The following is a 72,089-nucleotide window of genomic DNA, read 5'->3' as shown; positions in this document are numbered from 1 at the left end:
GCAAACATGCCGTCGTCGTTGTTAGCCAGAACGAGCGCTTTTCCGATGTTCGGCGAGAGGCACCTTTTGTGGTGCTTAACTAGTGCAGCGTATGTACCATCTTTGCCAAAAGTAACCAGGCTGAAATTTATAAAGCCAACGTAGATTCCTAGAAGCTCACAACCTGCTAAGAAGTGAGGACAGAAGCTCGCCTTTATTTTTCACATATTTACATCTTCAGAAGTGATACGAATTCTCTACAACCCGACTATATTTGGCAAGGACGTATCATCGGCGTGAGCATGGATTGATCATTTCAAGAGATCGCTAGAAAGTTTGGATATCAGATTACAGGTGAGCGCGAATTCTTCGTTCGTACGCGAGGTTAACAGAAGGGCAGTGTTGCGTTTTTTTTTTATATTCTCTCGGTCATATCGTTTAGGAAGTGTCAAGCCGTAACATAGACGCCCGCTTTATCTCATGAGCCAGAATCGACGGCGCTAGACATCTGCAAAGCAGCTCGCCACACGCAGTTCGGCAGCGCAAGATGTCACCAATATCCGCGGCGACGCCCAAGAAAAGCGCGCAGAAGAGAGCACGCGAGCGGCTCCACTGGAGAGGCAGTGCAGAATTTCTTTTCCGGTGTGGCAAGAAATTCGCCAGCTGTTGACACAGAAGCTTGTTTACGATACGTATTGCCGGACGAGAGAGACATGTGTCCAAACAGTTCCTGTCGGTGCGGTGTGACAGGATCGCGAAGACTCCGCGAACACGGCTGACGAACCGAGATGGCCAGATGTTTTCGTAGTTACCGCGATCATCGATATAGAGTTTTAAGCTGAATTCGCAAACGTCGCATAGTTATTTGCAATAGAGTACTGGAATAAAATTACGCCAAAAATGACGCCGAATCGCAAGTTGAAGTGACAGCTGCGGTGAAAGCAAGTTTCCACACACATGCAGTGGCATATCAGCTGACGCCGGTGTGGCTTGGATCACCCGGTAAGCTTGTGCGTTATCCCTGCTGCTGAGGTGTCGCATAACTCATTCATCTCTTTATATCTTAAGAAAATGTGGACGATAAGGGAGTTTCATAAGTAAACTATCTGCTAGTGCGCTGGACACTAAAAAATTACGTCCTCCGTGGCTTCGGTGCCAAACAAAAAAAGGCCTAGAATCGACCAGGATGCAGCGCACGGCTGGAGTGCCGCCGCCCCGAACGCTCGCGGATATGCAATAGCCTTGCGGCATCGGATACTGCACGTAACCGGTGCAAATTTGTGTACCATCGTGATTCACCATAGGGCGACCTTTTTTGACGAATACTCTCTTTAATCATCAAAACGCCGCACAAATGATCGATGCTGCAAAGATGGGACGGGACTACAGTTCGTTGTTACTGCCCCATTGATCGGTACTCTGGTGGACACCGCCTATTTTATGTGCTGGCCCTAAAACATCATCTGCAGCCGAAGTTTACAGTCGGTACGATGTTGAATCGGGCTAGTTTTCGCGCTTCTCGCACTCAGGCGTCGACGCGCACTTTATGTCCACAGACGCCACCACATTCTCGGTTATCGACGTCAACCGACATTCATGCATGCAGCACTCGAGCAGACGACTTTCGCAGCTACCGGAAGTGTGTCCGTCAGGTCTTGGCTGCAGCGAATGGCCTCTAGCAGCTATCACTGGTCGTACTTGTGACTCTCACTCCAGACCGGCCGTGCTCGAGAAGAATTAGTTCAAAACCTCACCGCTGCGCGAGGGCCAATCAGCCAGCGAATTTCAAAATAAACTGTTTTTAAAAAATTATAGTTAACCGCTGACTTCATTCTAAGGTGCTATATTTTGGGCGATTGCTGAAAAGCGTTCATTCGATACATTGAACACGTTTATCAGTAGCCATTCCAGCCATTTCATAGTCTCTTTATGAATGGGGAGAATACCCTTAGCAAGGCGATACATGAAGGACGCACTACTGGATTTCGTAAAGTGCGGTTCTTGTACGGCCTCCAGAAACGCCGCTGCCGACGCTAATGTACCCACCGCAGTCAGGTCGAAAATTTTCAACTGCGGCTAGAGAGGACAGGTTCAGCTACCACAGTATCAGCCTTCGTCAAGCCTTGCGTCACCAGTTTTTCTATTTCGCAAATAAAAAGAGAATATAAACCCTACGGAGAATGACTGCGCATGCATGAGAGACTAGATTGTATTAGTGCCGCACTTTTGCACTTCTTGCTTTTTGCCATCTTGCGCACCGAGATTTCCACGTCTTTCGAGAGCGTGTTGCGGAGCCCGTGGCAACTGCTTGAGTCATGCATGGAAGCCCCATAGAACAATACGTTCTGGTAGAAAGCGTCTGTCATATCGGCATTGAACGGAATTGGCTATCACAGTTGTATGTGTGCAATCCCTGATAATTCAGACAATAAAGGGCGAAATCGCAACTAAGTAACCTTCCGCCTACCTATCCAAAAAGCTTCGCGTTTTCAAAATTTTGTTCAGTGAACAACGCTTGCGTTTCAAAAGCGAAAACGCCGTGCTTTTTTAAGATAACATTTCAGTCGGCCGTTTCTTCTTTCTGGCATCGCTTTATCTGAACAGACAAGACGTCTTCAATCTTTACATTTCACGCCTCCCTCCTTGCACAAAGAAATAAATAAAAATTTTGCACCACGCACAAACTGCCCTCTTCCTCACCACTTGCGGTGGCGGCCCGTGCAAGTGCATCAGTGTTGATTTCATCTACGGTGTAAACGTCAGGCGCGTTAGTCTCGTCCAGTGACAATAGAATTCGTGCTCCGTCTGCAAAAACAGATATCTGATCGTTCCTTAGCAGTTTGGCCAGATGTCGAACCACAAGAACATACAGCAGCGGTACGCTAGCCTTCAGCCCATTTCTCTCGTAACTGACCCCAGTCCGGCAGCCAGCGCTTCAAGTGACGCCGCCCCTGTAAGCGTCTCTGCGCAGTTCCTCGTACCGAGGTAGCATCCGCCGAGAACACAATCCGGAAGAAAAGAGGAGATCGTCCACTCGGCTTCCCAAACTTTCCTACCAACTGCGTCAGCCAGTCTTCTTGAAACCCACTCTGTCGCGGGCTCGTCTCAAGGTGAGTACAGTGCAGCAGGCCACTCCACGTCTCCCAAACAGCAGAGGATTACTGCTGCTGACAAATTCTTTGCACCGCCCTGCAAGAGCCAAGACAGTTACACTTCCCTCGTTCATTCGCCCATTATTCAAAAGATAGGATCCTCCGTCCCGGATTGGCCTGGCTATCAATACGCTGCACCAGGCATATCCACGGCACGGAATATGCAAACGTTAAGCGCACCTGACCAAGTATTCGCGCCGCCCAGCAAGAAAATTATCGAAACAGAACCGAAGAACACCAAGAATCAAGAGGAGCAAAGCCATTTTATTGATTCACATAGTAATCAAGCGGGAAAGTTGATCATCGTAAACAGGCCTAGTTATCAGCACGGTGCAGCAATCCTAGCTGAATCGCTCAGCGTGCAAGCGGCAAGCTCTCCCGAGCAAACATTCACAAAGCCCGCCAAGAAAATTTCCAAAAGAAAACCTAAGAAGGCCAAGAATGAAGAAAACTGCAGTTCCGTTGTTGACCGGCCCGGGAATCGAACAACGGGATCTACAGTAACGATTTGGGCAGACTGCGAGAACATTGTCTCTTCCAGTCTACAAGCGGTGAGCGAAAATGACCAAATCATCGTGCCTATTGCCAAGAGCGGTGCGAAGAAAAAAGCTAGAAAGGAAAAGAAGCAAGGAAAGTGCATTTACGCTGCTGATTCTCCCGGTAATCATAGTGTAAGTTCGACTGTCGATGACTGGCCTAGCTATCAGTATGCTGCAGAACGCGTATCCACATCCTCGAGCTCACACGTGGTGGGAGCTTGTGAGCAAATCGACAGACCGCCTGCCAAGAAACCTACGAAAAGGAAATCGAGGAAAGCTAAGAACCAAGAAACGTTTGACCACATTTCAGTATCGCCCAGTAATCAAGGCGTGGGGTCCACCGCACCTAACATTCACGATATAAGAATTGCTGCTCAAGAATCCACTCCTACCACGCCGAGCCAGACGTGTAACAGATGCATCGACAGGAACATGCACGATCAGCCGAGTGGACATGATGCATCTGGCGGTATTGCTACACATAGCGCCGTTAGCTTTCAAAACCATCCAGCGAGGACCACGGGCCAACCTTCTGCGCATCGAAAAGGATATAGTGACCGAAGACAGGTAAATGTATTCGCAACGACCGCCCAGGTTCCTCCTCCAAATGACGGCTCCAGTTCAGAGAACATGACAGTTGAACAAAATAATGGAGACCATTTATCGCGAGATGCCGTGAACGAAAGCGCTGTCTCTTCCCTTGACAACAGGACTCCAGAGGATGACAAGCTTCCTTCGTTTGAGGAACTGTGCACCTATTTGTACGGCCGGCCATACGTCCTTCTGTCAGATGCCGCCAGCTCATTTGTCCCTTAAGGTGTTAACATAGTGTTTCATAACACGAAGTAATATACGGAATGTTCTCGGCTCCAGTCGATGTACAGAGCACTGACTCTGCGCGTATAGGAGAGAACTCAATAAAACTACCAGGATCAGTCTGACAGCAATGCTTGTTTGCGTTTTTTTTTTGGAGCGCAGATTTTAGGCGCCCGTTCTCTTCTTGGGCGGAATCGCGCTTGGCACGACCGGTGGTCAGATATCTATGGTGGCCGAGGAAACTGCCTTATCAGTTTGCCAACGTTGCCTCATGCAACTTGCTTTAGTCATCTGGTACACGGACGTTTTGGACAGCCGGGTAAATTTCAACATTGGGATCAGGGACCCCTTCCCGCTGTCCTGTCCTACGTTTAAAGGTGCAGCTTAAATTAGCCTACAGTTTAGTGCTCCAGATGGCCACGCTTTTCAGGTGGTAGCGGATAACTTTGGGCACAAGGTTTTCTTTGGCCTCAGGCAACCTGCCAACTTTAAAGTTCGGGATACATGGAGCGTTTGTAAGGAGTCAAGCCGCGGCGTTTTTCGCCTAACGGCGCAATCTCGACGCCCGGCGTCGGAAAAAACTCCCGCCTCCCCTGATCTGGACCTGCCAGATATTTGACAGGCGTGCGGCACGGCGTTCAGTGGAACCAGAAGCTGCAGTGGACGTGCGCTAACAGGAACACGGAAAGCTGGTATTTCCGCTTTGAATGGCCGCGCTGTCAACATTGATAGCAAGGTATGCGGCAAATTTGTCGCAGAAATGTGATTATCCTAAAGGTAAACGTTTTATCAAACATGTAATGTGCTATTTTGTGAGTACATGACCTACTCTCGGTTCGAATTGTGTGTGCGTGTCCTCCCTGAATTGAAATGCGTCAAAGAAAACCGCGCCGTTGGTATCAGCGGCTGAGCGGGCATTCCAAGGTATGCGTTTCTTTCATTCAAGCATTCAAATCATTCCGCGACTTACATACGCTTGCTATAATTAGCTCAGTACCGACGAAATGAGAACTTTCAGGATTTTAATAAAGGAGAGAGCGTCGTTACCCTCGCTCACCTTGCTTGGCGATGATTTCTACTCACTGATCACATTTGCTTTCGCTTTAAGCATACGCGGCGTCGCTCGATGCGTTGCCGCTCCGTGTATTTCTAGCTGGGCGCGTAGCACCGGTGCGGCGCTTTTCGACAAGCGAACATCGTGGGAAAGAAAACATTGCATTTGTCCCTGGCTTAAAGCCTCAAACAGTTTTTAAAACGGCAGCGTAGGCATCCTGAGGGACTGTAAGCACTACTATTCAATAGGGTAATGTAAATAAAAAATTGCCTGAGGCTTAGCTTGGTTAAGCCTGGTCAGATGCGAAGCATATTGATTGCTAAACTCGGCTTTTTATGCTTACACTTGGCTAAACTTTTCTTTCCTTGGTTACATGTGCTTTTACACGGTTCAAACTTGGAATGCACAATGTTTTCCCATCGCATAAAACTAGGTAATAGCATGACTCATTCATCTCTAATCTAACTGTATTACCGACACGCACAACGAACATGTCGTCCCCCAGGCCAACGATACTCGATTGCCACTACGCGAATATGTACGCAAAGCAAAAGCTCTTAGAACACCGACGTGCTAAAGGAATCAACGATTTTGATTTCTTCGGCACTAACACAGTCGTATGGGAAAGCCTCCCCGTAAACTACCCGTGTCCAGCCGGCTTGACGTGCACCAACGGTCGTTACGTCTTCACCAAGCATGGCTATGAGGTCACCTCATGTATACCCTTCGAGCCATATCACCGCCATGGTGGTCCTTCAATTACACTGCCAAAGCCAATAAAGCGGTCCTTACGGAAACTGTACAAAACCGAATCGCGCAATTTGTTTTGTTACCTAGACAAAGAAACGATAGGTAGTGCGTACGAGCGCCTACGTGCACGTGTTGTGATGTCACCATACCACGTGGTCCGCACGGCATGCAACCGCAGCCGACGGCGCGAGCCGGTCCCCCGTCTCTCCTCTGTCGTGACGTCAGCGTATCACGTGGTGTGACGTAGCATTCCACATTCTTTGCACGGCGTGTAACCGTCACGAAGGGCTGTGGTTTACCTCTAGCAATATGCTTCGCATAAAAAGAGAAAAAGCCAGAAAAATTAAAATAGAGGTATCGACTTTCGAGTTCAACAGTGCCCAGCTATTACACGGCGTCGCAGGGCCATCGAGAATTAGCGGTTATAATTGCGCTGCTATTCATGTTCCTAAAACATTTGCTGTGGTCTAGACCTGGTTAAACCTGGTGGAGTAGCGAGAACTAGACACCCCTGGCTACGCTTATATTTTACTAGAAAGGTACACGGTTTACGTAACGGCTTGAACTTTATAGTTCATACCAATGAAGACGCTCCGGTGGTCAGTAAAGTGTGACAGTTTACACTTTGTCGACAGCATGGTTCGATTCAGCAGTTTCGCTGAAGCATAGACTGCTTCCCCGTTGTGAGGTGGTTGTCTTTTGTTGTTTGCTCAACTCCAGTTGAAATCTTTCTTCGGCGGCTTGATAAAACGTCGGGTCCGCAGTCGGGTCGGGTGCCCTAGAGGACACTTTTGACCCTTAAAGTACGATAAGGTGAAAGCGTCTGTTGTGCGGTAGTCTTAAGCCCTCCACTACGGCGCCTCTTTCTCTCTATTTTTGCTACCATCTTCTCCTTTTCCTTACGAATCTGTTAGGGTGACAGATACTGCGCCTTTTCTTTCCTGTAAACTAATTTGAACCGCCGCTGACGCCTGCTGCACAGAGTCTGCTTATCTATGCTGTGTGGTGTGGCGTTCGAGCAAGCGCCAAATGAATGGCGCCGCATAGACACTGGATCGAACGCCCGGCGGGGGGATTTATATGATCTTAGCCAAAAGGCCGAGATGCGAACTTCGCCTGGTGACATCCCCTCTCATGACGTCATGACCGGATGTCACGTGAGTAGGACATCTCTTGTCGTTATTAGACATACCGGACGTGACGACATCATGACATCACACCCGGGTCATGGCGTCACAGCAGATGACATCACCATGTGGTGACGTCATAGCCAGTCATTGCCATTGCTTACGGCTATTTAAAGATGACTAATTAGTGACTAGTTAGTCATCAGTATTCCGGCGCCGCCAGCTTTGCTACTATCATCCTCTCGCTAGAAAAGGAGAATTAAGATGCTCTACGCACGATCCCGGTCGTGACGCCAGTAATACAGTACTCTCCTCTGTCTGCCTGCCGGTAAGCTGGTTTTCAACTCTTTTTTGCATGACGACGTCGCCGGCTGTCCCTACCGTGGCCAATACTTTCGAGATGCCTTAGGTGGCCCCTTAGACCTCAGTAATATTAGTTCAATCGGACAGTTCCGATGTCCCATGTGTGGATGATGACATTCACGACAGCGCTGACCAAAGCTTAGCTCATGATATTTGCACAGTTACAGGTGAAAGGCCATCGGTGTCTTGTTATCGACCCTGAACCAAAGATTGTGAAACTCAAGCTTCTTTGGCTTCCCGAATATATGAAAGACCTTCACATCCGTGACGTCTTTCGGGCTTGTGGTAAAGTTACCTCCATTACAGTGGCACACTGGAGAGTTTCTGAAATTGAGGGCATGGGGATTTTGAATCTTGCTTTGACTCTTGTTGATGCCGTCACTGTGGTGGCGGTGGTGGTGAAAAACATTTATTGGTTCAAAAGAGCATTCACTGGACCACCCTAAGAGGCCAGTCCTCACAAGCACTAGGTGGGGTCCCTAGTACGGCACTCCAGTGGCGTTGGCTGCTGCACGGGTGCGCTCAACCAAGGCCTTTTAGGCCTGTAGGTCACAGCATCTGAGCAGGGTCGCCTCCCAGTCCTCCCGGGTGGGGTTAGGATGAGGGGTATAGCAGTGTTGGAGAGGCAGGCCCACATCATATGGTGAATGTCCGAACACTTCTCCGCACATTGCGGACAGCTACCCGAGAGAGAATGGTAGAAGTGCTTCAGAGCTGCCGGTCACAGCAAGGTATTTGTATAAAGGCGGAGCAGAAGCCGCTCCTCCGCCTTTGAGAGGCCTTTACACGGGCGGGGATAAACACCGTGGACAGATAGATATATTATAACAATATCTTTGAAAGAATAAGCTAGAGAGGATTCGAGTTCCTGATCATCGGTGTCGGAGGGGAATTCCCGGTGAGAGAGCGCGCGGGCAGCGGAGTCAGCTGCCTCATTTCCCTGAAGGTCCATGTGATCAGGAGCCCAAATGATATTCCGGTGAGCGGGGTCCCCGGTGTAGACGCTGTTTTGGAGAAGGTGACAGACTAGGTACGGTACCCAGCCCTGCTCAAAGTTTTGAAGGCCCCTAACAGGTGGCGCCACTAGGACAGCTGTCGTTGCTGGCCGGAACGCATCGGCGCGCAGTGCGATCGACTGCTGCTGTGCATATTATGTAAGAATGCCGGCTGTCTTTTAAACAACGCTGCTTTGATGCAGGTGTCATCTGTATTGTGGAAATATTTTGCGAGAAAATAGGGGTAATGACCCGGTTGTTTACTGGCCGAAGAACAGACGATGATTTCTACAAGGTGCCACATCATTGCCCAGGCCACCGTTTTTCTCGGAGGTGGATCGCGAGTTCCTGTTCCTTTCTGGGACATGAAAGCGCCTGTGAATTGTAGAGAAAGGCTATACCTCACGCACCAGCTCATTTTAGCACCGGCAGTAGCCACGGGAATGCGAGAACGACCCTGACGTTTTCTGAGGAGTTGTATATTGCGCCTTTGCACTGGTGCCGCGTTATTTTCACAGAGCGTTAAAAAGTACCTTGACGTTTGTTATTAATGTCTATGTAGTTATAAGAATTGATTGTGCAAAAAAGGAAAGTCAGTGTGGGCATGTCAGTGAGTCTGCTTACTTTAATTAGGTACTGTTTACAAAGATATGCGGGATCGAATCCCAGCCTCGGCGGCTGCTTTTCGTTGGAGCCTAAAACCTAGGCGTCTGTATGCTGTGCGATGTCAGTGCAAGTTTAAGAACTCCAAGTGGTGGGAATTTCTGCAGTCCTTCACTCATAGCCTCAGTCGCTTTGGGACGTTAAACCCCAAAACCAAACCAATCTTTAATTAGAAAAGCACTTCTGCAATGCATGTAATAACTGCTGCTTTTTGAAACTAATGCATGGGCCAATGATGAAATTTACTATGACAACATTTTTTTATATTCCCGCTTGCTTGGGCTGCCTGTGGGTTCTGAATTCCGGTGCAGTTTCCAGTCACTTTCGCCTGAGCGCAGGTGAACGCCGCTGAGCGCCTTATGCGACCTTCTTTTGAAGCCAGGAAGTTTATAGGAGGTAAAATTATACCTTATCAATTGTCGAGGTTTACACGCACGTTCATATTGAGCAGTAAATATTGTGCGCAATGTTAAATGGGGAACATTCATAATGCGTCTCATCCAGCGTGGTCTAAACATGCGTTCGCCCTTTGCGCAAGAAATATAAAGAATAGGTTTGAGGAGATAATCAGTTTATAATCAATTCAGTTTTACAAAAAATCCTGTTTTCACCAAGATTGCTAGAGGGTAAATTGATTAAAAAAAAAAACCGAGACGACGGCTGACGAGTTTGTCGACACGTTCTAGCCAATGCAGACAGTTAGGAGGACGCAATAAATGAACTACAGTGTAAATTAAACATTTATTTAGCACCTACACATACTATGAGCATTCATATGAAGTTTCTTGGCTCTCTACAAGCTCATTGTCCCCAGCGATAGCGGGTACGCAGCACCGTGTAGCCGGGTGCCAGCGCGCCAGAAGCCGTCAAAACAGAAGGCCCGAAGGCCAGCGATGGCGGAAGGGTCACATGATCAAATATGGCAGCGCCCATGCGCTCGCGCTGTAAAGGGTCTATAGACAAGCGTCAGCCCGTGACGTCAGTGGAGATGCGGCGGCACTGGCGATAGCAGTGACTTTCGTGGTGTAGGTAAAAGCTCCGGTCGCCTGTATTGGATGCACGGCGCTTGCTGTGTTTTCGGGCATAGTTCCCGATATTCCTGCAAACTGTGGTGCGGTTGGTTGTACCACAAGGCACAAAAAGAAACTAGCCCCTGTTTTTAACATCTTTCTTGCAGTCGGATAAATATGAGAGTGAAGGAGCAGCGGCCTTGAGCGCGACAAGTAGACCCTTCGGCGACGGATTGCCTTCACGGCTAACGTGCGTTGCACTTCTGCACTGAAACGTGATCAGTTCGTTTGCCACTGTCGTCACTCCTTTTTCGGCGGACGACAAATAGCGCAATAACAAACACCTGCAGCTCGTGCACGTTTTGTTATATATACTATATCAATTCATGAGAAGCCGCGCTGCGAGCTCCATTCACCTGTTCCCGTGCATATGTTCGCACAGAAAAGGACACAACAGCTGCTGCGAAAGTAACTGCAGATACCTTGAGCGGTCACTCCAGCGCGATATTGCCGAAACAGGCCCTGTCTTGTGAAGTAGCTAGCTTTTCTCTGTTTTTACTTTCGCGAGTTTCAACGAGTGACTCCTCGTCACCGGCCCTAGAAAGCGAGTAAACATCGTTAGTATCCTGCCAAAGTCACACAGCGTTATTTCTCAGAATATTAAATCTTCTTTTGAATTTCATCAGAAAACTGAGGAGCGAATTAAATATCCACGTACAACTAGCTCTGATCGAGCAGGATATTTAAATGTGGTATATATGGTATATAGGGTTTAACGTCTCAGATTGAGTTAGGCTATGAGGGGTGCAAAATGAGCAGTATAAGGTGACGTGCATTTGAATAAAAAAGTTCCAGGTATATTAAAAAAAAATTAGCAGATCGCTTAAATTTCGCGCGTTCGTGGAGAACGTTGCATTTGCGCTCATTAACCTCTCCTATAGAGCGAAGGGAACAAAATAAAAGCACTTTTAAAAGCCTTCATGTATATATTTTAACCTGCGAATGATCTTGACGCGTCTACACGATGAAACAGACGTGATGTTTTTTTTTTTATCGACCAGGATAAAAGTTAGCAACGCACTTCCATTGGATTCTGCGTTCCGCAGAGTCTGCAGGCTTTGCTTCCCGGGTTGGGGCAGACGTCCGATCTGTGTCCTTGTTGACAGCAGATATAGCAAATCTGCCGCGTCGGGCGGTATGGATAGCACCACATCTCTCCTCCGTAGTATAGTACTTGTCTTGGTGTGGTGGGTCCGTCAAACGTGATGACGGCTGAACTTGACTTTCCAAGCATCCGGGCGCTGTGGATCTTGACTCCCTGCGTCCGCACCCTTAGGTTGGCTTTGAGTTCGGCAGATGATGTCCCCGGTTCTATACCGTGGATCACGCCTCTCTGCGTGCCTTCGGGGGCTGCTACGTAGGCGTTGACTTCATACGCTCTGTTGTCAAACGTAAGATGGGTAATACGTCTTACGTTCTGGGCCGTATCTTCATCGTCTGTGCTGACTATGATGATGTTCGAACCGTTTCGTAGTCTTATAATTATGTCTTCGCTCTTGCACTTTGCACCGGTCGCTGCGACAACGGCTCGGGCGACTTGATGGGTTTGTAGCGATCGTATCACGAGGCCCCTTGGTCTGCTTGGTCTGCGGAGGCGATCACGCAGCCGGCACGAGGGAGTGCAAGCACCGGCTCAAGACGGCCGAAGAGCTGCGAGGAGGACCCACACGAGGCGGGCCCACACAGCGACAAAGCCGGAGGCGGAACCGAAAGGGAGGACGTGGACCAAGATGGTTCAGCTCGGAGCGGACCGGGAGCCAGGCCCGGGATGAGGCGAGCCCGTCCAGAAGCCGGTCGCGGAGCCAGAGCCGGGGCCAGAGTCGGACAAGAGACGAGTCCTACCCACCCCTGGTAAAGCAAAGCGGAGACCCTGGACAACAAAAGCAGCAACAGAAGAAAGGTGGAGTGAAGGTGAGCTGGGGAGCAGGCCCTCCCAAATCACTTTTTCCGCACTCGGGACAGCAAAATCAAACAAACAATGAAAAGAAACTCGCTGAGGAGAATAGGGCACTTAAAAAGGAGCTCGAACTCTGCCGCGAGGAAACGCGGAAACTTAAAAAAAGAATAGATGACCTCATAAAGGAAATGCAGCTCCATAGACAGGGTTCGCCCCCGCGAATAATGAACCCGGCCCCGCAAGCGCCGGAACAGCCCTTGGAGCAGCACACACAACAACCACAAATTAGAGAGCAAATTGGAAAATTTTATGAGTATGATGCAAAACCAACTGATGCAATTGTAGCAGAAAGTAGCGCTACAAGATCAAAATTTCCGAACATACGTTAAAAGCCAAAACACACAAAAAACCACAAACGACGCCAGAGACAGGCTTTTCAATGAAAGAAGATTCGGGGCAGAAAACCAAAGTGGAAAAAGCAGTGACGCAACATGGCAGGACAGAACCAATTAGATATATGGCAGTGGAACTGCAGGGGATACCGGCGCAAGCAGGGACTCCTCCAGCAGTTCATCAATACCAGGCACACACCTCCAGACATCATCATGCTACAGGAGACTAACCCTGAAGGGATACACATGTCAGGAAAACGGACGCGTCGCTACCCTCATCAGCAATAAGCTGGTCACCATAGCACACAAAGAGATTGAGGGCACACAGATAGAACATATAATAACAGAAATTATACCCAAAAAGAAGCACAAGGCAAAGAGCACCTTCGTAGTTAACCTTTACAGCCCCCCAAAACAAAAGGGTGGCGATTTCAGCAAGCTCTTTTCGGAAGCAAATAAACTAGCCAAGACGAACACCTTAGTAATCGCGGGTGACTTCAACGCAAGAAGCGCGAGCTGGGGATACCAAAAAACAGAGAGAAAGGGGAAACAGATATGCGTGGCGGCGGAAAGCATAAACTGTGACCTCCTAATGGACGAAAATCAACCGACTAGGCGAGGTAACAGTGTGAGTCCAGATACCTGCCCTGACCTCACCTATATTAAAGGATCAAAGCAGGCCGAGTGGGAAAACCTGCTGGAAGACCTAGGCAGTGACCACTACATACTAAGAACGACAATTGAAGCAGCCAACGTAAAGAAGATCGGAACGGCCCACCTTACCAACTGGGACGCCTTCCGCAAACACTGCGAACAACTAAAAGGGGAAATCACTTCCGTGGAGGAGTGGGGCCAACAACTGAAACAAACACAAGAACGCTATACGAAAGAAATAGAGTAGAACAGAACAAGTACCGGAGGTGGACAAGCGGCTGCTCGGGCTATGGGAGGCAAGACGCGGGCTCACCAAACGCTGGAAAAAGCAAAAGCTAAATAAAAAACTCAAAAAGAGGATCGCGGAAATCACGATAAAGGCAGAGGAGTACGCAACACAACTGGCCAGGCAGGGATGGCAGCAGTTCAGCACCTCACTGAACGGCACGCTCAGCACGGCCAACACGTGGCGCATACTAAAGGCGCTCATGGACCCAACCAAGACAAAAACAGAAAGTGGCAAGGAAATTCAGAAATTGGTCCACCAGTACGACGGAACAGACGAAGAACTGCTAGAAGCAGTCCGCATCAAATGCTACGGAAAGGACAACCCCCAGGGCTACGACGGGGAGTACCATGGGGCGGACAATCCTGCAATGGACAGGCCGATCACGAGAGAGGAAGTCCAGGCGGCGATAAGAGCGACAACACGAAATACAGCAGCCGGCGCAGACAAGATCAAGAACGCCTTGATTCGCAACCTCAGCGACGAGGCAATCGACCAGCTCACGGTGTACCTCAACATGCTGTGGGCAGAGGGGATGGTCCCGAAGGAGTGGAAGCACGCTGTCGTGGTTATGATACCCAAGGCCGGCAAGAAGCTTCAGATAGAGAACCTGAGACCCATTTCCCTCACGTCGTTCCTTGGCAAATTGTACGAGAGAATCGTCACCAGGCGAATCCAACAATATCTAGAGGCCGAGGAGCAGTACCCGCACAGCATGTTCGGCTTCCGGGCGAACTGTCAACGTGAGACGTCCTACTGCAGACCAAGAAAGAAATCATAGACACGGCACCCAGAACTGGCGAAAACATTATCATGGCCCTGGGCATCAAAGGGGCCTTCGACAATGTTAGCCACGAAGCCATCATGGAAGGCCTAAACAACGTCAATTGCGGAAGGAGGACCCACGACTACGTAAGATCCTTTCTATCAGAACGCACACCGACAGTGGGGTTGGGAGACCTGCGAAGCGACACCTTCACCACCCCACGAAAGGGCACGCCTCAAGGATCCGTAATCTCACCAGTGCTCTTCAACATCGCGATGATCGGACTGGCCAGAAAACTAAGCAAGATCGATGGCATCCAGCACGCAATGTACACCGACGACATTACGGTCTGGACGAATCGAGGCTCGCTAGGACAAAAGCAAGAGAGACTGCAGGAAGCAGCAACATGTGTAGAAGAGTACGTGAGAGAAAGGGGCCTAACCTGTGCCACGGAGAAGTCGGAACTTCTTAGGGTAGGGTCCAACCCCACCAAGGTGGACCTGACAGTAAGAGCAGAAGGCCAAAATATACCGGAAAGGGACATGATACGCATCCTAGGCATGTGGATCCAAGGAAGCAGAAGATGTACCCACACAATCAGTCTACTCAAGACGTCAACAGAACAAGTAAGCCGCATGATAAAGAGGGTATCGCAGAACAGAAGCGGGATGAAGGAAAGCGACACGATCAAGCTCGTCAAAAGCCTGATAGTCAGCATAGTCACGTACTCGTTGCCATACCACCGCATGACCAAGAAAAACAAAGAACAGACGGAGGCGCTGCTAAGAATAGCGTACAAGACGACACTCCACCTACCAAAAAACACATCAAATGAAAAGCTGCTACAAATGGGCCTAAACAACACATTCGAAGAACTAACGGACGCCCAGCTAAGTACGCAAATAGTCAGGCTCCAACAGACAGTCACCGGCCGCAAGCTCCTAGAGAGATTAGGACACGATGTAGAAGGGATCGTAGATAGAACAGCCATCATTCCAGACGAGGTCCATCAAACACTGGATGTCAGCCCCCTGCCGAGAAACATGGATACCAACCTCCACGCCGCTAGAAGGCAGGCCAGGGCAGACTATGTGCAGCGGAACCTAGCCACAATGGAAAATACGGTATACACAGACGCGGCCCTATACCCATGGGACCGCAGGACCAGAAAGTTCAGAGTCGCGGCAGCAGTGGTAGACCACATGGGGGAACCAATCAGCAGTGCGACGTTAAGAAACTGTACGGTAACGGAGGGGAAGGAGGCTGCCGTAGCTCTAGCGGCCGCCGAAGGTAACCGTAGGAACAAGTCTCTCATAATCCTAACAGACTCCAAAGCAGCATGCAGGAACTACACGCGGGGCAAAATAAGCAAGGAAGCGCTGAGCATCCTCCTCGAAGCAAGGCTTCCAAATAAGACCTTAAGACACAGGATTTTCTGGATACCGGCACACACCGGGATAGAGGGTAACTCGAGGGTAGACAGCCTAGTTCGCGAGATCACGAACCGAGCAAGGCAGTCAGAAGCCCTGGAGGACCCCATAACGGTGGAACCAACGTATACAGAAATACTAGACTGCCACAGAGGGCGGAGATTCAAATACCCACCACCCCACACATCATTAACACAGCACGAGGCGGTCTGCTGGCGGAGACTGCAAGCAGGGACATTCCACAATCTATACATACTACACAAGATGTTCCCTACACAATACACGAACACATGTCTGTGGTGCGGGGCAACCCCCCCCCCCCCCCCCCCCATACCACAGCACATGGGAATGCGAACGAAACAGAGCCTTCCACAAACTAAATAACCCGAGTGCGGAACAATGGGAGGGTCTGCTGACGAGCAGCGAGCTCACGGCCCAAAGGGCACTGGTGCGGCACGCCTGCGAAGCAGCAAGACTCAGCGGTGCCCTGGAATAGGGGCGCCGACCTTGTGAAGAGGCCGAAGATATGAAGACATCGGCCCGCCGCTAAAACCAGAAACTTTTTAGAGCAATAAATGTTTTCTCTCTCTCTCTCTAGCAACGCACTGTAGGCGATTGTTAGAAATAACTATACGATGAAATTCTGTCACTTACGTTTCAGGTACAGTGGGCTATAGAAATATGATTTCTAGTTCCCTATAGATGCCGGCAATAATTGTTCGTTAGAGCGAAGGGGCTTAGAGCAGCGGAAAGTACATCAAAAGGGTCGTCATATGAAAAACACATTTCCAGTGATTCATATCGTTGTCCTCCTTTCATGCGCTAGCAATGGGCCTGGCAGTTCAACAGTTTTGACTATTAGTTTTTCTTATACATTGCGCTTCCTCGTTTTCATTTAACCTAATCAGTTACTACAGCCGCCCACCGTAGCCGCGCGCTGTTGAAGCCACGGCGAAGAAAGCCGGTGCAGCTCTTCGCCGGATAATTCCAGTAGTAACCGCATGAAAAAGGGCTGAATTACTCTACAGGCATAAACCAAACCTTTTCTACGCAAAAGCGAAGCTTACGCTTCAGAATATTCGCACGCGCGAACTGGTTTAGAAGGCAGCGTCGCTTGGCGCTGTATAGGCACACTGGGCTTTTGCCTGCACCCCATGTCGTTGCCGGTCGCAGCGCCACATTTGTTTACAAACATGGCGCTTGTCTATAAACACGAGATGCATAATGAACCTTTTCCAAGTAGCGCTACTGCGCATTTGCGAAGCCTCCTAGGCCGCTAGTTTTCCCGGGATGCCACTCGAATATGGCGGGAGAAGTTCGCTGCATGTGGTTTTCCACGAAACGACAAACCTCGCTTCAGGTACGCCTTCGGAATGCAAGCATTGCGTTGTTCCCGTTTCCCCAAGGTCACTTCAAGCGAGAAGACAGCGTCAGTCAAATTCGCCAGCGTCCTGTTATGTATTAACGAGGGCGGGGGGTGTTCACAGTGTATTCACAGTTGAATCGCTGGTCTCTGCCTAGGCTATGCGAGACTCGTCCTGCATTTTACTCTCTGGAAAATAAACATTTCTCTGTAGCGCGTGCTATCAAACGCACTTTGACCGGAGCCCGCAAGTGGCTTGCGCTACAAGAAACAAGTCCATTCTCAGCAGGCAAGCACGAGGACGCACGCCTATTGTGGAGCTCAGGGACAGAATTTCGAGCCTCTGCAGCAAAACATAGGCTGGGAAAGGGACGTAACGGTTCTTTATCCTTGTCTCACAGAGAATGGGCTAGCTCACTAAACTACCCCCCATTCACCCTACTGCCCCCTTATTTCAAACAATACATGCCACAGCAAGGTGACAAAGGAGTTTACCTTTTCCTTTTTTGCATAGATAGCTTCCACTGCAGAGCCAGAACTCTCCAAGAGAATTTCGACTCCCGCTCTCTCGTTTGGCAGCCCTGAGCTCACTCTTGTGGAGGGTGATTTCCATGACAAAACTGACACTGTGGCGCAGAGTGGACCTTTTCCCAGTCGCAAACCCCTTTTGGGTCCGCCAGACAAAGTGCGATTGAAGGGACGGGTTAGGGTGTATTTTTGCAGAAATGTGTTCCTAGTAGTAGGGCGGCCTTATTTTGCAGGGTTGGTCTGGGCCAGCCGGTGCAGAGACACCTGAGTCATCTGTGAACATATGTTAAAACACTCATCCCTCCCCCCTCTCTTACTTTTAAGGCGAAAGCCTTTATTGCCTCATCGTTGTCGTCAGCAAAAGTGTCACGCTTTTGCGGCGGCTCTGATTAGTCGAGACGAGATGACGTCATGGAGGTCTCGACCAATCACACAGCATCACTAATAATTCCTCTGCTTCCAATGAATTCGTACAACTTACACTAGACTTTTCTTTTGTCCAGTTGGTAGACCATCCTATACGAGAAGCTAATATTTTAACATTATCTTAACTTTTTCTTCGCACAGGGTCAGGCACATTACTTTTGATGAAGGATTCAGCAATCATAAACTTCTACAGTTATCACTTAATGCTTCTTTTTTTTTTTTCACGTCGCGCTCAACCTAAACAAATCCTAAATTATAACAAGGCTGACTTCAACGCTATAAATCGTGGTCTGGAATGTTTCTCTGAACAGTTTTTTCGCGATTTTTCCTCCCGGTCTGTTAACAAAAACTGGTCTTTGTACAAGGAAAAAATGACAGAACTCGTGCGCAATTACATTCCTCTAATAACGTTTCGTGTTAACGTATCTAAACCTTGGTTTAACAAATCACTTCGTACATTAAAAAACAAGAAGAAACGCCTTTTTAAATCAGTGAAGCGACTTTGCACGAAAACACAATATAAGTTATGTGAAGCATCATTCTGCCTCGCCGTCCGTAAGGCGAAGCGGAAATTTCTGTCACATGATCTTCAATCGCTCATGAAAAATCATCCAGCCAAATTTTGGAAAACCATCTCCCCCCCCATCACGCACGTCTGACAATATTTCTTTACTGGATGCAACCGGATGTCCCATTCCTCAGGACAGCTGTGCAACAGTTTTTAATGATTTTTTCACATCTGTTTTCACTAACGAAGACTATTCCAACCTACCTAGCCCCCAAGAAACCGATTTCCCTTTCATGATTGCAATAGACATCACTATAGAAGCCATTGCATCTCTAATCAAAAGTCTCAAAATATCTACATCTTCAGGATTAGACCGAATTCCGGCCTCGGCGGCTGCGTTTCGATGGAGGCGAAACGAAGTGGCGTCCGTGTGCTGTGCGATGTCAGCGCACGTTAAAGATCCCCAGGTGGTCGAAATTACTCCGTAGCCCTCCACTACGGCCCCCTTCCTCTCTATCCACTTTCACCCCCACCTTCATCTCTTCCCTTACGGCGCGGTTCAGGTGTCCACAGAGCAAGTGTGACAGATACTGCGCCTTTCCCTTCCTATGAACCAACCCACCAACCAATCTTCAGGATTAGACGGAATAGATACCAAAATTCTAAAACACACTGTAGATGCCTCTAGCCTCATCCTCTGTCATATTTTCAAACAGTCATTTGAAACTGGCGAAATTCCGCATGACTGGAAGATTGGTCAAATAATCCCCGTGTATAAATCTGGTAACAAACACTCTGTCAGTAACTACCGCCCCATATCGCTAACAAGTGTTCCATGCAAATTACTAGAACACATCATTGCATCTAACGTTGCCTTCCACCTGGAGCGAAACGGTTTCTTCTTCCCACACCAACACGGTTTCAGAAAAGGGTTCTCCTGTGACACACAATTAATAGAATTTACTACTGACCTCTTTAAGAACATGGATGAAAATTGCCAGACTGACTGCATATTCATTGATTTCTCTCGTGCATTTGACCGCGTCGCCCACTGTCGCCTCATAGCTAAATTGTCATTGCTTAATTTAGACAACCTAACACTCTCTTGGATTAGAAACTTTATGTCATTTCGCAAGCAGTTCACTGTTTTCAATAACTTTTCATCACCCCTTAGCGACGTCACATCTGGAGTTCCTCAAGGTAGCGTCCTCGGTCCTTTATTATTTTTAATATATATTAATGACCTCCCATCTCACATAAGATCATCAGTTTGACTGTTCGCTGATGACTGCATAATTTATCGTAAAATCCGTTCTCTCACTGACCATGTCATCCTTCAGCAGGACTTGGAGTACGTAACTAACTGGTGCAGATCATGGCAAATGACACTTAACACGGAAAATTGCAAAATAATGACAATCAGTCGGAAGCATTCCCTCTCAACCTACGATTATTCACTCAACAGAATTTCCCTAACCCGCACATCTTCTTATAAATATCTCGGCGTTCATCCTACCGAAAATCTTTTATGGGCGACGCATATTGAAAATATAACCGCCAAAGCATCTCGCACGCCCGGCTATCTAAAGCGAAATCTACATAGCGCACCTATCTCTACTCGTAAGCTCGCATTTCTAACTTTCGTTCGTCCTCAACTAGAATATGCATCAGCCATCTGGTCACCACATTAAGAGTATCTAATCAAATCCCTAGAAGCTATTCAAAACCGTGCCGCACGTTTTATTTCCCATGATTACAGCCGCCATACCGGCGTGACTAACATCAAGTTGTCCTTATAACTCACAAGTTTACAATCACGTCGGGGTATCGCGCTTATCTGCTTGATACATAAACTAATCTACAGTCACCATGCATCAACAGTGCCACTTACTAGACAGACTCGCACCTCCCACCGCCTGAATAATAATATAAGTTTTCAACGTCTATTCGGCCGAACACATGCATTTAACTTTTCTGCCTTGCCACGGGCTATAAAGGGTTGGAATGGTCTTCCCGAACGCATCGCTAACATATCTGACCCACTAAAATTCAAAAACGAATTGAGTACCTTTTTGCAGTCAGAATAACTTTTTTATATTGCGTTCACTGTGTGCAGGTTGATTTCGTTCAATGCCGCTAACTATTGTATAATGTCATAATCCTCGGTTTATTACTTCCCATGTATGGTCTAATACTTATTTGCAGTTCTAGTCCTGTATTACTGTTAACTTTTGTATTTTAAACTATGTACCATTGTTTCTTTTGATACACTGTAACCCCTCCCCCTCACACAATGTTCCATGTTTGGAACCTGTGAGGTATTTGTATAAATAAATAAATAAGTATGCGCGAATGCGTTCCTTATATTGCCATATGTCAATCGTTAATCGATTACTAAACAATGACGTACTAATTTAATAATTACTGAAGACTTATTACTGATTGATACTAACTTCTGATTAATGTATATTAAGTCACTAATTCCATAGTTCCTACTTACTAATATTTCCCAATTACTAAATAAAGCTTAATTATTTATTAAAACTGATTACCCCGCCGGGGTGGCGCAGTGGTCACGGCGCTCGACTACTGTTCCCAATGGTGCGGGATCGAATCCCGGCCTCGGCGGCAGCTTTTCAATGGAGGCGAAAACCAAGGCGCCCATGTGCTGTGCGGTGCTAGTGCACATTAAAGACCTCCAGGTGGTCGAAACCTCCAAAGTCCTCCACTACGGCGTCTCTCATAGCCTGAGTCGCTTTGGGACGTTAAACCGCACAAACCAATCAAGCAACCATTAATTACTGATTACTGACAACTGCGTAAGTAGTTAATAATTTATTATTCAATGCCGCGCACCTGGTAAAATCAACCACACAACAGTAAGCGTAGAATACATGCGAAGATACAAAGAGCGCGATCAAGTCGTTGCCAAGCAGAATTCACTGAATAAATGCACTCGCAGAATGTGAGAGCAGTCGCTCGCTTTGCTCGTAGCACCATTAATCGCTACATGCGCAACAGTGGCGCAGCAGAATGCAACATTCAGGCTTTCGCCTTTCAATAATTTAGTCCCCAAAGTGTCCGAAGTTTTATTAAACCGCGACAACAGGAAGCTGGCGAACCTGGCTGTGTCTTCTCTGTTGCGTCAAGCTGTAGGGGAGGCAGGGAGAATACAATGCGTCCATTCTGAAGGCCTAGAAGATGCTAGCGCGGCACGCAGTAATTGCGCAGCAGTTCATAGCATCAATGAAATGATGCAATGTCAGTAAACTTGGCGCATTAAAAGCTTTTCCACTTGGCCGGTTTTTTGCCTTAAAAATTGGCGTTTTAGAGTTACAATAATTTTATATCATCCGGTGTCGAACTACAGGAGGCCGTTCTCGTACGCCGTAAGTTTTTCGTTTTTTTTTTTTTTTTTTTGGTATCGGCCCATTATTGGTATCCGACAACAAATATATAAAGTTCCCTTCATCGTTAACCTTTTGAAAGATATATTCAACTTAAATAATAAATTAAGAGCTGACAAGCCGCCATCAGACCCTACAGAGAATCTCACCTACATGCGGTGATCATCCAGACTGAAATTCAATTTCTTTTCGAGCAGAGAAATTACAAGCAGGAAGCCAAGGGATACATAGCTCTACTAGCGCCACCTCCTTCAACATTGGCGCGCAGATCTCCCCTGCTGTTCCACCATTTTTTTTTTCCAAAATTCAAGAGTTGTTGCACAGAAATAGGGCCCCCGAGTTGCAATTACTTGCCTCCGCCTCTGGTGCGCGGCTTGCTGAGCGAAATGTATCGATACATTTCCGCTGGCAGCATGCGTGCTGTATGGGAAGTATCTTCAACAGCCCTCTACAGGATTACTATACTGTGATTTGTGTTGCCGGAAATAAGCCGGGACGTTTTCTTGGCTTATCTATTGCTAGTCGGTACCTCTCCTTCGTGAACCATGATCGTGAGTGCCGGTTGTATCCACACAGTGTATGAAGCGAGAAATCAATGCGATCAAACTTTTTATTTCTTCTCTTAAGGAAAAAGAGGGGAAGGAGAAGACCCTCGTGAATACAGCCGAATGAGGTGTTGCCCCCGGTACATTTTTATCCCGAACAGGCAGGTACTACAATATTACAAGAGCAATATTAAAAGAAAATAAACTTACAGCATAAAATTAAGAAAGCCAAAGCAAAAATACATTGACACATAGGATCTGAATTATAACATGCACAAATAAAAGCGTTTTTATTATGCACAAATATTAAAGAAACAAAATAAAAGTTCTGCAAAGTATCATGAAGAAAATACATTCATGAAAACCTCGCTAGGATGTAGACCAGATGCCCCCGAAACCACGGCACCCATAAAACCATTATATTGTAATAGAAAACACTCATCAATAATCTAAAAAAACAACAACAAATGGCTACTAGGTTTGTACATTACGAAAGGAAGCATATGAGAATGAGATGTAACTGAAAAGGTATCCAAGGTTCTTTATTTTTTTTTTGTTTAATGATTCCAACCACAATGTTTGAAAATAAGAGTATATGCCATACTGCGGGCACCGTATCACACATAAAATAACAGAAAAGATATATGAGCAACTTCCTTTTATACTTTTGCTACAACAAAATAAAAACAATATTGCGCTGCCTATCTTCACAATCCGCAGAAGAGCTGCATCACCTTCAAAAATGGCGCTAGGTTCAGCTCTCCACTGGCGAGGCGTTGTTCCAATTTCCGTATTTCTTAATTCTTATTTTACCATTTCTTATTTCGTTTCTTCGCTTGGCCGCCGTTCGACATTTTAAGCAGAGAAGCCCGGCTCATGGCTTTATCCCGCTTTATTATGTCCACAAATGTGTAGATATTTGGGTGAGCCTTCCCAAGTGTGTTGTTAATTTCTCTGCAAATGAAAATCGCGGTGGTAGGACAAATATAAAATAAGCAGTAAAGAAATTAGGACGATAATGTCTTCACCCATGCCAGGCTTCTTTTAGGTTATTCGTCCGGGCTCCTCTGTTCTGATGTTGATTCCACTGCATTACGTCGAAGTTTCCATTGATCCATGTATCCTCGAAGTACTGAGTCAGCTGCAAAACTCCCTGCGTTGCTGATGGGGCCGCTGCTTTCAAACCAAGCCATGCAAGTCGCACAAACGTCGTGGCAAGAATGCCAAGCTTATCATCTGGCGTACAAATGTACTCACTGAAACATCTTCCTCATAAGCTTTCTCGAGGCCTAGTGCTTGCACTTTTCGCCAAATTGCCTGGTAAAAAAGAAAATGGCAGCCCTGGTGCCGAATCCCAGGAAAATGTTAAGAAGTACCGGGATTAGCGGAATTTAAAAGTACGTGCGCACTATAACAAGCGATAAAGGCAAGTTCAATCGTAGCACAGCTTCCTTAAATGTTGTGAAAGCCGACACGTATACTTCTCGCGATTTACAAGTATGCAACATTCAAACTTACGCCATGTTTTAGCATACTCAGTGTCACCAATTTACAGAGCAGCGATAGGCACGAAACAAATGTGCCATCTATAAACACTATCTGCTTCCAGAAAATGATTGATAGCGTCGGGCGTAGAAAAGCAGAGCACGCGGCCTGCACTTGGGCTGATGCCGAAGAGTAGAAAGGCTCTTTTGTCGATGGTTTCGCTAGGTCAATTTCGGCCGCATCTGCAGGCGATGTGGGCTGTTGTTTCCCTTTTTCTCTGCGAATGGTACTTCTGACGCTCTCAAACGTCGGGGGCCTGGCTAAGACTGGGTCATCAACCTAGGAAAACAGTGGTTGGATCAGCCAGATATTCCGGGACATAACCATAGTTTGCCAGTAGTTTGACGTACACACCGCAACTATGAAATTAATTAGATTACTTTAGATGCAAAGTGCCGGGTATTTAAAAAATGTACGCCCAATGCAATAAAGGTAATTATTTGACTTATTTACTAAATAAATATTCGTTCTGTCAAGGTTAAGATTAAGAGTGTTCTGACAACAGTGAAGTAGAAATACGACAAAGACTTGAGCCTAATAAACTCGTGCGAACACCTTCTGTGTCACAACAAGAGGTTGGCGATGCCAAAGTACATGTAAACATGCTATATGTGTATCAAGAACGTATGCATGTTTGCAAGACCAGGATGCTGCTGGGACACCTTTCAATTATAAGGCAACTTTAGGATATTGGAAGATACTGTTCCTCCACTCCTCCTCTACGGCGTCTTTCATAGCCCGAGTTACTTTGGGGACGCTAAACCCCAAAACCAAACCAAAGTAAGATACTCTGCACATATGTCTCTGGGAAAGGTCTAAGTTCCAATGCGCAGAGATAAAAGTATACTTAAAACTGGTATAAAAATCTTGTGTGCTGTGTTTTTAAGAATAGTTTAACGATTGCAACTATTGCATCTTACTTTCATGAAAGCATTAATGGAAATGGTCTCAGCTTCCGAGAGGAACCAAATGTTTGCTCCTGATGTTTTTCCTGCGCTGAAAACGAGTGATTAAGACTGCATAGAAATTCGATGGAACGTATTTTCGATCATTACCAGCAAAGAACTATACCTTGCCGACAAAGGAACTGCGGATATATTAATTGTTATTGTGAAGCTTACAAAATATCTGAAAAATAGCGTCAAAATATTATTTTCCAGAAAATATGCGTAAGCTCTGTTTATATCTAACACGAATAGCAATCATACAGTTCATTTTAGTCTAGTATTATTCTGATCTTCAAGCTTAATCAAATCTTATTGGAGTCTAAGCGTTCCCTAGCCGATAAGACGCTTGCAATAAACGAACTAGATAGGAATAAGACAGAAACTGAAGACTCAAATAAGACTGAAACCTATAGACTGCACTGAGAAGTCTTATCCCAATCTAAAAGTCAGTCCAATATGGCTGCCCGCTTGGTCCGCCTCGAGATGCTCGCCGAATCCTTGTTGTGCCGGCAACGTGTGTTGCGTGGCAGGACAAATTCTCTCGATACGCTCAGCGAGGAGCAGCTGTAGCGGCGTTTATGCTTCGGGCAGTGCGGCATTCTATTTATTGCCGTTCGCCCAGAAGTCGAACACCCAAGGCGTTGTAGCGGCGTTCTTCAGGAGTAACTGAGAATGGTACGTTCGGGCTGGGACGAAGACCTCGACTCGGCGTGGTCGACTACACCGCTTCAAAGCGTATTATCTTGAAGAACGTATTTGTCGCCGGGCACGCACGAATCGGAAACTTCTGCGCGAATAGTTGCGAGCTCTTTGTCATCTCGGGAAAACAATTTCGGCGAAGCTCTTCTGCCGCTCACATGCTCTCGTCTGTGCACGATTCCTGCGTGTATGTACAAAGCCATGTAAATAGGATACACCCACGCTGCATGTCGAGCTGCATGTGCGTTTGGCAGTCAGGTATGCGACGATAACTGCCTTCCGTGTGCCGCTGCTGCAGCAGTGGTATTGCTGATGTTCTGCGCCATTGATTTTGGCTAGAACGGCGCATACAGATTGCATAAAACACGCGTGCTCGCTACGCCTTCAAAATTCCGACGCGATGAGTGCGAAAGAATTTCAAAGAAACAACGCAACGCTGGTCTTGTTTTAACCTCAATTCTTAACACGGCCAGACAAGGAAATCGTTCTTACCTGGGAAATCCGATTACAAATTTGAGCGCTCTCTTCATATGATCTATCTTTGAGCTTTCGCTGATAATACATTCCGTGCACCACAAGGATGGCCTCTCACCGAACATCACCATAGCGCATGATGTTTGTTAAAAACGACCGCTAAAAACGACGACGGCACGTGCACGCATACTCCTTTGCCGGCACCGGCGCAGATGAGACTGGCCACCGCTGTTCAAATTAATGAAGACAGGACCGGCGGCGGCCCTACAGACAAGGCAGATAGATGGATGGGTAGGCGGCAGTCTCGTCTGCTGGCACCCGCGCGCACTGATGTCGCGCAGAATTCCGAGTGGTAAGGAAACTGCAGAAGAAAGGCTTTTGGAAACGCGGGCTCGTCAGGAGTGCACGCTAATTTGTGCACAAGAATAGGACGGGAACGGTGGGGAACTTTGGCGGCCCCAGCTAGCACCCATAGTGGTGGCAGCCTGTTGAGGGAACCAACGAAGCACCAACGGGACGAACTTCACCCGTGTTCTATAATTCGTTTACAGGAAAGGCACTGTATATCTGTCAGTCGCGGAATCCCGCGCTGCTATCCTCACGGTAGACAAGGGGAATTATGAACAGTGTTCCACAGTCTGGGGTGTAGCGCAGTTGGTAAAGCGCTGGGCTGGGGATGCATCGAAGGGATGGAAGTTCGATTCCTGATGGAGACAAGGTTTATAAATTTATTTTTAACACTCGCTCTTGAAAGCGTGACACCTCGGCTGACAACCTTCTGTGGACAGCGCTGAGGCATTTAAGCCTTTCGTCCTAGAATGTAGCCGGCAAGACAGACGTGCATCAACCTGCATTTATGCAAGCTGTGCTATTCAAAGTAGATATTCCCAGACAATGGCAACGCATTATTGACCCAAACCACTGAAGTATATATTAATAACTTCCAGTGTTTCACAGCAATTTGTAATTAAAGCCGGAACCTTACAGGAATATCCTTACAAAAAAAATTACCAAGGAATAAGGAGAGGTATATGTTGTCATTTCTGCTCAAATATGAAGTACTTACCAATAACTTCATTGACTCTTACTGGGTCGAGTGCCTGTTTTATAGGAACATCCTTCTTTGAGTTTGTCCCTTTTCTATAAAGGGACTTTCCTCTCAATTCTTCTATGGTAAAAACACTCTTCAAAAGGTGCCTTGCAAATTTTTCTGCCGCTGTTGGGCAGTGTGCATGAAGACTCCACGGACTTTTCCATCATCACACCGCCTCCAATGTTGACCTACAATAATATAAAGAAAAGCAAAAAGAAAAAAAAACCACACTTACACGAAACCACATTTACCATTCCAAGTGATATAGCACTCCATACAACTGATCAAATACAATTTATTTGCTTGCACAACATTACAGGGAATAAAGCATTAAAGGACTACATTAATAAAATGTTCATCGAATGACAACTTTTGGCAAGCTCCAAACAAAAGGAACCAGCTTACTACAAGTGCATTATTTTGCAAATACACCAAATGAGGGAAGAGTTAAAGTAAGGCTTCAATATCTGACTTAAACATCATTCTGTAGGTCAAAAATAAGTTAAATGTTTAGTTAACAATGACACGTCACTGAAAGAATGCCGAATTAAATTTGCAAAACTAAGCAGTGTCTGACATGCTGCCACAGTTAACTGCTTTTCCTAAAGTTTTACTTAATTAGTTTATGCACAAAATTAGAAAAACATGAAAGCTAGGAATATATTCTGTAGCAGTAGAACCATAGGAATAAATATCATGTGCCATTGTGTTGTCAATGCTTTGCTAGTTCACTCAAAATGCTTTTGCATGCACACCAAAAAGTGATACCTCTCTGCTGCCTGCTAACAAAGTGCTGTTTGCTGTTATCGATCACTTAGCACAGTTACCGAGTTACAAAAAGTAAGACAATTACCCGAAAGAATGATTAAGTGCCATAAAAATTTAGTGTCAACTTCTACACCTGTTCAGAGGTGGTTGCTTGCTGCTCTCAATCTACTGACCCAGTGGTTCTCCGCAAGCATATCGAACTTAGAGTAACAACAAAACAATAATATAAAAACTGGGTATTCAAAATCTTGTACTAGCATCTGTCTGATGGCTCCACCATTTACCTTCCCTGAATTTTGAAATGGTGAGTGCGCTTCCTCTTACAGGCACAACGCCAAGTATGGGCATATAAACTACTATCCACAAAATTCATGTAGTATTATTATCAGTGGGTGCCTTTACACATTCCAGGCAACTGGATTATATAATTGAGAAAAATTCTTTCTGCACATACACATTCCTTCAAGCTCACAAAGTGGCAAAGATATGAAGCAGAGCTTGCAGGTCCTTTTTTAGAGTGCTTCATATGACTGCTGAAGTTCATGACACAGTCGTACCCACCGCAGGTACAGAACTCACTCAGTAACATCTGTGTAGTCTTTGTCCAGACTGGTTCTTCGACCCCCCCCCCCCCCCCGTATGAACTGAATTTTATCTTTTAAGAATCATAAAGAAATTTTGGCAGCCAGAACCTTTTGTTTGTGGCAGGTGCAGCACATAGTGCAATAGAGGGTGAACGATGTTACGCAGGGCACCTATCAAAATGCTTTGACTGTGAATATGAAATCATTTATGGTCAATTCTGCAGCATACTCTGTCGCTTAATAAAGATTACTTATTGTGTTATTTCAACACCACTGTCGCTGATCTAAAAAACTATGGTTATAACGTCACAACCGCCTTACCAATTATTTCTCTACCTTTATTCAGCGTGAACCAAAGAGCCGTCGCACCCCCTATAGGTAGCATGCCCAACTTGCAATCTGAAGGTCCTGTGTTAGATACTCAAATACCCTTTTGCTTCACTTAGTGGTCTGAGCCCCTGCTACCGCAGCTGAGCATGATGCATTAACTTTTACGTGCCCAGGGCCATTTGTATTCAACTGCCTAGCCTGCTCTTCTGCTCAGTGCAAGATGCCACATGCATGACAGCCAGCAAATGGCATGTCTTATAGCGCATGCTACACTTTAATAATACATCACCAGAAGGCATGCTGTGGGCTATACAAGCATTGCTTTGTGTATCAACTATAAGGTTGCAAGATTTGTTTCGGCGACATTCTCAAAGAGCTACCCACTGCAGCAAAAAAAAACAAAAAACAGAAGATGAACAATATCAACAGCAAACTGTCAAGCCACCGGATGATGTAGCACATTTTTGCCAGCTCTTGCATATACTTAGCATTTTTGTCCTTAAGAGCACACTACAATTAGTACATTTCAAAGGAACAAAAAGTTACCTTCTCTGCCTTTACTTCCAGAGTTGTTTCCAGTTTCCCGGTTATCTTTCTTAATCTTTTGACTATCTTGTACGAATCTTAAAGAAAACAGAAGGGGAATTAAACTTCCAGTAGACACAAACACAATCAGTTAAACATCACGGGAAATCGCTCCCAGGTAGAGCAGTTTGAAAGTTAGCAAAAAGATTGGTGGCTGAAAGGCACAGATGTGACACAAGTTAGGAGTGTAGAAACAAAAATGCTGTAAAGAAAATGATGACCTAAACTTATTGATTACAACGATAAAGTGAAAGGGAAAAAAAGCCGAGCATGGTGCAAATCGCCACCACCCCATTTCAAAGGGGACGCTTATATTCCATCCAAGTAATTCCCTGAGTGCAGCCATATAACTACAAAGAAAGCTTTTCTTTGTAGCCAGATGACTATGCTCAGGTGGATGTTATATACTAATTGCACCTGATTCAAGTGAATAAGGCTGATGTCTTAACCATGCTCTGCAGTTTGAAAGGTAATAATAATAATAAATAAATAAATTGGTTCACAGGAAGGGAAAGGTGCAGTAACTGTCACACTTGCTCTGTGGACACCCGAACCGCGCCGTAAGGGAGGGGAGGAGGGTGGGAATGAAAGTGGAAAGAGAGAAAGAGGAGCCGTAGTGGAGGGCTACGGAGTAATTTCGACCACCTGGGGATCTTTAACGTGCGCTGACATCGCACAGCACACGACGCCTCTTCGTTTCGCCTCCATCGAAACGCAGCCGCCGCGGTCGGGTTCGAACCCGGGAACTCCGGCACAGTAGTCGGGCGTCTTACCACTGCACCACCCCGGCGGGGCATTTGAAAGGTAGCCAAAACAGGAAAATGAAGAATGGCGCTAACCTTTATCTCAAACTGCAACTCGTGTTTGTTGTTTTCTAGAGGAGCCCAATGGCAGTAATCAAGACGATGCAAACCTAAACGTACAGGTTGCAAGTGGGCAGTTTAACTAGTTGTCTTTCAGAGCACTTATAAGTGATCAATTAAATGATAAGAAAATCTGGAAGTGAGCAGCGAGGCAAGAATAGTAGGAGAAGCCTTTCATGCGTCCCTTAAAGTCGATTTACATGATGGGCCAAATCACGAAATTCGAGAGTGGACGAAGCGTCACGTGACTTATGCTAGCAGCCTTGCAATGGCCTAGTATTTCCTCTCGCAGATTCTGGTGAAGGAATGCTGCATTTCCAGAGAAGCTACACTTTTCAGTGCAGCAACAACAATCTGCAGGATAAACTATGCGATGAAAGAAGAGGAAAGGAGCCTTTGTCCTTGCTATGAGTAAAGCGGCCTATAGACATTACGCACTAGTGCTGGCATGTAGCGACCGTCGCGCACTTTTCTGCGTGTTGGATGGTAGTTGTATTGAGAAGCGACATATTATACGATTGTGTGGCTACTGAATTAATGCTCGTTGTCGCCGATAATGGTGTCATACTGCTGTCTCTTTCTGTATACAAAACTAAAATAAGATTTTTTCTTGTAGCCTTGTGTTAACCTGCTGTCACATGGTTCTCACACCTAAGTGCACGTTCGATCAACGGCACACAAAAACTGTAAAATGGTATCTTATTTAATCTGCTTTTAAAGATTCCAAATTTGGACTCCATGGCAGGCAAAGTATACACTCATGATTTTTACATTTGTGTGTACACAAATTTTGCATAGCATTGTTGTGTAAACGATCTCTTAGAGTGTTTGCTTATTGTGCCAAGTCATCCCACGTTTTACTACTTCATGCAAACAAGCTGTCAAGAGATTTTTTTCGTATGTCCAAGAATCCAGATGGAACACTTTACGCCACGTCAAAGTTGTAAAACTGTTCTCTTAAATTCGATTTGGTTTGGTCTGTGGGGTTTATAGTCTTGCAGCGACAAAGGATATGGAGACGCCGTAGTGGAGGACTCCAGAAATTTCGACCCCCTGGTTTTCTTTAATGTGCACTGACACCGCAAATCACAAGGGAACCTTGCTTTTTGCCTCCATCAAAAAGTGACCGTCAAGAGGATTCGATCCCGCATCGCGAAATTTCAATGTATTTACACATTTGATTCACCAATGAATTGTGTATCCTCGACTATGAATGGGCTTCAGCTACTGATGTTCATCTCCTGAACATGTTTTGCAAAACGTAAAGAGCAGATGTATACATGCAAGCAACTGCTTCTGCCAGTTAGCTACAATCGTCTAGCGCAAGTTCGTTATTGTTGATGATCTGTTAATTTTTTTAATTGTACGAGATTTTTCTCTCTAGGTTATAAAAGATGAATTGAAAATGAGATCCAATTAAACTTGGACTACGTCAGTTTTGTTTTCTCCCATCAATATCGCTGAATAATTCACTTTTTTTTTCGGTTTACTTTCAAAGCGCGCCAACAAAACAGTGTCTTGGGTAGGGATTGAAACTGAATCATTGGCCAGTATCCACAGAGCAATATCGCTTTTAGTGAGCCTTTTCACGCTTACCAGTAGACGTGATGTTTGCTACTGCGGTTATCTTAGCAGGAGAAACAAGGGTGAGCGCACACATGCATCTTCTAACTTTATTTTGTCTACAATACCCAGCCCTATAAACGCATGCATGACATTTTCTGTATGATCATGATGCTGGGTACACTCTACTACTTCAGTGAATTGCTGCTGTCAAATAATGTTTGCTGTTGTGCAACATGGGCAGAAACAAATTGTCATGCCCCACAACTCTACAGTGATTACATTTGTGTTCTTTCAGATGTCAATTCGATATTAGCACCGCATTCCAAGTTGATTCGGACTTCACAAAATATTCGAAATTACTTGGCTTTATGTGTTCGCTACTTTTCAGAAAAGGATTTAGTGATGAATGTTGCTAGTGTCACATACTGGATGATAATGCAATGCAATCAGTTTCTAAGTTCAAAAACTTCCGAACTCCCCCCCCCCCCTTCCCAAGCCACTGAAAAGCAAAATAAACTTCTTTCCAATGTTACAGACTGGTACAGACCCTGAGTAGGCTATTATGGATGATGCCTGTCACTACTGAGCCCATCCTTGACATGCACAACGAGGAAAAGATGAAAATACTTAAAGCTCAGGAATAAATAAGACCGCCTGAGGTTCTTTTTAGTGCTAGTATCGAACTGAGGTGTCAGTTCGATACTAGCACCGCACTCCCGGTTGATTCGGTCTTCACAAAATATTCGACATTAGATGGCCGTATGCGTTCGCTAGTTTTCAGAAAAGGATTTAGCGAAGATGGTTGCTAGTGTCATATACTGGATGATGATGCAATGCAATCAGTTTTTGCATTCAAAAACCTCAGACCCCCCCCCCCCCCCCCTGCCAAGCTACTGAAAAGCAAAATCAACTTCTCTCCAATGCTAGCGACTGGTACATACCCCGAGTAGGCTATAATGGATGATGCCTGTCACCAACGAGGAAAAGATTAAAATGCTTAAAGCTCAGGAATAAATAAGACCGCCTGAGGTTCTTTGACATGCAGGCACTGCGTGGCAGATCAGTCCACAACAAAAAAAGCATCATTTTTATTTCAATCTGTGCAACTCTTTTCACTATAAAAGAGTTCAGTTTGAAATCGTTACAAAAATTCTCAGTAAGTCAATTCCACGAGAAAGAGCCGAGTGGAAGGGGCCATTGACTCAACAGGTCGTTAAAACCAATATGATAGGGGTATAAAATCAGCAATTCAGGAATGCAAAGTAATATTCAGTACTACTTAATATACAATTTACGGTGCAATAGTGATTTTTCCATTTTTTTTTTACAAAATATGACATTCTTTTCTGTTGTACAGGAGGAGAAGGAGAAAAGGAGGGCGGAAGGCAGGGATGTTAATCAGAAAGAATGAATTCCGGTTGGCTACCCGTACTGGGGAAGGGGGGATAAAACATAGAGGATAAGGTTAGGTTGTGTATGGCAATGACGAAAGCGACCATGGAAGGCATGATAAAGAGAACTTCAATTTGTATTATAAAATCCGCCCATACCATAGTTGTTCTCGGCCACTCTCAGTCTTTCTTCCAGCTCGTCCGTATATCCCCGGAGCTGCCGCAGTTCTTCAGCCGCGGCACAATGACAACCAGGCACCTACAGAGGAAATAATTTTCATCAGCTTTTTGCTCGTTCTTTTCATTTTAAAGCAACTAGCCAAGCATAACTCAGCTACCCTAGTACTGACATAGTGGCTCACAAAGATAGCATGAATGACTGGACGTGTCGAGTGTAAACAAAAGCGCCGTTGAGTATTGAGTGTTAAATCAGAGACCATGCTAGTGTGGCAACATAGTAGACGCCATTGTCAGTCGCCGCAAACACACCATGCAGCATGATCTCGTGCTAAATTGTAAATTGAAAACTGTAGTAATGTTGGTTTTTCTCAAGGTAATCTGAACATCGACATTTTTTTACTACTTGGACGAAAGCCTGACTGCAAAAACCAGTGTTCTCTAGGAATAAACCAGTACTTTTTTGCACAGCGTTTTTGGCTGGTGTTGCCTGTGGTTAGCTAGATGCATTCGAACTGTGATGTGAATTAAGGCACTGCTTCGCGGGGAGAAAGACAACTTCGAGCATAAGCCTCCCTCAGAACTCTTGGCCGATCCCTCTAAAGAAGATTGGAACAAGCTAAGGACCAGCGATGACCCTGGCATTCAGTTCAAGGCCGTCGAATGGGCCGGCATTGCCAAAAGTCTCCACGGCCTGCGGCACGCTAGCCGACTTCCCCTATTCCTCCCATTTATTGTGAATAAAGTTTTATCAGTTCAGCTGAGCTAGTATAATTGAGGGAAACACTTGAATTTGCTTTAGCATGCTGGTGTGCCAGTAGTACATCCCTCATGGCACAGGAACAAGCACTGTACACATTAGGACTGCACTTCTACTATCACGTTGGCCAGCTGTCCAGAAAATTCAGCCAAATTAAAATAATGTGCAAGTGCTCTTTTCTTGGAACCTAGTTACTTTTCACTCAATAGAAAACGATACTAATTTCTTGTTTTTTCGAGCACTAATATGAACGAGTTCAAAATTCTCATGTGCCCAGCCTGCAGCATTGTACTGGGCCCAGAATCAGATTTGACGATGAGATGCCGGACTGCAGTGGCACTGGGTTTGCCAAGGGGGAGTGGCAGCTAGTCACAAAAAAGTAACTGGTAAGGCCACAATTAGAGCGTGCGACCGCAGAACCACAACAGGTGTACCTGGTAGACAAGTACGTTAAAAGGAATATAAAACAACATAGCAACGTTTATTTAAAAACTGTACTCCAGACATGTCAGCATAACTGTGATAAACACATCAGATTAGAGCCCTTTCTACTAGATACAGCAACAAAATTAAGCAAAGGCTTAAACCTTTGCTCGGAATATGCACCATTTAAGTGAACAGGCATTGTAAAGCAGAAATACCTCCAAACACCCCCTATATTTAAAACAGAAAGATCGCTTGTTTGAAATAATTGCCTTTAAAGCATCGATTCGCCCATTGCTTCTTCCAGCCGGCTCATCAGAGGTCCGAGGCTGTTCCACGGTCTTCGGGCCTGAGTTGTACAATAACCAGATGTAAAAAGTAAAGGACACTCTAGCAACTAAAGTGATGAAAGGCGAAAGCCTGAGTGCTGCATTCTGCCACGTGACTGTTGCGCATGTAGCGATGAATGCTGCTACGAATAAAGCGAGCGACTACTCTTTCGCATTCTGCGAGTGCATCTGTTCAGTGAATTCTGCTTGGCAGAGACGAGATCGCGCTCCTTGTATCTTCGCAGTTCTACGTTTACTGTTGTGTGGCTGATTTTACCGAGTGTGCGGAATTAATTAGTAATAAATTGTTTTACATATGCGTTTTGTCATAACGCTAATTTTCATCGTGGCAATAGCATTTTCTTCCAGGAGCCTATAGCTGTATATGTGACCAACTGTACAGTAAATAAAAGTGCATAAAACAACATGCAAGAAACAAAAAAAGACAAAATGAACACTTAATTTTACTTTAAACGTATCACTCAATTATCTCACAAAAAAAAAAAATTTTTTTCTTCAGAAGAAAATAATATTAACCGAAAAAAGCCGGAAATTGTGTTTGAAAATAAACACCGAAAAAAGTCAGCCGAATGCTCAGAAAATAAAAACCTAAAACTCCAACCTCTAATATTTGCTCGTGCATATGTTTAGCCAGCTAAATGTACTGGTTTCATGTGTGGTCAATCTACCTCGTGGGTATGTGCCATTATCTGGGGGCACAACAACAACAAATGTACCGTACGTATACTCATCTCCTCAGCAGGGGCGGCGGGATCCCCGCAGCTTTCCAGGTCTTCGCCGCCTGTATGTATGCACAATTGCCAGATAATGGCAAGGTATATACTGTCTTCGTGTCTTAGACGAAGAAATGCTTTCTGGACTAAAGACACATATCCAAGTTTTCTCCACTTGCGGCGACATTATTGGAATTTTCTAGGGATGCCGCCGCTAGCTTTGCTCGGTGCCGCTGCACTGTTTTTTCCGTCCCTGCGCAATACAATTGCTAAATTACCTTCATAACGTTCCTGTTCCCGAACCCCTGGACTCACACGGGATAAACAGAGTACCTAATGAATCCTCCTTCTTTCAGAGCTAGTAATTGGAGTTGCTGTTTTAGAAAAGTGGCCACTTCAGCCTTTTCTCGCGGCAGTAATTCGTCACTCGTCAGGTCGTCGAGGAGGGAGAAAAGCAAACTGAAACAAGCCTTCCATTTTTCTTCTTGCTGGCCCACATTTGGTGCTTTAAATTTGTGCACTGCGTCTAAGGCAGAGTGGATAGTGCGCAAATCATCAGTTCTCAATCGAATCGCAACCTGATCTCTGGAAAGTTGGATTTTTTTCAAAAGGTTATAATTTCCATGCGCTCGTTGATCACTACAGAGCGTTCAACCTCTGGTGGCCCAGCACTGCCATCAACACGCACGAATAAGACACTTTTCAGCTTGCGTTAGCGTCCAAAAGTCACAATTTGAGTTTATTGGACCCTCGAGAGAAGATGTCCAAATGAGGGCAGCTTATCTTTGCGCTCCTCTTCTTCGTGCGCAGAAATTGAAAGCTGGATGGCTTTTTGCAAGTGCGCTTGTTAAATGCGCGCTCGTTTTTCTTCCGGCTCTGAGCGCATTGGGTTGGTGTCTGACAGGTAAGTAGGGCTGTTCGAAAAAATCGTGGATATTGCGTCTGGGGTGAACCTTGTAACGCCCATGGGTACTTCTATTGTATTATCTGTAGCGTCTGTGTAGGCTGACTTTGTTCTCAGATACCCAGGTTTGAAATGTAGCTCGCAGACCTTCAAAACACCGAAAGGAAAAATGTCCTTGAGAAACGAAAATATTATTACGTGGTACTATTGTTACGTAACTATATTATCTTTTCTGCCCCCGTGTATTTTTCTTTTCTTTTATATTTAGTTGGGAAAGTTTAGGCTACTATGTGTATAGAAGCAAATGCAGCCATATCATCGCCATCTCATTTATTACGAGAATACAATAGATCCAATAGCTTAAATTCATTCCCTCAAACAACACCACACTTATTAAATTTAGTCTAAAAGTTGGAAAAAAGAAAATAGCCTTTAATTGTACACGTAGTCGGCTCATTCCTCAAGAGTATCGAAAAATGGTGGTGGCCGCCGCACCACTGGGCGCTGCCTGCCTCCCCCACTTTCTCTCTCGCTGTTGGCGTTCACCTCACACACAGCGTTCGGAGATGGGCGGGGTCACCGAGCTGAGTGGACGGTCCTTCCAAGCTGTCGGATTTGTACTACTTTATCACAGCATAGCTTAACAGCATGTCACACCCTGAAACACTCAAGCAATTCATGCAGTCTTGTGAGAATAAAGGATTTACACTGAAAATTTTGCGTTCTCTGCATTATTCAGCTAGGTAATCTGGCTTAGCATTAATAAAAGAAAATTTAAATCAGTACCATAAGCAAAACATAAATACACACCTTATGTATATATAATCAATCTGTACCTCATCTTCTTAAAAATGGGGTAATTAATGCCACATTAATCGACTCTGGGGTAATATTCCATTTCTTCTTCCAGCTCTGCAAGAATCTGCAAGAATCTGCATGATTCGAACCTTACCTTTGGATGCCAATTTACGAGGCATCCTTTCTAAACTAATGGCTCCAGTTAGGCCAAATTCCTCACTTTCATTTTTTTTCGAGCTGGCCCAAAAGTTGGTCATCAAAGCTGTCTGTTTTTTTGCCCTTTTTTTTGCTTTTGTACGGCCTCAATGTGTCTTTCTGTTGGTGGTGTTGCCAATGGTGGCGGCGTTACTGGTGATTGTTGCTCAAGAGAAGCATCCAGGAAGCCTTCCATTGTTGTTGGTGAGGGGGGGGCACCTAGCATTCTTCCAAAGATGCCCTCAGCAGTCTCGCCAAAATCACAGACTGCGAAGGCGCTTCTATGCTGCATGTAGTTCTGCAGAGAAAAGGCTGACATTGTTGGAGGAAAAGCAAATGTGCGTTTGTAAAGCTAAAAAATTGATTTTGGCCTATTTTATTTGCATGCGTTGCTCCTTGAGAATGCTGAAGACTTCTTTGGAGCAATAATATTGTATATACAATATTGATATACAGACAAGAAAGAAAGTTACAAAAGTCGCTTGCACAATCGTAGGTGTCATCATGCTGCAAAAGGTCAAGTTAACATCAACGAGACAAACAATTCTGTCGAAATATTAAGTGTACAATTTATAGTCCTGTGTAAGAACCAAAGACATGAGAAAAACAGCACTCTTAGGATTTTGTGTTTAAAAAAAAAATTAAGATGCGGCCAACTAAAATAAACTCATCTATCTTAAATGAATGCACGAAAAACTAATAATGACGCAAACATGAAAATTCAAAACGCAATGCGAATCGGGATCGCTAGGTTTGCTTCTCCGCATGACAGCAATGTCGTGGTAAAGAAGCTTTACAAAAACAAAGTATGTATGATTATGGAACACAGTTATCAAAGGAGATGAAAGACTAAACAGCAAAAAATGCTTTCTGAAAACTGTGAGAAATCACAAAAACTCACTTTCTTGGACGGCCGCAATCCCTGTAAAAGGCCATGGATTCAGCGAACTCCCACGTTCGCCGTGGAACATAGCCGCTGCCGCTCCTCTTGGTAGCCTCAATCACCTTCAATTCGCGCGTGTATCGGTCCCTCAACCGTTTCCACAATTTGAGGCACTCTTCAACTGAAACGAGAAAAGCAAGCCAAACTTGCCGATGGTGACTGCGTACCAGATCCAGAGAAGTATCTCCACGAGCACTACCGCTCAATTGAAGCGCACGAGGAGAGACATGAAGCTTTGACGTACCTGTCGCGAGGCCTGAGTGCAGTCGGATACGCTCCCATGCATTGTTTTTTCGGTCGACGTCACGATAATCAACTTTTTTCGTGTCGTAGACGCAGGGGTGTTGTTGCATAGCGTCCAAGAACCTCTCATTACGGACCTGGTGAGCTCCACCATTGACATGGAGTCGTTGGAAGCGGCTATCTTGTGCTGGTAGGAAGCGACGGCGACAGAGGGCGCGCAGTGCGGACGACCTCTGACCTCGGCGCATTCGGCGGCTTCCGGCGTGGTCCGATGGCGCCCAGCGCCGAATGCATCCGGATGCATCTCGCGCGGGTCGCGCTGGGGTATTGAGAGAGTGTTGCTCGGGGAAGGCCGCACGTGCACCCTCTCCCCTCGTTGCTTTGACCGGCGCTTGCCTGCGCGCCGAAAACGTCGGAGTATAACTCCGCCTTAAGAAACTTAATGGCTAGAAGGGAAGGTGGGAGCATCACAGCGGGCCGCCCATGTAGGCATGGGTCGTAGTCATTCTTCCTGCCAATAGGTGGCGTTAGATAATCTCAGCAGGTATCTATCCGGAAGTCGATGCAGGCGCAGTCACTCTTCCTGAAGCTGTGGGGTTTAGAGATACCAGTGGCCGGGTGAATAAACCGGCGGTGGAAGTTAGCAAACATTACTGGAAAGATTGGTGGCTTAAAAGCAGAAAAGTGGCGTAATGTTAGTAAAGTAGAAACAAAAATTCAATAAATAGAATGATGGTATAATTAACTAATCTAAAACAATACTAAAGATATAGGGAGAAAATGAGCATGATAGCTACTGCTACCACCTCGTTTCAATGCGGACGCTACTATATTCCATCCATCCGTCCATCCGACGTCCATCCGTCCATCCACCACCCAATTGAATCCATCCAATCCGATCAAATCCACCCAGTTAAATCAATCGAATCAAATAAATCCAATTAAATCAATCAAATCCCTTCAATTAAATCAATCAAAATCATCCAATTAAGTCTATCAAATCCATTCAATTAAATCAATCCAATACAGTCCAGTCCAGTCCAGATTTGATGTTGGGAAATGTTGAGGGTCGCCGGAGAAGGGATAGGCAGCGAACGCGATGGTTAGATGGCATCCTCGAGGCACTGCAGATGAAGTTATGGGATGTTAGGAAGATAGTGAGAGACCGGAAAGTGTGGCGTGACATGGTCCATAGGGTCACGAAGAGTCGGACACGACTGAACGAGTGAACTGAACTGAACTGAACTGAACTCAGTCCAGTCCAGCCCAGTCCAGTCCAGCCCAGTCCAGTCCAGTCCAGTCCAGTCCAGTCCAGTCCAGTCCAGTCCAGTCCAGTCCAGTCCAGTCCAGTCCCGTCCGTCCGTCCGTCCGTCCGTCCGTCCGTCCGTCCGTCCGTCCGTCCGTCCGTCCATCCATCCATCCATCCATCCATCCATCCATCCATCCATCCATCCATCCATCCATCCATCCATCCATCCATCCATCCATCCATCCATCCATCCATCCATCCATCCATCCAGGCGCTGGTCTTTAGCTGGTCTCGGCGCGGCCACCGTGATCTCGACTGTTGCGAGCATGCTTCAAAGCTGCATGCACTCATGTTTGTGCTGCTCGGGGCTTTCTCATTGCGTTTTTAGCATTTTTTCTTTATTCCGGTGCCTTTTATACGTATATGTCCTGAGCACATGGGCGACAACGGAGAAATGTTTCAATTGCCAAGCGTATTGCTTTGCATCTGGGTGCGTCAAGATAATCTCATCTACAAACAAGAGCAAGAATCTCTCAGCCCCCTAAAGCGACAAAGGAAGACAGATGTTTGACAGCGTGTAGTATTTGTCACGCAGGCCGGGCGCCGCATTACGCTTGCTATATCACAGTAACTCTTCGCGATTACCTCGATTAGAAAATTTGTACTGTGTCCCCAAACAAATATTCGGGACAAATGGTCGCCCTACGTTCTCCGTTACAGCTTATGCTTTAAAGTAAATAGATTCCGCTGATTAAAAAATGAGTGACTCGCGGTGCTGCTTGCATGTAAGAGGTAATAAATGAAACGCAACAAAATAGTACATGACTGCTCGTACTGCTCTTTCCAGCTAGTTTGCATGCCAAGGAAGCTTAAAGTGGAAAACAAAAAGTAATAAATGGAGGACTGCTCTGTATATCACCGGCAAGAGCGACGGAAATTGTAAAATTACAAAACTCCTTAAGTAAATCATTTGCAAAGCAATTTCTTCGTTGTCAGCAACTATATATATATATATATATATATATATATATATATATATATATATATATATATATATATATATATATATAGTTGCTGACAACGAAGAAATTGCTATATATATATATATATATATATATATATATATATATATATATATATATATATATATATATATATATTACATTTTATACTACATTTTGCCAATTAAGGAATAGTTATAAGCAGGGATTATAAGCATGGTTAGGAGTGAGAAACACAGCCTTATTATTTGAATTGCGCTGTCACTGCATGTTAAAGAACAACAGCAGGTCAGAACAGGTCGAAATTTCCTGAGCCCTCTGCTACGGCCTGAGCTCGAATCGCCTTCGGGCGTTAACCACTAACAACAAACAACAACAACAACAACAACAACAACAACAACAACAACAACAACAACAACAAAAAACCCGCAACACGGGATGAAGCAAAGTGTGTTCTTAGGCAACAACTTGGTGCGACTTTTCACCGCCAAAAATAGCTAAAATTGAAGAGCCAACATTTTGCAAGAGCCTCAAGTCATCAGTATCATTATAAGGGTCGGCACGCGCGTCGGCGTATGCTCCGCGTGTTATCCTTTTGGTTAGATTGATTGTTCTTGTCTGCGATCAGTGTTTTATATCCCTGGCATGTGCTAGCATCGCAGAAGCAGTCGATTTCTTCAGGTGCTCCGCGTGGTGGAGCTAGTGGAGCCGTTTTGCTAAAGCCCCGAGGGACTTTACGTTTTGCCACATTAGTGTCGAAAAATGGCGGCGACGCCGCGCCACCCTCCGAATATGGCCTCCGCATTACACCGCTCGAGCGTTGGTGATCTTGAAGGCCATAATTTGCGGGTCGATCGTTGACTTCCGATAGGCGCGGTTCTCTTTGGAGAGGTTTTGTGGGACCAGCGCGCGATGTTTGAATCGCTATTTCAAACTTGCTGAACGTTTCTTCTTATCGTAATTATTCTTCGCGGTTTGTACGCTGTTCGACGGAATGCGATGGCGTTCTGTCACTGCAACCGTGCAGACCAGTAGAGTAGGATCATTTTGTGGGAGATCGTGCAGAAGAAATATTGGGATGACGATATAATTATAGTATTAAGTAACGAAACCGAAAAGTCTGGAAAGGTTACAATTGAAACACATGCCTTAGTGATACCGAGGACGTGCGATTTGCGGTACTCGCGCGTTCAGATGACAAAACAATGTTTTGCCCCGGCTTGATGTGTTGTCTCGTCACCGTACATGCATTCTGTGCGCGTGAATTTTACGTGCGTTGGAAATTGGGATGACTTGAGCGCCAAATGCGACTTGTACTGAGGCGGCCTAACTTTCCACGTGACTCTAGCGTGATGGCATAACTTTTTGGGAGTCATTCTTTACCAGCGACACTTCTAATCATGACAGTCATGACGTCTCATGATTAGTATGATGTTGCATAAACAATTTCCTCCTGTATTTCCGTATCTCGTGACATCATGTAAACAGTCGTGATTAGAGGTACTGAGTATTGCGTTATACAAGTTAGAAATAAAATGGCAGTGCTGTCCTCGTGACCCGTGCACGATGCAAGCACGCGATGAAGGCGGCCACATCCACGAAACAGTATACTTTCGCCAGGGATTCACTGGAAGAGCTGTAACTATATTACAAAGTTGTCATTATGCAACATGTTTCTGAAGCTTGCGAATAATGATATGCAGACTAATAAGTGCGGGGAGCATGAAATGCTAAAATGTTTGTGTAACAGTGGAAGAGTTTACCTTCCGCTGTTCACATCGTTTTTAAGCTTGAGTGGCTATAGCAATTTACAAAAAAGGAAGCAAGACATTATGTCGGTCTTTAAATATGTTTGCGCAATGCGCAATTTAATATTACGGATGCTCTGGGTTACTGCTTTCACGATGAACGTAACTGCAAACAGGCTATAGAAGCTACCCTCTGCATAATTTGTTTCTCCAAAAAAAAAAAAAAATATAGCTAGGCGTTGGCAAATCTATTCAGCTAAATTCACTCTAATAACTTTCAGTTGCCTGCTGCTATCACATATGTTTTTATCCATAACTAAAGTTGGCCATAAATAGATCTCTCAAGCTCGGTACGTCACATCATGCCCACAATTTGCATTTGCCTCAATAAATTGCGAGAGAAGGGGAAATACAGTGGCAGATACGGTTATTGTAGTTACCCGACTGAACCCTAATAATAACCAGTAAAGAAAATAAGAGCTGGACCAGCCACTGCTTGGGTAGCGTTATGAGCAACCTTAAAAGTTACTTAAATTTTGCGAAGAGTGAGTTTCGTAAAATTTTGCTGCGAGACCGTTGTTTCTACAGTTTCTTCCTTGCAGTTTAACGATTATGAATGAGCCGTTAACCTCTTGAGATATACAGTCAACATGATTTATAAAATACAATCGAGCAAGTTGCCACCACAACCTAAGATGAATCGCACCCGTTTGTGAAAGGATGCTTCAATTCAACTTTATCAGCGATAACTCATCATTCACTGCGACGCAAAGCTCACCAGCGAAAAAGAGCCGAAGAGTCAATTTTCGCAGATGGCATTGATTGAACGGAGCGTTCCGCAGTGTCCCTTTAAATATGGCTTGTTCTTAAATCAGGGACACAAAAGAAAGCAGTCTGCCCGTTATTGTTACATGGTCTATATGTAGGACGAATCAAGGACATATTTTATGGTAATAAAATTCTCCACACTGTTTTCGCCTCTTCAATATAGAAACTCGTGGTCCAGACGACGCCTGCTATGGGATTGCACAGAACCTGTTTGCAATTGCGCCGCGATACTTTGGACTGCAATGGCAGCAAAATCTCTGCTTCACTAATGAGATAATTCCTTGACTCTATGTTACTGCTGAAAACTACCGAAAACCACTGATAATTACCAAATACGTGAATGGTGCCCTTTTGGCTTTATGCACATCAGTTCTTAGGTGCAATACCATTGCTGACGCGCATTACCTTTTGCCATATACACGAAAGATTGTGAAAACATTTTCACTGTCGCTGGTTCCACGTCAAAAGCCGCAATTAGCTGATGCCAGTCGGGTGAGTGCATGTAAGGTGTGAGCATTGCTATAGGGAGATACGTGGTTCCGCCATGGGACGTCGTTAAGTTGCACCTCACAGGCATTTCAAACTCAGCCACGTTATATTCCAGGCACCTCGACAGAATAACAAATTAGTAACACTCATTTTCCTATATGCTTTCCCCGTGCAATGATATATAAGCAGATATTAATGCGAAATTCTTTCCCCAGAGAGGTGTTATTTCTTCTCGTTTTCCTTCGTGATTAGTGATTACGGGCAGATCACTTTCTTGGCTACCGGGTCTATAGTAGCTAGAAAAAACTGTGCAAAAATTGTATATTCGATGATGCATCCTTTGAACATTGGAATAGAGGGCTTTAATTCTGACATTTGCGCAAAGTAGGTGCAGCTTTCATGAACTGTTTTCTCAAACTGAAGTAAACTGTCTTTGTTTAAAATATTGATTTCTTTTATGTGATGATATTTGTTTTCTTCGGTGTTATATCACACCATCAACATCAAACAGCTGCACTAAGAGGAAGCATGCAGAGAAAACAGTGGATAGAGATACTGCTTCGAGCGTAATTTTTTTTTCCAAGCTTCGCGCCTTGTCTTTGGTGCACGAGTTCTACAACGGCGGCGGGCGCGGTCAGAAATAAACAAGCATTCACAAAAGGCGCGTCGCATACTCGTCTTCCGCCGCCGTCGCACCCCCACATTCATCTCTGGTGTTACAATGCGTGACGTCACGGTATGGGGAGGAAGAATAAGAGAAGGGCGAGTGGATGCCGGTTTCGTTAGGAGGGATTTCAGGGAATGGAAGATTGACAAAGGGAATTGGAAAGAGCAGGGAGTCGGAAAAGCCATTGAAACAGCATGGCCTCAGTTTTAGCAGCCCAATACTATCATCATTTGGCGCCATCATCCTTGAGTAAAGTCACAGGTCTGTTTTTACCGCCATGCAATTTTTTTTATTTAAATGCAATCAAATCATTCGCCTTTCTATTGTTTTTCAAATATAACTTGATCTACAAATCCCAGTGTTCATCTCCCGCGTGCTTTCTTCACGTTTTCATTACTTGTCATCTATCCCCTCCAATCGTTTTCGTTTTAGACATGCATGTATACGTAAAAAAAAAAGTTTCTCTGCTGCCCACTTCAAAGCTAATCCCCCTGTGTAGGTATGTGCCATATGTTATTTGATCACCAATGGCCGGCGCCCTTCACGGTGACTTAAGTAGTACATGGCATAGTGAAGATATCGGCGCAAAATTAAAAACACTAGTTCATAAAATAAAAAAAAAAGAGTTGTTGCTGTAGCTGACCGAAAAGCGGAATTTAGGCCACTGCAGCGGTTTGTTTCACTTTTGTGGATAACGATATTTTGACAGGGAGGTGGGGTTCGAAGGCAAGCGCCATTCGAGTTCTGCCAAAGCAAATATTTCGTGGCCCCGAAAGGGGTCAGAAAAAAAAAAAGCTGACACAGCAGCTTTGCCTTTTGGGGCAGGAGATGGTATCGGCGGAAATCAGCAGAGACTGCCCGACGGCGTCGCTCAAAGTGGGTAGTGGCGAGCGGTGGCTTCCATGAGTCGTAGGAATGCGCCGTGGACCGTTGATGGACTCCCACCAAATCCATGCCAAGTAGGACTAGGTCAGCTGTAGTGCGAGTTTTCGGCCGCTTCTGATGAGCCGATGCTTGGCTTTCTGCCAGGCACTTTCGATATTTTCGGTGTGGGCCCCGTTTACCGGATCAACGAAATTGGCAGAATGGTTCACAGTTTTGTGAACCAAATTCATACCCACTCCGTTGTCATCCGTCAGCTGCGGCACACAGTTGTAGGCGGCCCACTCATCGCTGACGACCGTGGTCCCTGGCGTGACGTTGGCGGCCATGATGGGGCCCAACGTCGCCGCGTTCCGGCTGTCCACCCTGAAAAGGCGCAGCTCGTGCGTCGAGACACACACCATCCAAAAAATCCAAGGAACATGGTCCACCACACCGCCGTAGTTATTTTGCCGGTGGTGCAGCACGTTGTCGCCGGCTAACAAGCATCCTTTGTTGGCCTTCGATCCGTTTGCCTCTCATCGCACATTCATCGATTTGGACTTCTTCGCCTGGTCCCCCCATCGGAGGTTGCAGCCGGAGTTCAGCGGCGGTCCCTTCCCGGGCGAAAGTCGTCCAGTCGGTCCTTGTCTGCTTCGACAGGTTGAATAGTCCGTTTTGCAAATATTCCATTATGGTCGGCGTGATGTGTTTCGTCGTGCAGTCTGGTGGCGCGTCATTGAAGCCTAGTTGACCACAGATGCTCCAAATCTCGGATGTTGACGGGCGACCTGCGGTGATGGTGGACGGCTGAGGTCGCACTGCTGACGACTGCGGCGCGAGTCTGAGCGCCCGTAAGAATTCCTCTTGGGCGTCCCAGCCTGTAAAAATGTGTGTCATGGCAAGCAAGCGGGGATCCATACTGGTAGATGTCATAGTGGTCAATCTCTTGCCTGCCTGTCACTAGTCGACGACTGTCACGGCGGCCAAGAGTGGTGTGACTCGAAGGCTTTCCCTCTTTATATACACTGTGCACGACTTCATAACTGACGTATCAGAGGAGAGGCGAGGGCCTTACGGACGTTGCAGACCCAAGCTCGGCCCGGCATGCTGTAATACCCTCTTTACACAGCCGGCTTAACCGAGGTTACGCTTAACCGAGGTTACCGAACTTAACCACAGTTAACCGCCAATCGCGGTTAGCTGTCAGCTAACTGCCATTCTCGGTTACGGCCGCCATTGCCCATAAAGTACAGCCGAAGCGACGCGGTGATCTGCGGAACGAAGCAGCATTTACAAACATTTTATTTATAATGTAGTTTTCGGAGTGCCGTCCGGCAAGGCGTCAACAACGCGGTGAAACCCCGCACGATGGCAGCACCTCATCGACCATCGTAAACACCGCCGCGTTGGCCCCTCCTCCCGCAGGAGACCGTACGCGAACGACACGGCGGTTCACTAGCGCCGACGTCAGAAACAAAGCGTGCTAAATTTATTGGCATCTGGAATACTGAGCCGAATTTCAGAATTGAATCACTCCTGATCACTGACCAGCGGCAAATTGCTGGCAAGACCGATTACAGCGATACTATCGTTTCTGCTCAAGCCGCCAGTACATTGCGGCTCACCGTTCTGCTTATACTAGCTCTGCGATTAATGTATCGTCAAAGTTTATGATTTCGTTATTTTACGGCGGCAGAATAGGATTCACAATAAGGATGTTTCATGAGTACACCATTTCGACAGCGTTGATCAGTTCCAAAGCGCCGATCGCCGCGGCTTCGAATAGAAATAATTTAGGCCTATCGACGACTAGGGGGTTACGCACCCCGCCGTAGTTCGCCGCGCTCGCTCGCTTCACCGCCGCTGTAAGTGTAACGTACCTCAGCCTGCTCGCAGCATCCCGCACAGCAAGCGTTGCGAACTTGTGCATTTTCATTATAAAGCTAAGACCGCGCATTTTTTGACGTTCCGCACTCAGCATCAAGCCGCACAAACGATACTGCAAACACAGGATGGGGCTTCAGTACACAGACGCTTGGCTGTAGGCAGTACCTGAAGACGCCGGGCGGCACAATAGACACCGGCTATTCAATACGGGTAAACGAGTACACTGCTGAAACAGACACGCTCGTGCGCTTCGCGCACTCGAGTGCCGACGACAGCCTCCGTCGACAGACGCCGCCATAACCTCGATTAACGACGCAAACCGAGGTCGCCAAACTCGGTTTGCGATAACCACGGTTAGGGGTGTAACTGTGGTTTGGTCTGCCGTGTAAACGGGCTAACCACGGTTTCGCGTAACCGCAGTTACGTTAACCGTGGTTAACTCTGCCCGTGTAAAGAGGGTATTGCGTGGCTAGAAAGCAAAAATGTTTTTTTTTTTTTTCAGAGGACTCTTTTGCAGTCTTTGTTGAAACGAAAGTAGGCAGACCTGCGTCTTTATGGCGCATTGACACTGGCGATTCGCGAAAATGCGGCAGGGAAGGAGCGTGAGAAATGGGCCGAAACCTACCATTTGATATGTAAGGGATCGTCACTCGAACTCTGTGGCGTTGACTGCCCGGATGGCCGGAAACCTACAATAATCGGCTGGATTCTACTAAGTCAGCCAGAACCGGGAAGGCATTGAAATGTTGACGGAGAAGCGGACCTACTATAGTGGCTATTATCCAACAACGACCACTAGTCATGTGCGTATGATTGCGCTAATCCTCGAATGGGTAAAATAACCTGCTAATGTGGATGGTGCCTCTGGTTTGAACGACAAAGCTCGGGTATTGTCTAAAGAAATGTACGTGCTTGCTTGCAGGCTCCGTGGCTTGTCGTTTCGACATTGCCACACCAGAACTTGTGGCACAAGAAAAGCCACAATCGCGAAAACGCAGAGCTCCCTCAGAGGGAACCAGGAAGGCATCGAAACTGTCTCCTAGTAGCAGTTAGGGACCACCGCAACGGGGAAAGAGTCATTTTTGCCATTTCAGAAAGTAGCAAGTGTGAAGACCTGCTGCTTCCGCACTTAAATTTTCTCATCTGTTATTTTTGCCTCGATAAAACTATGGAATTTTTGCTTTTAGAAAAACTATTAGAATCCGCTTTTGTTGTTGCAATTTATTTAGTAAAAAATCGCAAACTTTGCTTCAGGAGCGACACGCTGCAAAAATGTTCATTTTCAACTTAATACTGGCATGATGCCTTCAATTGTTTGGATTAAAGCATTTTTTCTTTATTATGTGAGTTACGTTCTTAATTTCACACAAAGTTTGGAGCTCTAGATAGCTAGGTATGTTCTCTACAAGGCATCAAAATCACACGAAATTTGAAAATAGCAAAAAAGGCAAACGCAGCTTTGACTCAGTTTTTAAAGAAAAATCAAACATCTTCGATTTTTATTAAAATCCCTCTCAAGAATCCCCAGTACCTCAAAAATATAGCAAATTAAAAGTGTTACATTACATTGTTTAAAATTTTAAAAATAAATCCCAGCGCTTGTCCTCAAAATTGCCGATATTCAGCATTACACTCTGGCACCATTCAATACCACGCGTCTAAATCCGGTACTTGCATGGTCACCTCTATGCCAGGGTTATTAATGGTAATTTGGCGTAGTCATTCTAATGCATTCTTCTCTTACTACTTCGCGTCCTGCACCGCGATAAGTGGACATTGTGAGGTCGTCTTGGCTGGCCATTTCTCCCGAAACGTATCCACCTTGACTGACCTTTGCCCTTGCGAGCGCGTTATTTGTTGTCGAAACTACAAGCCAGGGATCCTGCAAGCAGCTACATTGGACAATGTCCGAATTTCGTCCTGCCGGGTTAGAGCAGTTGTATACGCACACGACCAGTTGTTGTTGGATAATAGCCACTGCCGTAGGTCTGCTTCTCTGTCAACATTTTAATGCCTTCCTGGTTCCGGCTGAATTAGGGAGCTCCGCGTTTTCGCGATTGTGGCTTTTCTTGTGCCACATGTTCTCGAGTGGCAATGTGGAAACGACCAGGCACCCACCCTGCAAGCAAGTACATTTCTTTTGACAATACCCGAGCTTTTTTGCTCAAACTCGACACACCATTCACAACTAGTTGTTGCTGGATAATAGCCACTCTAGTAGGTCCGCTTCTCTGTCAACCTTTCAATGCCTTCCCTGTTCTGGCTGAATTCGTAGAATTCAGCTGGTTCTTGCAAGCTTCCGGCCATCGGGACAGTCAACGTCACAGAGTTCGCGTGGGGAGCCCTTATATTACAAATGATAGGTTTCGGCCCCTTTGTGAGGCTCCTTCCCTGCCGCAATTTCGCGAATCGCCAGTGTGAATGCACCATAAAGAGACAGGTCTGCCTACTTTCGTTTCAACAAAGACCGCAAAAGTGAGACTCCAGAGGAGATCCTTTCTTAACCCATATATATTAGCAAAAATGTACCCGGATGACTTTAACCCCGCGTGCAGGTTCTGTGGCGAAACAGCCACGTATGATCACATACTACGGCATTGTAGAGATGAACTTCCACCGGAGGATCTGTTACTAATTCCTTCTCTTGAGAGATGGGAGGCCGTTCTGGTCAGCTCGGATTCGGGAATCCAAGCCTTGGCCACCGAGTTGGCCTATAATGTCGCCGCCAGCCATGGACTGGAGGCTACCGAGAGCTTTCTGCATCTGCATTTTGACGAAATAAATGTTTTCCAATCCAAAACATTCCTCTTAGTGACAGTGTTTGATGTTGATGGTGTGATATAACACCGAAATAAATATCACCACATAGAAGAAATAAATAAATTAAACAAAGACAGTTTACTTCATTTTGAGAAAACAGTTCATGAAAGCTAAACCTACTTTGCGTAAATGTGAGAATTAAAGCTCATTATTCCAATGTTCAAAGGATGCATCATCGAATATACAATGTTTGCACAGTTTTGTCTAGTTACTATCGACCCGGTAGCCAAGAAAGCAATCCGCCCGTATTCACTAATCACGAAGGAAAACGAGGAGAAATAAAGACCTCTCTGGGAAAACAATTTGCATTAATATCTGCTTATACATCATTGCACAGGGAAAGCATATAGCAAGTTAGAAAAAAAATGAGCGTTGCTAATTTGTTATTCTCTCGAGTGCCTGTATAACGTGGATGAGTTTGAAATGCCTGTGAGGTACAACCTATCGATGTCCCATGGCAGAATCACGTATCTCCCTATAGCAATGCTCGCACCTTATATGCGCTCACCCGACTGGCATCAGCTGAATGCGGCTTTTGACGTGGAACCAGCGACAGTGAAAATGTTTTCACAATCTTTCGTGTATATGGCAAAAGGTAATGCGCGTCAGCAATGGCATTGCACCTAAGAACTGATGTGCATAAAGCCAAAAGGGCACCATTCACGTATTTGGTAATTATCAGTGGTTTTCGGTGGTTTCCAGCGGCCAAATACAGGCAAAGAATTATCTCATTAGGGAAGTATAAATTTTGCTGCCATTGCGGTCCAAAGTATCGCAGCAAAAAGCAAACGGGTTCCGTACAATCACATAGCAGGCGTCGTCTGGGCAACGAGTTTCCGTATTGAAGAGCGGAAAACACGGTGAAAAATTTTATCCCCATAAAATTTTTCCTTGATTCGTCCTACATATAAACGATGTAACAACAACGGGAAGACTGTGCTTTCTTTTGTGGCCCTGACTTAAGAACAAGCCATATTTAAAGGGACACTGCGGAACGCTCCGTTCAATCAATGCTATCTACGAAAATGACCCCTCGGCTCTTTTTCGCTTGTGAGCTTTGTGCCGCAGTAAAGGATGAGTTATCGCTGATAAAGTTGAATTGAAGCATCCTTTCAAAAGCGGGTGCGATTCATCGTAGGTTGTGGTGGCAACTTTGCGGATCGTATTTTGGTTATTGCTCATAACGCTACCCAAGCAGTGGCTGGTCCAGCTCTTATTTTCTTTACTGGTTATTATTAGGGTTCAGTTGGATAACTACAATAACCGTATCTGCCACTGTATTTCCCCTTCTCTCGCACTTTTTTGAGGCAAAGGCAAATTGTGGGCATGATGTGACGTACCGAGCTTGAGAGATCTATTAATGGCGAACTTTAGTTATGAATAAAAACATATGTGATAGCAGCAGGCAACTGAAAGTTATTAGAGTGAATTTAGCTGAATGGATTTGCCAACGCCTAGCTATATTTTTTTTTGGAGAAACAAATTATGCAGAGGGTAGCTTCTATAGCCTGTTTGCAGTTACGTTCATCGTGAAAGCAGTAACCCAGAGCATCCGTAATATTAAATTGCGCATTGCGCAAACATATTTAAAGACCGACATAATGTCTTGCTTCCTCTTTTGTAAATTGCTATAGCCACTCAAGCTTAAAAACGATGTGAACAGCGGAAGGTAAACTCTTCCACGGTTACACAAACATTTTAGCATTTCATGCTCCCCGCACTTATTAGTCTGCATATCATTATTCGCAAGCTTCAGAAACATGTTGCATAATGACAACTTTGTAATATAGTTACAGCTCTTCCAGTGAATCCCTGGCGAAAGTATACTGTTTCGTGGATGTGGCCGCCTTCATCGCGTGCTTGCATCGTGCACGGGTCACGACGACAGCACTGCCATTTCATTTCTAACTTGTATAACGCAATACTCAGTACCTCTAATCACGACGATGTGTCATGAGATACGGAAATACAGGGGGAAATTGTTTATGCGACTTCATACTAATCATGACTCGTCATGATAAGTTGTGTCACTGATAAAGATTGATTCCCAAAAAGATATGGCGTCACACTAGAGTCACGTGGCAAATTAAGCCGCCTCAGTACAAGTCGCATTTGGGGCTCAAGTCATCCCAATTTAAAACGCACGTAAAAGTCACGCGCACTGAATGCTTGTATGGTGACGACACAACACATCAAGCCGGGGCAAAACATTGTTTTGTCATATGAACGCGCGAGTGCCGCAAATCGCACGTCGTCGGTATCACTAAGGCATGCGTTTTGAATTTTAACCTTTCCAGACCTTTTCGGTTTCGTTACTTAATACGATGATTATATCGTCATCACGATATTTCTTCTGCACGATCTCCCACAAAATGATCCTACTCTACTGGTCTGCAAGGTTGCACTGACAGAACGCCATCGCATTCCGTCGAACAGCGTACAAACCGCGAAGAATAATTGCGAGAAGAAGAAACGTTCAGCAAGTTTGAAATAGTGATTGAAGCATCGCGCGCTGGTCCCACAAAATTGCTCCAAAGAGAACCGCGCCTATCAGAACTCAGTGGCAAAAAAAAAAAAAAAAAAAAAAATGTTACTATTGCGGCCATAGAGCGGCGCACAGCACAGCATCAACGATTGACTCGCAAATTATGGCCTCCAAGATCACCAACGCGCGCGCAGTGTAATCTCGGAGGCCATATTCGAACGGTGGCGCGGCGTGGTGCGGCGTTGCCGCCATTTTTCGACACTCATGAGGCAACGCGTGACTCTAGCAACGCGGCTCCCTTGGCTCCACCACCCGGAGCACCGGAGCAACTGCCGGGGCGGAGCGAAGCAAGCGATCATGCCAGCAGCGGTGGCTCTGCTGTTGCAAGGCTCGGCGGCACGCGCTACAAGTATGGGCGCGCCCACCGCGAGCGAGGCAGTTCTGATTTTGTTGGTGATGGGGAAGAAATGGGCTGCATCTGTGATGCTAGCACATGCATGGGATATAAAACACTAATCGCAGACAGGAACAATCAATCTAACCGAAAGGATAACACGCGGAGCATACGCCGACGCGCGAGCCGACCCTTATAATGACACAGATGACTTGAGGCTCTTGAAAAATTTGCCTCTTTAATTTTAGCTATTTTTGGTGAAACGTCGCACCAAGTTGTTGCATGAGAACGCAGTTGGCTTCATAACGTGTTGCGTTTTTTTTTTCTTTTAGTCTTTAACCCCCGAAGGCGACTTGAGATTAGGCCGTAACAGAGGGCTCAGGAAATTTCGACCTGTTCTGACCTGCTGTTGTTTGTTAACATGCAGTGACAGCGCACAGTGCTGGGGCGCCTTGCATCTATCTAAAAACGGGGGGGTGTTTAACCCATACTAGTATTTAGCTGCCGGGTGTCTCACGCCTACGTCACGAACGCACCAAAAATCGGTTGCCACGCATCGATCCTTTGCATATTTGCATATATAGTACTGAATGCACCCCCCCTCCCCCAAAAAAAAGAAAGAAGAAAAAGTTGACCCCATAGAAGCATAGAAATTCAAATAACAATTATGCTGTGTTTTTCACTTCTAACCACGCTTGTAATCCCTGACTATAATCATTCCTTAATTGGCAAAATATAATCAAATCCTTTACGCTCTTCGCATTTAGCCTATATATATATATATATATATATATATATATATATAGTTCTTGGCAACGAAGAAATTGTTTTGCGAATAATTTTGTTAAGGAGTTTTGTTTTTTTACAATTTCCGTCGCTCTTGCCAGTAATATATAGAGCAGTTCCATTTATTACTTTTTGTTTCCGCGTAAGCTTCCTTGGCATGCAAGCTATAGCTGGAAAGAGCAGTACGAGCAGTCATGTACTATTTTGTTGCGTTCCATTTATTACCTCTTACATGCAAGCAGCACCGCGAGTCACTCATTTTTTAATCAGCGAAATCTACTGACTTTAAAAACATGAGCAGTAACGGAGAACGTAGAGCGACCATTTCTCCCGAATATTTGTTTGGGGACACAGTTAAATTTTCGAATCAAGGTAATCGGGAAGAGTTACTGTGATATAGCAAGAGTAATGCGGCGCCATGCCTGCGTGCTAAATACTACAGCTGTCAAACATCTGTCTTCCTTCGTCGCTTGAGGTGGTGGTAGTGAAAACATTTATTATAATACATAGAGGTATATACACTAGGTGGGATGCCTAGACAGGCACTCGACTGGCGTTTGCCGCCACCCGGGCGCGCTGCGTTAAGACCTTTTGGGCTTCTAGGGTGCAGCAGCCGGACAGGGTCGCCTCCCAGTTCTGTCGGGTGGGTTTGTTGATAGGGGGCAAAAGTGGGGCTTTGTGGCAGGCCCACACCATGTGGTAGGTGTCAGACACCTCCCTACAGTGCGAGCACAGCCCGTCGAATTGCGGATCAAAATGTTTTAGAGTAGCCGGGCACAACAATGTATTAGTGAGCTGGCGCAGGAGCACCCGCTCGTTAGCCTTCCCCGGCCCTTTGAACGGGATGGGAAGAGTTTGGTGCGTGGATCTGTAATATTCACATATTTCTTTAAATTTGGAAACTGGGCTGAAATCAAAATCCTGGTCCGCCTCGGTTCCCGTGGGAAATGCCCGGAGAGAGAGCGCGCGGGCGGCGGCGTCGGCTGCCTCATTCCCTTGGAGACCTTGGTGACCTGGAGTCCAAACGAGAGATCGGTACGCGGGATCCGAATCTCGACCACAATTTTGGTATATGCATAAGCTAGGGGAGCAGTCCACCCTTGCTGGACGTTCCGACAAGCCCCTCGCGAGTCGGTTATGATGTATTTGGAGGAGGAGTCAGAGGCTGCGAGGGCGATGGCAACCTCTTCTGCGTGGGTTGGTGACTGCAACATGTCCAAAGGGGACCATAATGGTCGGCGCCTGGTGCGAGCGGAAGCCTTGAACCGCCATTATGGAAGCAAACCAGTAGTTTTCTACGTGGCCCGAACCCTAGGGGTTGGTACACAGCCGCGGTCACCCACAAGGGCAAAACAGTAGATGGCCTTACGTTCAAGGCCCAATCGCTTGAGGAGGCTGAGAGATTCTTGCTCTTGTTTCTAGCGGAGATGTATCTTGACGCACCCAGATGCAAAGTAATACGCTTGGCAATTGATACGTTTCTTCGTTGTCACCCACGTGCTCAGGACATATATGTATAAAGGGCACCGCAATAAGGAAAAATGCTAAAAACGCAAAGAGAAAGCCCCGACAGCACAAACATGCGTGCGTGCAGCTTCGAAGCACGCTCGTAAACCGCCGAGATCACGGTGGCCGAGACCAGCGCGGTGAACGCCAACAGCGAGAAAGTGGGGGAGGCAAGCGGCGCCCGTAGTGCGGCGGCCGCCGCCATTTTTCGACACGCTTGAGGAATGAGCCTATCTGGTCACCGGGTCACCACGGAGTCCGACGATATGTGTCGGCATTTTTAAATATGACGCAGTCACAAACAGGGAAGTAATATTGAATTAATTCGATCTCTGAAAAACACTGCTTTGCATATAACAAAAAAAAAAGTTACTCAGACCTGCAGGTTGGCGCAAATTTCGCGACACCGCGAATTTCATACCACCCCTTGTCAAAATTTCAGCACCATAATTACAAATTATAACCCTTCAACAATTTTAGTTCAATGCGCAGCAACAACATACCTTAGGGTCTCGCAGGGTGCGGATGTCGACGTCGTTGCGACGATCGACACACTTCCGCTTAATCCGACGAGTACGTGTGATTAGGGAACGAAAACACACGCACTTTTGGTCTGCTTTCATAGTTGCCTTTGCATTTGGGAACGCAGCAGCGACCCATCGCTTCCACAGCAAGCAGCCAGGTCAATCACAAATTCACAACTTTCCACTCGGAACTCCCAAGCACAAGAGCAATAGGACGCAGCACCACGTGCTGACACCCGCGCATCCGGCAACACGAGGCGACGTTGCATGGCTGATTGACACATGAGGTGGGTGTTTGTCAGTTCCTGTGGAATGCCGGGGTTGCAGATGGGCCTAGGCAGGTCGAAGTAGTGTGACGTCACATAGGGGGAGAGGGAAAGCGCACATGCCTTGAAGATTCTAAATGACCCTGGTTGAGGCATTGGAAAATGCCACTACTCCCCCTTGCGACTGTATAGACCTTTGCATCAGGCGAGGGAGTCGCCGAAATTCCTCTTCTCCGTACAGTAGGAAACAGGCTTCGCTGTACCTTCCACAGTGCTTGCGCGGGATACACTCGACTGTCCAGTGAACAATATGGTAGCACCCAGGAAGCCTGTGAAGAAATGACCAAAGTTAAAGCGCACAATAATATGAGGACAGTGAAGAAGACATGAGACACACTGTCCTCGTGCGCTTTAACTTTCGTCATGTATCACCAACACGCCCAAACAACCATTTTGCTGAGCCTGTGAAGTTCGCTAAACCTTCTGATGTCCCATACGGTCCTTTATTTCTATCGCTCCCCTCTATACTTCACCTATTGTTGCCGGCGTTACCTGCAGGCGTTACTTGCCGCTGCAGAGCGCTTGTTCCCTTCTCGCGTCGCCTTCCTACCATAGCTGTCACTCCAGCGCGCAGCTTTGCGCAGTGTTCAGTGTTGACTGTGATATAGGGGACCAGTGGACATTGTTTTTTTATGCATTCTCGTATTGCTATGTGCGCGTCTTTCCCTCTGCTCATGTGCATGCAATGGCATATATTGACGATATAGCCATTTTCTCGTCAACCTGGGCGGAGCACATCAAACACCTGCAGGTGGTACTGGAGATTCTGAAAAGGGCAGGCTTAACGGCAAACGCTCCCAAATGCAAGTTTGCACAAGGGAAGGTAAAGTTTAGAGCACATCACTCGAAATTTCAACTAAGACATGCCCATGAAAAGAAAGTACAATCAGTACCTTACTGACCTATCGTACAACGTTCCAGTTCGTTCTAAATGCCGTCTCAATGTAGCAGATCGTGATAATCAATCACAAGCCTCGTCGAACGAAAAACGAAACAGCTGTTCGTGATGATTCGGAATCTTCTTCGGAAGACCTGAGCGTCGTCAGAGGACGCGATGCAGCGCAGGAAACTGTCACTTTGTTCTGCATCTAATCACGACGAAAGTATTTTCTGGCCGTGAAGACTGTTTCGCTCAAGCGGATGCTGAACCGACCCTGCTGCACGACATCGGGAACAGTACCGACGTGGATTCATCAGATTAATCAAGCAGCGAGGACTCGGCCAACGATACTGTACCGTCGATTGTAGAGAGCGACGATGACCTGGTATGATGGTACTTTCTTCTGTTTGTCGCACACTCCGTAAGTTAAGAGAGCGGCAAAGTAATTGGTAACGTATGTTCATTCCTTCTTGGCAGCAGGGAACCATATGAGAAAAATCCCCCCTCCCCTCATTCGAACTATTTATTTATTTGAAGAGGTACGTACCTTCCTATCATAAAGTAATTGGAGATGAGAACGGGCTGCGGCCCTTGAATGCAAGCGAACATAACAAATGAGTAAATGGATCCGAGTCCTTTACTTTACACAATTCATGTTAGCATTCTTGAATAAACAACGGACGCGAATCAATGTGAATGATGTTATCCTACTCTACCGATGCCTCGGTTAAGATAAAGGGAAGTTGAGGAGAGCATGTTGCCGGGCTAGTTGGTGATCCATTAAGTAAAACATTTAGCGGAAACATAGAACACAAAGGACAAAGAAGAAAACATAAGACGTTTGACAAGCGCTAAATACCAACTCCTTATTCAAGCCGAAGTACACAGCTTCTATATGAAAACATCGACCATGCGCAGAAGGGGACAGATAAAACAGTAGTAGTTAATGCAAAGACATGTATAGAAAGGCACATTCCGCCGAGTACATGTGTACAGACGTATCGCTAACACAACGATCGGATAGCTTATCTGTATGATATGCCTCTAATAGAAGTCTTGCCTTATAATTCCCACTTTTGCCCAGCATCGCCGTCTTCCCGAATCCTGCCCTACACTTACAAGAAGCAATGTGCCGCACAAGGTTGACGTTTTCGTCTTCAATTTCAACGTTTCGAGCATGCCAGTTTGGCCAACATATGAGGCACCACAAGAGAGGGGGATTTGGTAAACCACTCCCACTGTACAGTTCACATAGGGCGACACGTGCTTCTTGCTGCAACCCACGCCGGCACACCCGGAAAGCTTGTTGGGTGTCTGCCCGCAACTTTTCTAAGGTTGTGAGACAAACGGTTTACATAGGGCACCGCAACCGCCTTGGAAGAACGGGGTTCAGCTCTTCTTCGGGTGCCATTCTCTTTTTGCAGGATGGCCTCAGCTACAGCTGATATGACCGGTCTAGGGTAACCTGCTGCTACTAGCCTCAAAACCTGATCATTCAGACTATCTTGCAATTTATGAGGGCAAAACTTTTGAAGCGCAGACTCTAAGCAAAGTGAGGATATGGCTCTTTTAACCACTTTAGAGTAACTTAATAAATCTTTTCTGGATCTGGGGGAGTACATCCAGCAAAGATGCTCATCGCAGAACATCAGCTCGGGGTCTAAAAAAGCGAAGTATTATATCGGGAAGTTCGTAGGTGAACACTAACCCTTGTCTGAGTTGATTAAAAAGAAGATAAAACCAGATTAATAACATGGGCGGAGGATGTAAAGGTCCTCGTTTCTAAAAAAATTAAAACGTTGTCGACATATCTAGAAACTTTAAAAACAGGCCCTCCTTGAACAGACTGTGCACGTAGGCGGTCAGTTGAAGATAAAAATATGTCACATAAAATGGGCGCTATGCAAGAGCCAATACAAATGCCTTTACGCTGCAGAAAAAACTGATTGTCAAGAGAGATGAAGGTTACCTGTAAATAACGTTCTAGTAATGGTAAAAAATTATCAAGAGAAATCCCAGCTGCGTTCTGGAAGGCCACAGCCCCCGAAGCTTCCCCCAATGCAGTCTCTCACAGAAACTAACAATTCGGCATGCGGCACTGAATAAAACAAATCTTTTACGTCAATAGAAAAGGCGAAAGCCATCCGATCATTGTTCTGCACAAACTCAATAACCTATTGCGATGTTTTTTATCAGAAGGGGATCATCCACAGAAATAGGCTTAAGTTTGTTCAACAAGAAATTGCTCACGTTGTGCTGCCAAGAACCCCTCTCGCTAACGATGGTCCTGAAAGGCATTTCCGGTTTCTGTGTTTTGGCCGAGAAAAAAAGCGCCAAACGCTTCCGCGAACTAGCATCAATAGCTTTTGCTAGTCAGAGCAACTGCAGGCTTTTACAAAAAAGCTATCAACTTTGTTTTTACCCTCACTTGGCTGCTTTCAACATGAACAAAATTTTTGTGCACTGCTTGGAGGGCTTTTTCAATATACAAGCCATTAGGCATGACAACGAACATGCCTTCTTTGTCTGACTGTAGTAGGCTTAAACCACAATTTTTAAAATGTATAACTATCGAATTCGCCTATAACACTCCCATCTTAAGGGACATTGGATATTTGGCGTACCTTTTCAAACAGTCCATTCTCTCCGGAAGGCATCGTTCCTGGTCCTCTTCTGGAGCCTTTGAGGATATGCTCCTGTTGATGGCTAGACGCTCATGGAAGGGGACCTTAGGCTGAATGCCAAACTTCAGGCCTTTCTCCAGGACACGCAAGATCCTTTCAGGGACAGAAGCTCCACCGGCGAAGATGACACGCTCTTTCTGTCAGTCGTAATCTTGGCAGACATGGAACGAAGATGTCCAAGGTCGACTTTCCAAAGCTGCTCAATAAGGCGTGAAGCCAAAAGCTTGGAATCAGTAAACTTCTTATTGGCGATCCAACTGGGATACACACTTAGACATGGAACTCTCGACCAGTCATGAAAGAGCCGGATTTGGCGCCACAACTCTGAGCGCAAAGTCTTGATGAAACGCTTCACATGGCCCCATGAAGGTTGTATGGGTCCAACAAGAGCACTCACACTGTCAGGAGTCACCCCTATCCGGAGGCAGAAGGCTAACCTCCGAGACTGACATATTGCGTTGACAATTTGTACCACAAGAAGATCGATGAGGAATTAACTAGAAGGCGGAGACACACAAAGGGTGGGCCTCCTTCTACTGCCCCCATAAATCTTCTTGGGGTGCAAATTGTCAGCGCATTGTCAAACATTGTAAGCTTTGCGGGTGCGTGCCTGCGTTTGATGCCACGTGTGTGCTTGGTAGGCGAGGCGCAAGGTTAGGTCGTGAGATATGAGGCATATCCCATTAGCAGGGAAGGCGATAAGTGTGTCAGCGCGCCTTCAATCACCTTGTCTAGAAAAGAAGTGCACCTCAAGAACAGTTTGCCCCATTTTGATTAGTTTTCGCTTGTATGGTTTTTCACCCAGTCTGCGCATGCGCTGCCGAAGTGCTTTTATGGAACTTTCTAAGTAAAACATCAGTTGATGTTTGGCGCTCGTCCTGTCTTCTTCGATGTCTGTGTCTCTGTTATATGCGCTAGTCTTTTTATTAATGAATACAGCTTTCAGTTTTGAGGGTGACAAAGAAGCTAGCTAAAAACGTATTTTTTATCGGTGCTCTCGAAAGGGAGAAATTGCGATTAACGTCTGTTAGTGCGCGCCCCATCGGGCCATGAAAAACGATCCGCGGACATTATTTACAAAGCGCGCATGTTGGCAGGATATTAAATATTTAAAAAAATTAAATCACCTGAATTCGGAACCGCTGCCCGAACGCGATAGGCAAGCATCACTGTTTGAGGGACTGGAGGCTGCACTTCTTACCTTATTAAGGTTAAGAGATTCAAGAATAATGCGAAAGCCCGGCATCTCTGTCCTTTAAGTTCAGGGAAAGGAAAGATGCAATCTTTATTTAATTATGGAAAGGTAGCGCGAAAAAATGAGGACACAGAAGAAGGCAGAGACACGGCTCAAGCGCTTGTAAAAGAAAGGAAAAATTTATTAATTTCCAAATACGACAGGCATCACTGCAGCCATTGGGGTTACAAAAGATAAGTTGGCAAAGAATGCTCCTCCAAAGTGTTAAATCAGCTCATTCAGCAATCAAAGCGGGCGGGCGACTACGTTTTCGATTGCGTAAAGAAATAAAATAATTTCAAAATTGTTTCATCCTAGCACAATATGTTCACGTCCCACCTGCATTCTTCAATCTAGACGACCATTGTGTTGCACAGAACAAGCGTTATTCACATAGCAAACTGTTTGGTTGTGTATTAACTACAAATATTTTAACCAGTCAATATGACTACGCACTTGGAACCCCTACAAGGTGTTCTGCTTCAGCATATTAACTTCCGATGAACGCCTGCGACAATCTGTTGATAGGAACCTGACAGTGCGCTGTTGCGAGCGCTCCATTTGCTCGATATTTTCGGCATTGTATGGATCCAATTCCATTGAGGCGTACGCTAGGACTTGTCGAACCATAACCCGGTATGATTGCACAGGTATAATGTATTTGTTGTGCAAGTTGTATAAATTCCTGAATAATTCCGTGCATTTGTCGTAATATATTAGTATCTCACTTAATAATGAAAGCAATGGTTGGACCCAGGTACTTAATGAATGCGACTGTATTTATGCACTGATTACCAACCTTGCAAACATAGTGCAAAAGACGCTCCTTGGTTGTTAGTCATTTATGCAGTCTTTCAGAAGTTCATGTCCCTTCATTCATACCTGTCCGCGTGATTACGCGACTTCAAGTCGCAGAACTCCCCATAGAATCCGCGGTGCTTCAGTCTCCTTCCTAGGGCGGGAAAATTCAAGAGTGCCTGCGCGTGCGTGGACCACGTGTTGCGCATGCAGTTTTTGGTTACACATGTCAACGATCACTGCAGGAGTGAAGCCACTGAAGCCTACTAATTCGCACATGTAATCGTATTCTTCGCCATGCATTCATCGCTCGGGCATGAGGCGATTTCGTGATCTGTGACTTAGCGGGCCGCAAACAAGGGTGCTCACACCACCGCTGGTTCCGACTTCATCTAATTAAACCGCTTTTGGCTGACGAAACCGCCCTGCACAGGGGTATAACGATAAGACCTTACGATAAGACCTTACCTTACTAACTGAAATATTTGTACCTATCCATACCTGAATGGAGTCCGAACTGATCTACACCTCTCACGCGGTAGGAGACGGAAGAAGCTGAAAAGGCACGAAGTTCAAATATTCGTTCAAATCTTGCTCGGAGAGAGGATTCAGTGAAGCAAGACACGGGCCGGTGTGAACATTCGTTGCCGATCGGTGCTTATCGCGAATCGACAAAACTGTCGCCCGACCCTCGCGAGTCACCGGTTTGAATGTTGCTTAAGAGAGACGTTGAAACGCATCGTTGAGAAAGCAGAACGGTAACGTGATGACGTTCTGCGAGCTCGACGTAACGACATGAAAAAATAATCTCTGGCCTTCCAGGCTGGAAAATAACAATTTTTTGCCTAGTAAACTGGTGAGCGTTGCCTTCTAGGCGCCGCCAACAATGAAAGGGCTCTTTGACACTGAGCAAGAAGAGAAGTTAAATCAGGCTCCAAAAGAACAAAAAAAAAAAAAAAAAAAAAAAAAAACTTTCAGCCTGCTGGCTGAGCCCTGCTCAAATATAATTTTCTTCTTTTTTTTTTTTTTTAGATGCACACGGATGACTGCAGTGCTCTTTGCCACGCACCGTCACACAACTGATCTAACGTGATTGCATCATGAACATAAGCGAGTACACAAAACCACGCTGCCGCGAAGGTTGTGCACAACAGCGCAGCGCTCATGAGTCAACATTGCAGTGGTGAACCACGGGACGACAGGAAAACTATGCCACAAAAGAAAATGCTATGTCTTTGTACGAACTGATACCGGACTAAACAATAGGCATGTGCCAAGCAATGAACTGCTAAGTTTGCGAAATACCTAACCGCAGAGAGCGGTGTATAATGAGAACTGTCTCTATCTGCCTCGATCTGCTGAAGACCAGAGTGCACGTGTAAATAGAAGTCTTAAGCTATTTGCGAATAAGTCGACGCCCTTGTATATTTATTAATTCCTGCTGTTTTGCATGCATAGACAACAGAGCTTGCCGTTTGCTGAACTTCAACCGACTAATCAAAGAACTCCACGAAGCAGTCATAAGATAGAAACTGTTATCTTGCATTACTTATGTCATCTTCATCTCCGTGATGATCGGCTGTAGCGGCGGCGAGCAGCGGCTGCTTTCGACGTTCTTTCTCTACTTATGTCTAACGCTTGGGAAGCGTTTTCCAATTGATTAACCAGCAATATTATCGTAATAGTTGTTTCGTGATTGAGCGGAAACTTGATGTAGACAAAAAAAAAGTATATTGCTTCGTAGGGAGACTGTCTATCATGCGAGTCGTTAGCGAGGCGTCGACTTTGGTTGAGAGCGAAGTTTGGCATGTGGCGAGTGGTGAGCTCTTTTGTATTTTTAGAGTAAATTATGCAACTTCAATATTCAAGATGAAAGACGTGAATTGTATAACTGAAAAAGTGTTTGCTTTAAAGGTATACTGAACAAATATCCAAGAATATTGAGAAAGCACCACAATTGCATTCTGCATGCTAAATGCAATTGTGCACACGAGGGAGGTCGAGGGGGACGCTTACAAAGGGCGCCTATTGCGGACAATTGCAATAGGCGCAATAGGCGCCTATTGCGCCTATATTGCGCCTATTGCGCGCTGGAGGGGAACACGAGCAGCAAAAAAAAAAAAAAAAAAAAGCCTATGTCCCTGCGCTTTGTGAGTGCCATGGGTGAAAGGAAATACGAACAGTTGCGAACGACCGTGATGGCCTAGAGTTGTGACATGATATCCGGTTTTGTCACAGCTTTCACAGGAGTCCTATAGGTGCGGCGATTTGAGAAATATTCCATAAAATACTTACTTTGCCCTCATTTCTGTCCATAAAGTGGATTTTTTTGGTCACACCCAATGCGATAGCTACCATCTGCGCTGGAAATCTCTGCGGCAATTTTTTTATTCAGTATATCTTTAACACAGCGTACGTATAAGCAATCTTTGCTTAGAGACAAATATGTTCTGCTGGAAATGATAAACTCTTCACTGCTTTCTTTTTCTTTTTATAAATCACAGAAGTCACTGCACAATGCGTAGAGCTCACCTTCATGCACTGCAGCCTTTTCACTACTATTTTATTCGGACAATATTATTTCTCGCGCTTTTATTGGGTTCACAGTGGCGCACAGTTGGGAGGTTGGGTTGCGCACGTTCACAGTTATTGCCCATAATATTATTTGAAGTGGTCAGCAATTATAAATAAAGGTGATTGCATGGGGACCGAACATACACGGGGTTCGCGGTGCTAACCTCGTACACCTGGGAATTTTAATTAGTTTGAGCATTGGCGAAAGCAGCATGTGGGTGTGTTTAGAAGTTTTATACTGCGTTTGCTAAGCTAGCTTGGTGTTCATACAGTTGGTAGCTGGAAGTGCAAGTAAATGACAAATCTTATTTTGAAGGAAAATTGATTTCCGAGGTTGACCTTGGAGCGTAGTCAGTACCGCGAATTCCGGCCTGAGTTTCGTTGCGGTAATAAGGTGCGGTGAACCTCACAGTAGAGGAAGGAGGGCTGCAAATTTTGATCATCAGTTAACGCTGACTACCATAGCACACTTGTTATATGCGCGATGGACGTGGATGAAAAAAAAAAAACGCTGTTTCATACTGAACAGCACAACAATTATAACAGTAATAACCGATTAGCGCAGCAGGTAATTGCAACATTCATTAAATAAACATCAAGGTGGGAGCAAAGAATTTCTACTGCTCGACTGCCAATAACTACGCTGGAATATGTTGTGTATCGGGCTTTCCAATTAAATTTACTTCCTTCAAGCACTTTCGGTTTCGTCGAGTAGCCGGGCACATTGTTATTGTCAATGGCTTCCATGCGCTCCACAAATATTCGAGAAAAAAAAAAAACGCGCAGGCCTTTTATACCAAGCCAGAAAGTCTTTCAAAAGTGGATGCTTGAGATTTGTGAAGCAACCGTGATCATCCATTTTCCCGCCATATTGCACGCTTGGTAGTGAACACGAAATACAGAATAGACCTCTTCCAAGTAGCGCAACTGCTTTAGCTTCCGTATTTGCTGGGATACCACGCGAAAATGACGGAAGGAGTTCGCTGCATGTGGTTTTTCATGAAACGAACTGCTTGGGGATTGGAGTTCAGGCAAGCCTTTGGAATTGAAATGACCTAGGGGAGACGGGAACAATGCAATAAGGCAGGGTCAGATTCACCCGCGCCCTGTTATGTGTTTACAGGGGTCATCGAATGTGTTCACAGATAACTCGCGCGTCTCTACCGAGGCTAGACCGGACCAGCCCTGTACTTAAGGGCTGGTTGGAAAGTAATCATTTCTTGGTAGCCCGTGCCATCAAACCCACATCGCCCGGAGCCAGGGGCGTAGCCAGGGGGAGGGCTTATGGGGCTTCAGCCCCCCACGAAATGTTTTCGTACTGTCATACACCGCAGACCAAAACAACCACCAGAGCCGGAAATCAATCAGGACTTTGTCTCCAGTATGTCATTTTTACGCTCAAAAAGTGATTTCGGCGGGAATGAAAAAAGCGAAAGGTGCATTTAGTTTTATGAAATCGTTCATCGGGCCATACAATGGAGACAAGCCATACTATCAGACAAGCTGACAAAGCACGCAAATATGGAATGCGTGGAAAAAAAAAAAAACTAGGAGGGAGCGTGACGCCACATGAGCAGCCTCCACTGGCGAAACTCGATTTTCTGACGCCGCGCTGTCTTCTCTGTCGAAGTGGTCTGCTGGTTCGTAACACTTAGGTTGTTAGAGTGCAGGTGCTGCATTATAATCAAAGTTACAAGCACACTGGAGAGAGTGCAGGCAACCATTTCATCTGCGGGCACGTCAGGAAGACTACGTATTCGAACTAATGTTAATTGTTCGGCTGGAAAACTAGTTATGATGAATTTTGAGTTCTGCATTTGCTAAATTTAACGAATGATTTTCGTCTGAAACAATACATGCGCAGCATACTCGATGGAACGAAAGCTCCGGACGGTGCTATTCTTCCTTGCAATCTTTGCATCCCGGCATGCAGAATTTATGGCGCAGTTGAGAGGTGACAGGTTTGTGATTGGTCTCTCGATACGGAAGAGACTGAGCAGCAATGTCAGCCCCCCTCGAAAAAAATTTCTGGCTACGCCACTGCCCGGAGCTTCATTATCTACAAAGAAGCATGTAAACTCCGCCTTTCTTGGAGTTCAGGGACAGCATTTTGGGCCTCCACAGCAAAGCCCCCATTCACTCCACCACAAAATTACGCCGAACAATACATTCAACAGCAAGGTGACAAAGGCGTGTTTCTTTCCCATATGCTTCCTCTGCACAGCCAGAAAAACGAAGACCAATGAGATACCCCAGATTACCAGCCCTGCACTCAGTGTAGAGACACTCTCTCTGGGAGAATTTCGATTCCCGCTCTCCCGTTTGGTTGCCCAGCGCTTACTGCTGCGGTCTGCGATTTTCATGACAAAACGTCCATATCGCGTGAGAAGGGACTTTTGTCCAGTAGTGCAATCCTCTCGTGGCCTCCAGAGAAAGTAAAATACCAGTTGCAAAACCTACAAGGCAGCTTCCCTGTGAGGCAGAAATTTGTGCACAAAGGCGGAATGACCTGCTCGAATCAGGCAGAATAATTAGGTGCAGGGCATGCATCTACTTGAGCCCAAGAAGCTTTGAATGCAGTCCCTGCTGCAAAAGCCATTGTGCGCCATTGTTGGCCTGGCAAGAAACCAAACCAGGGAGCACTGCCAGCTTGTGGTTGAGTACACGAGTTTTATAATAAGGGGACCTAACCAGAAGGGGGTAGGGTGATGACTGGGTGACAATGCCCCCTAGTCAAGTTCTGGGAAGAATGGGCGGAGGCTATGGTAATTATCCTGCCCGCCAGGCAGTCTAGCAGTGCTGCTCCCAACTATTACCCTAAAATGTATAACTCCATTGTGCAGCAATTTCTGCTGTACAGGGAAGCTAACTAGCAGGCTTTGCAACAGGTCTATTGACAAGACGAGTTACCATGGATGTGTGCAGAAATTTGTTCCTAGTAGTGAGATTGGCTTATTAGTCAAACACTAGTTGGGATCAGGGCTGGTCTAGCCTAGCCTGTGCAGAGATGCTTGAGTAATCAGTGAACATAACTTGACAACCCCCCCCCCCCCCCCTTATTACTTCCTATTAAGCCATCACAATGAAAACAGGAAGCTGGAGAACCTGACCATGTCTTCTTTTTTGAGGCAAGCTATATAGACTGGGTTCATTTAGAAGGCCTATACTTAGTCTCACAAGATATCTGCAGCACTGCGAAAGGCAGAGGAGCCCTTGCAATTGAGCTCCTAAGTGCCTCTCCCTCCTGCGCACCACACAAGAGAATTGGGCTCCTACTGTCACCCTGGCCAATTTGAGGGGTGAGAGGCGGGTAGGAGTGCAATAGCCTATTGTAGTGCCTGTGATCCTGATTGGACCAGGATACCTCTACCTTTCACATTGCTTGAAACATATTGTGAGTTGTAGTATAGAATATGCAAATACTGCACGCAATTATTGTGCAGCAGTCCAGAGTGTCAATGAAAGGAGGGATGTCGTTTCCTGGAAAAGCACTTCGGGAAGTCCATCCTCCTACTTTTACATTGAGTCCCCGCGAAAATGATCACTGGGGAGGCTTCGCGCATGCGCAGTAGCACTACATGAAAAAGGTTTATTGCCCCTCCATTAAAAAAAAAAGGATATTATTTCTGAGTGGTGTGCAAATTTCTCTCTCCCCTGGCACGTGGACTAGCGCTCCGTTCGAATGTATCAGTCTTGAGTTTCGCCTGTGGTGTAAGCGGAAGGCGCTTGAGTCGTTCCCGTGACAATAGCTTTCTTGGCTGCGTCTTGAAAAACCGATGTCTGATTGTTCTTAGCTCCTTTAAGTCAGATGTCGAGCAACGAGAGCATCCAGCCACTCAACACCATGCTTCAGCCCAGTCATCTCGGAACTGGCTGCAGTCAGGCAGCCTGCGCTCCCAGCGACGTTGTCCCTGCGAGCGTCCCTGCTCAGTTCCTGGTACCGACGCAGTCGCCGCGGAGACAACCAGCCGGACGAAAAGACCAGGCCGTCAACAGTGCTTTAGCAACTTTCCCGCCGACTGCATCGAGTCATCTTGAAAACCATGCCGCCGCAGATTCGACTCACTATCAGTGCAGGGCAGAAGGCGAGTCCACATTTCCTAAACGGCAGAAAGTTACCGCTTCCGAAGAACTCTTTGCATCACGCGGAAAGAAGCAACAATGGTATAGTTCCTTTGTGGATGGGATCGTTCATCAGATAATAGAATCCGCCGTCCCAGACTGTTCCGACTACCGCTGCGGTCCACCAGAGATATCCTTATCCGGAAGCCTTGTTGCCCTGCCCAGGAATCAAACAGTGGAATTAAATGTAGCGAATTGCTTCAGCAGTGAGGACACTGCAACATCAGTATCTGCATCTTCCAGTCTACAAATGGTGAGCAAAAATGGGCAAATCATCGTGCCTCCGGCTAAGAGCGACGCGAAGAAAAAAGGGAGGAAGGACAAGAGGCAAGAAAAGAACAGTTATCGCGTTGATTCGTTCTATAATCACAGTGTAAGTGATGTCCGGCCTGGCGATCACCATGCTGCAAAGCGCCTATCCACATCCCCGAGTTCACAAGTGGCGAGCGCTTCTGAGAAAATGTTCGAGCCGCCCGCTAAGAAACGCACCCAAAAGAAATCAACGAAATCTAAAAAACAAGGAAACTATAGCCGCATTGCAGATTCGACGAGTACTGGAAGTGCGGGATCCGCCGTGCCTACTCCCCAAGATAAAAGCATTGCTGCCCAAGAATTAGCCCGTATCCTGAAGAAAGAGTCGTGGTACAGTTACGTCAAAAGACTTATCCCGTCTCTGTCGGATGAAAATTTTCTGGCTCGTAAACCTTCTGCAGACAGCGGCGTTAACTCTCAAAACCATCCAGTGATGACCACGGCCAAACATTCTGCGCATTGTGACGTAAGCAAGGGTTGGTACAGCCAAGCCAACATGAATGGGCAGCTTAAGTCAGGTGGACTTTGTGTGTCTAGCGATCCTGCTACATACAGTACCGTTGGTTTACAAGACTATCCAATGCTTACCGGGGGCCCACTTTCTGCGCATTGGAGAGGATATTGTGACGCAAGCCAGGGTTGGCACAGCCAAGCCAACATAAATGCGCAGCTTCAGTCAGGTGGACATTGTGTGTCTAGCGACCCTGCTACTTACAGCGCCGTTGATTTTCAAGGCTATCCAATGCTGACTGGGGGCCAACCTTCTGCGCGTTATAGCGGATATTGTGACCAAATCCAAGGAAATGTAGCCTACAATAATTTCTCAGCACCTCTGCAAGTTCCTGCTTCACAAGATAGTTTCGGTTCCGAGTACAACATACCGACCGTGACAGTGGAACAAAATGCTGGAGACTGTTGGTCACAGGGCGCCGTCATGAACAGCGTAGTCTTTTCGCTTGACAGCAGAATTCCGGACTATGACAAGTGCTCTTCGTTTGCGGACAAGTATTTGTGCAGCCAGCCATAACACCTTCCGCCAGTTGCCGCCAGCTCCTTTGTCCCTTACGGCATTAACGTCAAGTTTCATAACAAGAAGGAATATACGAAATATGCACGGCTCGGAAACACTACAGCGCAAAGACAACACAAGAAAGGACACGACACCTCATGCGAATATTTCTTTTTTTCAGTGTGCACATGTGGAGTCGTATTTGTTCTTTTGTTGTCGACTTTGCGTTCTAGTGTATTGAAGTCATGAACCAACCCACCCCATAGGCCGACATTCTATGCATGGCTCTAGTCGATGCACAGTGCTGTGAGTTTGTACGTTGGAGAGATGTTTATAATAAAGACTACGGATCAGCCTTACTTCAGCGCTTGTTTCAGTTGTCCCTTTTGGGCGCAAATTGTAGGTGTCCATTCCTTCCATGAGCGACACCCTTCTCTGCGCAAGCGGTGTGCAGATACAGGCAACCCAAGAGGAAGTTTGCTGCGCTGCTCCAGCGCTCGGTATCTGACAGAGCGGAGAGGCCGGAATCAAGCGGTGGTGCGGAGCGCTTTCGTAAAGGGCCCGCCGCCGACGCCATCACAAGCATCCGCACAGCGCGTGGCTCACTGATGGGTCCACGTAGCCTGTGCGCTCGGGCACGCGTGCCAGGCAGGCCACGCGCCGCCTCACGTGCACACGAAGAACGATGAGGAGGAACAGTCGCTTCAAGACTTGAGTAAAGCCGGCGCTTTTCGCCAGTGGAGTTTCTCATTTTTACAGGTCTTAGTTTTCCGGCTGGCAACGCTGGTTGAAAACGTGTTTATCGGTGCTCTTCAAAATGAAAAATTATAATTACCCGCTACCATTGCGCGCCCATCCGGGTCCTGAAAAACGATCACAGGACATTATTTTCAGAGCGCTCATATTGGCAGGCTGATGAACATCTAAAAAAATAAGTAGCATGTATTCGGAACCACTGCCCGAAAGTGAAAGGCAAGGCACACTGTTGCAGAGATTTGAGGCAGCACTTCTGAAGTTATAAGGGTGTAAGTGATTCAAGAATAATGCGAAAGCCTGGCATCTCTGTTCTTATTAATATTGAGGGAAAGGGAAGGTACACTCTTTACTCATTCACGGAAAAGTAGCGCGAAAAAAAAGTGGACACAGAAGAATGCAGAGACACGGCACAAGCGCTTGTACAAAAAAAAAAAAAGGAAATATTCATTCATTTCCATATACTACAGGCATCAGTGCTGCCATTGCGGGTTCCATAAGGTTAGTTCGCAAAGAACGCTCCTCAAGAGTGGTAATATCAGCACATTCAGCAATCAGATTGGGCGGACGAATATTTTAGATAGCGTAAAGAAACAAAAGAATATCGAAATTGTTTCATTCTAGCATCATATGGCCGAGTCACATTTCTCTGGCTCAATCTAGATGGCCATTGTGTTGCACGAAACAAGCATTATTTCATAGCAAGCTCTTTTGTTGTGCATCAACTACAAAGATTTCAACCGGTCAATCTGCTTTGCACCTGCAACCGCTGCAATGTGTTCTGTCTCAGTATATTATTTTTGAATTACTTGCGATAATCTGTTGATATGAACCTGACAGCGCGCTGTTGAATTTGTGCTCCATTTACTCAATATTTTCGGCATTGTATGGGTCCAACTCCACCGAGGCGTACTTTACGACTTGTCGAACCATAGTGCGATATGCTTCGTGTTTTACATTAATAGGGACTATATATTTTTGTGTACGTGACATAAATTACTGAATAATTCCGCGCATATGTCGTTAATATGAGTATCTCACTTAATAATGTCTTCATAGTGACAGTAACTGTTAGACCCAAGGGCTTA

The 72,089-nt window shown here is 45.9% G+C and overlaps 1 protein-coding gene across 1 annotated transcript; it reads right to left on the bottom strand.

Moving 5' to 3' along the window:
- Positions 1-27,194: 27,194 nt before the first annotated feature.
- LOC146195284 (transcription factor Adf-1-like) lies at positions 27,195-39,193 on the bottom strand. Its single transcript, XM_084596209.1, has 4 exons — positions 39,063-39,193; positions 38,777-38,939; positions 33,715-33,814; positions 27,195-27,656 (listed from the first exon to the last, which is right to left on the bottom strand). Exons 1-3 carry the CDS (start codon positions 39,169-39,171, stop codon positions 33,736-33,738), a joined length of 351 nt encoding a protein of 116 aa, XP_084452335.1. The 5' UTR covers positions 39,172-39,193; the 3' UTR covers positions 27,195-27,656; positions 33,715-33,735.
- Positions 39,194-72,089: the final 32,896 nt, after the last annotated feature.

This window comes from Amblyomma maculatum, chromosome 3 (genome assembly GCF_055883805.1).
Source record: "Amblyomma maculatum isolate TAMU_Amacu chromosome 3, ASM5588380v1, whole genome shotgun sequence".
Classification (NCBI taxonomy): Eukaryota; Metazoa; Arthropoda; class Arachnida; order Ixodida; family Ixodidae; genus Amblyomma; species Amblyomma maculatum.
This window is presented reverse-complemented; position numbering and strand designations above follow the sequence as displayed.

Coding starts and splice junctions, on each gene's coding strand:
- LOC146195284 (XM_084596209.1), bottom strand. CDS start 39,171: ATGCAACAACACCCCTGCGTCTACGACACGAAAAAAGTTGATTATCGT. Junction 38,940..39,062: donor GCACTCAGGCCTCGCGACAG/GTACGTCAAAGC, acceptor TTCTCGTTTCAG/TTGAAGAGTGCCTCAAATTG. Junction 33,815..38,776: donor GATTGCGGCCGTCCAAGAAA/GTGAGTTTTTGT, acceptor TTTCCTCTGTAG/GTGCCTGGTTGTCATTGTGC.